We start from the raw sequence: 72,089 nt of genomic DNA, 5'->3' as shown, positions 1-72,089 counted from the left end.
AGAATGCTAGCCTTGAGCACAAAAGCTCAGGCCCTGAGTTCCAGCTCCATGACTGATAAAAAGAAAAAAAGAAAAAGAAAAAAACAAAATAGCAACAGAAAAGCCACAAAACAAATCCAGCATAAACTGGGTACCAGACACAAGTCTGAGATCTAAGGATTTTGACTCAAAGCCAGCCTAAGCAGACAAATCCATGAGAGACTCTTATTTCCAAATAACCAGCAAAAGACTGGAACTTGAGTCATATCTTATGTGGTAGGGTACCAGCCATAAGTTAAAAAAAATTCTGAGAACAATAATCAACTTTAAACATTCAATTTTGGAAGTAACATATAATATCTGTATAATTACTCTGGTTACTACTTACATATAATGTACAAATATAATATAAATACATAGTACCTAACAATGAGATTTTAAATTTGCATTTCAGAATACTTTTTCACATCTTGGAATATTTTAAAATAATTTATTCAGAAAGATTTTTTTTGTCTCCTAATTTGAAGTTGTTTAATCTTATTTTTTCCCTCAGAGTAAATACCCTGTTCTTTTTCCTTCATACATTTACAACAGTGTATAAGAAAAGATTTCAACTTATTATCTAGGATCAGGCTTCCTTAGTAGATTGACGCTCAGGTAGAGTAGATCTTGTTTATTTTGTTTGTTATTCATAGTGTTGAACATATGGTATAGATTTGGTAATATTTGTTGCATGAATGAATACTTGAACAATATGGTTTTGTCCTTAAAAAAAGAAAAACTGCAGTCATAGGGGTGTGGGCAAGCTTCGATTTTCTGAAAGACAATCCTGTTTTCTCCCTGTTCTTTCCTCCTGGCTACTCCTCATCTCCATCTCCTCTTTAAGTCTCTTCATAATCAGAACCATCTGTCTTCTACTCAGAGCCCAGCCACAACCTGTGTCGCTCAGTAACTCTCTGAGCCTTGTCTGGAGGATCCTATTACTTCTCTCTCCCTAGCTTTGTTTTAGGGACCCAGTAGAGAGCTGGGCTTCAGTTCCCTCCAGTGTTGGAGGGAGTTTCTTATTAGTTATGTGAAGCTAGAGGGTTACAGATGATCTCACAGGCCAGAAACTCCTCTATGATCAGATTCATTCAGTTTCACCAGAATGAAAACTGTACTATTGTAGTTTCATTGTCAGCCACAATACATGAAAGTTGAGACATGCTGTTCTAGATCTGCTCAATCACAACATGGCTTTCAGAACCTCATAGAGCAATACGTCTGCGCTACTCTACATAGCCTTGGATACTGAAGTTGGAGCCTACCCTAAGCTCAGGCTGGAAGCCCTGGGCACTGCTCTTTGCTGATAAGCTTACCTAATATTACCTGGATATTACCTAAGCTTACCTGGATATTTAGGCTCCCTGTCAGCCTATCAACCTGAAATCTGACCATTACCATCATGGAATTTCTCAGGAAAAATGATCAGTTAGTCCTAATGAAATATAGATACTTGGCTGAAGGAATGCTAAGTGCTGCCTGGTGGGCAGGTTAGAAATCAGATTTGTGTCTGTGACTTATTTACAAACTTGGTTGTCATATACCCTCGGTTGTTTCTCACTCACTATGTTTGCACTCACAACTTGAAGTTCTGTCACCAGATGAGGATGAGTGCTTCCCAGTTTCCACACAAAATCACACATGAAAGGAATTCCAAGGCGTCTCAGAAGAAACAGAGTCTCAAAAAGTAGAAATTTTATCAGGACTTAAAAAAAAAAATCAGTACAGGATAAAGTAGGGAGAGGGGAAGAGAGAAGAGATTTTCCTGCACCTCATCGGGAATGAGAGTAAAGACTCAAAATAGTGGCTCTCTTCTGTGGTTTTTATGCTTGAGAGAATGCTCCCCAATCCTCACACGGTGGTTTTGGGTAGAAAAGATGGGCACCATTTATTAAGATGGGCACCATTTACTATTCGAAACCATGGAAATCTGATCTGGACCTACTCAAAACACAGAGATGACAGATGATATTAGGACTCCCCCTTGCCTGACAAGTCTTCTAATTCTGTTTTTTTTAAACACTAAAGAACAAGGCCAACCTTTATGTCTCCTACTCTTATAATTTACTACTTAAAAGTAAGTGTGGTAAGAAGGGAGTAGTTGCTTTAGTTTCCGATTATACATTCTGGTTTTAATGTCTGAGACTTGCTTTTAGTACTTATAAATTTAATTCCCAGTCTCCTTATCTATCTATATTGCTTCAGTTCTAGTTGCAACTTATGATTGCTTTTTTTTAACCAGCAGGGTAGTCATGGGTGATGTTTAAGAATATGATATCTTGCTAATTATTTATTGTACTTTTCTCCTGTGCTCTCCATGCATTATCATAATTGGAAAGTACCCCACTACTCTAATTTGTGCTGCAATAGTGTTGATTAGTGTTGATTGAAAAGATGATTATTTTCTGAGGTAGTTGCCTTTGGACATAAGTTAAGCCCTTATGCCATGATAGGAGAACACTAGTAGTAGAGTTCTTCAGGAAAGAGAGGTTAAGTCTGGGCCTAAATGGCTTTTATCATTGAAACGTATTCTGAGGGGCAGGTTTCCACAACCCAGGCTAAAGTACTCTGGAGTTAAAGCGTTTTCATCTATTTTTAAAATATTCATTGAAAAGAGCCCCTCTTTCATCCCAGGTCCTTTCCAGAGAGGAATCGTAAGTTTAAGATTGCCTATTCAGGTTTGGAAGCAAATTCACCAGAGATGGCAATAAATACCAAGCAAGCTCACGTGAGCTGGCAGAGGAAGAGGAAGGCAGACAGCCAAGTTTTACAGACTCAGGCAGGACGCTGTGCTGTAATCAACTAATTACAGAGTAGTGATTTAAGGAAGCACTGTATGTAAATTACTTTTTTTGGAAATGAAATTATTACACATTTAAAATTTTAAGAAACCGCTATTGGGATAACTGTAAATGTTGACTTTTAAAAAAATCTGTTCTAGGAGTCTCTGAGATAGTCTCTTGTATTTTTCCGGAGGGCAAAGTTGTAGGTCATTCGTTATTAGAGTTTTCTCTCTCCAAATGGTTCCCTGGCAGGGATAGGTATAACTTTCAAAACAAAAATATAAGGTTTCTCAATCTGCCAAACAATGTACAGTAAAGAGGAGCAAGGACCCAAATTAGGAACTTGTCTTTTTAACTAGTAATCAGACATAAATGGTTGGTATTAGTATAAGACTGTGGTTTAAGTTTAATGACTGGTATTTAATTAAGATTATAGGTTTTTGTGAGGACAAAATCAGAGTAGCTTGAGTTTGGTTAGCTGAGAATTTGTCTTGTTTCATTGACATTGTTTAAGCCAATCTAGTTAGTAGAGAAATTACCTTTTTAGCACTGAAGCTTTTAAAAAACATCTATTACTTTAATTGTAAATATTTACAGGGTATAGTGTGCTGATTTCATATATACAGCATGTAATGCTCCAATCAAAACAGAATTCCTACCTCCTTAAATATATTTTAGAAAGAGTTTAACATGCAATGATCGAATGTATTCATAGGTTGCAGTGTGATACTCAAGAACTTTATAGTACTTAATATCCTAATCAGGGTACCTGACATTTCTATCCCATTATCTTCACTTTGGATTTGGAGTTCTCAACTCATTTTTTCCCAGTCATTTACAAAATATATAATAGATTATCCTGAACTGTGGTCCTAACACGGGAACATAGTTTGTCTACCTGTGTTTTGGTAACCATTATCTCTCTATTCCAACCTCTCTGCTCCCACATTCTCAGCCTCTACTAAGCAACTGTCATCTTATTATTTATTTCCTATTTACTTACTTATTTATTCATTCATTGATTCTGGTACCAGAGCTTGTATTTAAAGCCTCACTTGACTTTTTGCTCAGGGCTAGCATTCTAGCACTTGAGCCATACTTCCACTTCCAACTTTTTGCTGGTTAATATAGAGATAAAGATCTCTGGGATTTGTCTGTCTAGGCTGGTTTGGGACCATGATGATTAGATTTCAGCCTTCTGAGTAGCTAGGATTGTAAGTATGAGCTTCTGGTACCTAGTGAAACATTGTGTGTGTGTGTGTGTGTGTGTGTGTGTGTGTGTGTGTGTGTGTGTGTGTGTGTGTGTGTGTGTGTGTGTGTGTGTGTGTGTGTGTGTGTGTGTCCTGGGGCTTGAACTCAGGGCCTGGGCATTGTCCATGCACTTTTTTTTTTTGTCAGTCATGGGGTTTGAACTCTGGGCCTGGGAGCTGTCCCTTAGCTCTTCAACTCAAGGTGAGTGCTCTACCACAGCGCCACAGAGCCACTTCCCATACACTTTTTTTTTTAACAGTGAAAGCAGGGGTTATACTGTGGGGGAGGGACATACAAAGCAACAAAGAAATAATCTTATAAATGCCATGCACTTTTTTATTGTGAAAATACTGTACAGAGGGGTTACAATTACATGAGCAAGGTAATGAGTACATTTCTTATCAAGAATTGTTGCCTCCTTCTTTGTTTTACCCCTACCATCCCTTCCCTCCCATCTCCACAACTACACTCACCCCTGTTCCTCCCCCCCCTCCCCCCTGTCGCTTAAATTTTAAAGTTTGTTTTTTGACATAGCATCTTTTACATCTCATTGTTGCAATGGGTCAACCTGTAACCCTATTTAAACAATGTTTTTTCCCTTCTGCTCCTCAAATTATACCAACATTAAATACAGTGAAAACAGGGATTATACCGTGGGGGAGGGACATACAAAGTAACAAAGAAATATCTTATAAATACATTAGAAACAATAGCAAGAAAGAAAAACCATTTGAATCCTTGTCTTGGGGTTCATTTAGCCTAACATCAACTTATCTGACCATTTCTGCTTGTCTCAGACATATACTAGTTATTGCAAATAAGGGAAACCATAGGAACTATGTTTCTTTGGGTCTGGCTTAGTTCACTTAATATAATTTTTTTCTAAGTCTTTCCATTTCCTAACAAATGGGACAATGTCATTCTTTCTATGGAGGCATAAAATTCCATTGTGTATATATACCATATTTTCTTGATCCATTCATCTGTCCATACACTTCTTAACTTGAGGCTAGTGCTCTACTACTTGAGTCCTAGCTCCACTTCTGGCTTTTTGGTGGTTAATTGGAGATTGCTTGTACAATTTGATGCTCTACTACTTGAGTCCTAGCTCCACTTCTGGCTTTTTGGTGGTTAATTGGAGATTGCTTGTACAATTTGAATGGAGATCCTTAGATCACAGCCATCTGAGTAGCTAAAATTACAAGCATGAATCACTGGTGTCCAGATACAGTAAACTTTTAAACAACCCAGAAAATCAAGGGCATCTTTCAGTCTTTGTGGAGTCTGTTAAGACTCTGTGTAGTGGATTAAAACTAGAACTTCATCTATATCTAGTAGTTGATCTAGTATCATGATGCCCCAAAGAGCTTTTTTAAAAAATTTTATTTTATTGTAAAGATGCTGTACAGAGGGGTTACAGTTACATGAGTAAGGTAATGAGTGATTGCTATTATTTCCTCTGGCTATTACTTTCAAAAACTTGACTTGAGAATGAAAGGATCACGAGTTGAAATGCATTGAATAATATATACTTTATATAACTCCCTGCCTGACACAGCAATCAATGCATTTCAAATTATATATACTATAATATATATGTCTATATGTCTATATTTGTCTAAGGAAATTTTACTGCAACTACTACTGCACACTAAAATTGGATGTATACTTTAAAACTTTTCTACCAATTTAAAATTCAAAAGGTAATTCAAAGTATTTTTAAATTTATTTTTATTGCAAAGGTGATTTACAGAAGGGCAATTATTGAGTACTTTTCTCTTTGAACAGTGTCACCTCTTCCTCATTTCTTCCCAGGTTTTTCCTTCCCAATCCCTCTCCCACACACGTTGTATTGTTCATCTTTAACAGTGTCTAGTGAGTGTCATTGCTGTATTACTTTACCCTTTGCCCACCATATCTGTGCTTCTCCTTCCCTTCCCCAAATCAGATAAACTTACATATAAGTCAAAATATACAGAACTCAAAAACAGCAACAAAGAGCAGAAAAAAACCCCACCAAAAGTAAAATAGCAAAAAAGCCCCACAAAAACAACCAAAAAACCCCTCTTGTTTCATTTCTGGAGTTCATTTTGATAAACTTTTTTTTTTTTTTTTTTTTTTTTTTTGGCCAGTCCTGGGGTTTGAACTTGGGGCCTGGTCACTGTCCTTGAGCTTCTTTTGCTCTACCCCTTGAACCACAGCACCACTTCTGGAATCGAACTCAGGATTTCATGCATACTAGGCAAGCACTCTGCCACTAAGCTACACTCCTAGCCTGATAAACATTATTTTATATGCTCATATGCACATGGCAACTAAGTCTTTGTAATCCTCTTCTAAAAATATCCTCCAGTTAATCTCTGCAAAAGGCAGAAGTACAGTTGTGACTAAGTGATAAAGCACCAGATTTTCTTTTTGCAAAAAAGCTTCACTATTAATGTCAATTGGTTATTGTACTGAAACTATCTATGTAGGAGAATATGCTTTAATCAAGAGGCACTTATTGAAATGCTACAGAAGTAAAGAGGTACAGTGTCTATCATTTATTTTCAAATGATTCAAAAATTTTTTTACATCTACATACATTGATGTATAAATATAGAAAGAGAGAGAGAAAGAGAAATTGGAGTAGATATAGATAAACTGACAAGTTTGGGTGAAGGGTAAAAGAACATTTTGTATAAATTTGCAACATTTCTCTTGTTTGAAGTTATCTCAGAATTAGCTAATGTGTTTTCAACCAAGACTTAAACAAAAGCAATTTGGTGCTTTGTCGACCACAGAAACATGATGCCTTCACTTTAATTCGTGTATTTATTTCTGAAATTTAATATAATAGGGAAGCATGTCTATTATGATGTAGGATATTTAATTACAAGAAGGGGCAAGATGCGTCCATCACGGCAGCACAGACTGCCCGTGGCAGCTACAGCAAGTGCATTCCTGAAACATTTACTTCTCGTCAGGACTGAAAACAAGCAGACCTAACAAACAGCATCTTTATTTCTTTGGGAGGGAAGTGGAGGTTTTATTTATTTCTAGATTCTTCCTTCTGGTAAGAAATCAACTATATGACTGTGCTAATCAAATTTCTTTATACGTATATAAATTTATAATCATAAGGAATAAGTAAGTGAAATATCTTAAACATATTACATTCTTCCAAGTATTATAAAGTCCTTACTTTCCTTCAATGTAATATAACATATATAATATAAATATAATTACATATTTATTATATATTATATGTAATATAAATATATATTTATAATTATATTTTATAAATTATATTTATATTTTATATTATATAAATATAAGTATGTATTATATTGCATATAATATCAAAGGCTGCATTTAACTCAGGGTCTAGCACATAATGATATCCAAAACCTTTAGTTATGCATCATTTGAGTTAAAAGGCAAAATGAGCTGTGATTAACTACTGCAGATTTTATGAACACTTAATGTAATTTTTATCTCTAATTTCTGCTATGCTTTGATTAAAAAAATCTTCAATAGGTGTACAAAGGGGTTTCAATTCAACTTGTCAGTTTATGAGTACAAAGCATTTTGATGAATGTCACTCTTTCCATTATTGGGAGATGGAGTTTTGATGACTTTTTTACGCAGGCTGGCTTGGAGACTCCAGATCCTCCACATCTCTGTTTCCTGAATTGAACTAATTATACATATTAAATTAATATTAGATATTCAAAACCAGTTCCTTTCAAACATTGATGTAAAAATTCTAAGGGTCTTAAGTACAGAATAAAGCAATTATTTTAAAAAATATTGTAAAGGTGATGTATAGAGGGGTTACTGTTTACGATTCAGGTATTGAGTACATTTCCTTTTGAGCAGTGTCATCCTAGTTTTCCCCCTCCTGACTTCCTTCCCACCTAAGTTGTGTAGTTCATTTCCAACATCCTGTCTAGTGAGTTTCACTGCTGAATTGGTTCACCCTCTGTCCCACCGTTTCTGTGTTTCCCTTTCCTTCCTCAATCAGACAAAGACAGAGGGGACGGAACTTAAAAATAGCAACAGAAGAGAATAAACCAAAGGAAAAAAAGAAAGAAAAAAATAAAAGAAAACGAACCACAAGCAGTACAATTAAAAAAAAATAAAACCAAAAAACCCCAACCCCCAAAAAAACCTCTTGCCTCCATTTCTTGGAGTTCATTTCCATAGTATCATTTTATATAATTTTATTTTTCTTTTTTGTTGGTCATGGACTTGAACTCTGGGACTGGATGCTGTCCCTGAGCTCTTCAGCTCAAGGCTAGTGCTCTACCATTTGAACCACAGTGCCACTTCTGGTTTTCTGGTGGTTAAGTGGAGATAAGAGTCTCAAGGACTTTCCTGCCCAGGCTGGCTTTGAACTGTGATCCTCAGATCTCAGCCTCCTGAGTAGCTAAGATTACACGCATGCATTTTATATGATCTTATGCCTGTAATATCAAATCCTCTCCTAAGAATATCCTCCTTTGTTCTTATTGTGTGAATATTTATTTATTTATTTATTTTATTTTTTATTGTGAAAATACTGTACAGAGGGGTTATAATTACATGGGCAAGATAATGAGTACATTTCTTATCAAGCATTGTAGCCTCCTCCTGAATACTTAAATTGCTGTTTTCATATCCAGGTATAATTGTTTGTCTTTTATTGTTTATTGGGTTTACTTGTAGATTATGCACATTCTAGGTATTACAAATGAGAGAAACCATTCATCTCGTGTTTCTTTGGGTCTGCCTTACTTCACTTAATATAATTTTTCCAAGTCTTTCCATTTCCTTAGGAATGGTACAGTAGCATTCTTTCTTTTTTTATGATTTTTATTGTGAAAATACCATACAGAGCAAGGTAATGAGTACATTTCATATCAAGCATTGTTGCTTCCTCCTTTGTTTTTCCCCTACCATCCCTAGCTGTTCACCTTTTCTCCTTGTCCCAGACATATACTAGCTATTGCAAAGAAGGGAAACCATGGGACCTATGTTTCTTTGGGCCTGGCTTACCTCACTTAATATAAATTTTTCCAAGCCTTTCCATTTCCTAACAAATGAGGAGATGTCATTCTTTCTGATGGAGGCATAGAATTCATATATATATATATATATATATGTATATATATATATATATATATATATATATATAATCACATCTTCTTGATTCAGTCATCCATGGAGGGGCATCTGGGTTGATTAAGTATCTTAGCTATGGTAAACAATGCTGAAATGAACACGGTTGTGCTGGTGGCTTTAGTGTAGCCAGGTTTGTGGTCAGTTGGATAGATGCCCAGGAATGGGATTCCTGGGTCATAGGGAAGCTCTATCTTCAGTCTTTTGAGGAACCTTCATACTGCTTTCCAGAGTGGTTGAACAAGTTTACATTCCCACCAACAGTGTAGTATCATTCCCTTTTATCCAAATCCCTGACAGCATCTGTTATTATTAGTTTTCTTGTTAATGGCCATTCTAACTGGGGTGAGGTGGATTCTCAATGTGGTTTTGATTCACATTTCTTTTATGGCTAGAGCTTTCAATTGGATCTTCATATGTCTATTAGCCATTCTCATTTCTCCTTCAAAGAAGTCTCTCTTTAAGTCTTTATCCCATTTATTAATTGAGTTATTGTTTCTTTGACTATTTGTTTTGGGGAGGTTTTTTGAGCTCTGTCTGATGCACAACTAATAAAAATCTCCCATTCTGTGGGCTTTCTATTCATCTTGCTACCTATGTCCTTAAGCAAAGATTTTTGATTCCAGAAGTCTACAATGAAGATTCTGTATTTCTTTCTTTAGAAAATTTTAAGTTAGCTCCTGCTGAACTTGTACTTGTATTCTTTCTAGGTGTGCAGGATTGATATTTCTGAATCCTATATTTTTTTTACACACACTGATAATATGTCTTTGCACTTATTTACATATGTTGATATATATATATATATATATATATATATATATATAAAATCATTCACACGTCTTTGATTCCTTTAAAGTTCAGCTTCTCCTAAAAGATTTTCATGTACTCTCAATCCATCTGCAGAATGATATGATGCATTTAGTAAATTTCCCCATTTACTAACAAGGAATCTAAGGCTTGGGGATGCTAGACATTCTTTCTGGATCAGATAATATATGGCCAAATTGGCACTTAAACCTGTGACTTTAGGGTGTCAGTGGCTCCTGCTCATGCCTATCATCCTAGCTACTCCGGAGGCTGAGACCTGTAAGAACTCAGATTTACAGTTTACTCAGGAGGGTGAGGTCTGAGAATCATGTTTCAAAACCGGTCTGGACAGGAAAATCCATGAGACTCTTATCTCCAGTTAACCAAACCATAAGTGAATCTGTGGCTCAAAGTGGTAGAACAGCTTAGGCAGAAAAATCTGTCAGCCTTCATCTCAAATGAGCTAGCAAAGTACAAGACTGGAGGCACTGCTCAAGTGGTAGTACACCATGTGGAACAAGAAAGCTGAATAAGGGTGTGAGACCCTGAGTTCAAGGTACACACAGAAGAAAAATAGGACTTTGGCTGAAAAAAAAATCTGTTTCTTTACATGAGTCAAGTAATATTTTTTCATAGAAAGCACATAGAGAGGTGAGGTTATTTTGAAACCTAGAGGATAATTTCTAACAGCTTCAAAAAAACCTGCAGAAAGAGAACCAACAGTCATCTTCTGGGAAATTGAAACTCAATCATATTCAGAGTCCCAATGAGTGGCTAAATGGGATATGTTAGCTCTGATTAAATAATAAGTTTTGACATGCAGCAAACGAATGATAGACAATTAAAAGCTCTGAAGTGTGCCAACAGGAAATGAGTAACTATGCCAACGGAGCACTAGTAATCCAGGATTTCCTGTCAGGCCCACCTTCTCCTAAAAGTGAACACCAATGGCCCAAAGAGGCAAATTTTGTCAAAATGGACTGGGAAGGCTTAGCATGGTAGCCGTTTGTACTTGTGATGGATTTTTATATCTTTCTTAAAATTTACACTTATTGAGTATGTGGCTTCACAGCTAAGGATATATTGATGATGAAACTTAGAAATGCCATTTACTTCTTTCTTGTCAGGTTCTCCTACTCTTTTTGCTTGCTGAATGATTTAAGGAGATTTAGTTCATCATTGTTCATCTGCACTTCCTTGTAAACACCCCTGCCACCTAGTAGCCTACTTGAAGTCACTCAGTTGGCTTATGGGAGTATGGCTGCACACAGGCACATATTCAAATGTCATAGGAAGTTGGATTGGAGATGGCTGTGAAACATGGATTTAGGGATTGATAAGCCCAGGAGCCAGACTGCTTAGTTCAAATGTGTTTTACTCCTGAGTTCTCTATGCAGGCTGCTTTACTCTTAATAGCTGTTTTGGTTGGATTCACTGAAATACATCACAAAGGATGTCTTAATAATAGGAAATTCCTTACACCACAGTGGCACTAAGTATATCCATTGCTAGAAATTTTAGAATTATATTTAACCGCAAAACAAACAAGGAAGTATAAATCTATATCACATGAAGAAAACTACTGGTGAACAGAAATAAAAACATTTTTGATGATAAAGGCTTTATGGAGTGTGTGTGTGTGTGTGTGTGTGTGTGTGTGTGTGTGTGTGTGTGTGTGTGCACGTGTGCCTGTCCTGGGATTTGAACATTGGGTCTTGTGCTTGCTAGGCAGGTACTCTACCATTTGAGTCATGCTCCCAACCCTACAAGCATAATTTTTAAACAAAAATGAGACCATTTACATATTTTTTACTTAAAATAAATGGCCACTGCTCCATGTTATTACATTTTTCAACATCATTTTTCATCACTTGCAGAATAAGCCATCGTCAATGTATTTCACCAGTTATCTCTTAACTGAGTAAGTTTAGGTTTTAAAGATTTTTTTTTCATTTTAGTAGTGGTATATAAGTGCCTGCATATTTAGATGCAAGGAAACTATGGTATTTCCTTTAGATTTATTTACTAAAGTTTAATCATGCCTTCTTGAGGTTTGCATTCACATGTAGATCTATATTTTATAATGTTTTCAAAGTATAACAATTTTATCATTAAGAATAAATTTGAAATTTTAAATCTTTTGCAAAATAGATCATTCTGTTGGAGAAAAAGTTGACTAAAAGTGGAATGAGTAGAAAATTTAGAGTATTTTTCCCCCTTAGATTAGCATCCAAGCCATGGTTCTGATATTTTTTTTACCCTTTCATGCTTTCTTGATTTTGTCTTAGTTTATTTTTGCATTTTGTTTGTTTGTGGTCCAAAATGAAATTTCTTGAGGCAGGATCTTTTCCTTTGCCAAAATTGGTGCAAAATTGATGATAATATGTAAAAAGCAAAACATGTAAAATATCATGGCACTCTGCTATGGAAAATGTTAGTTTGCTTCATTTCATTATTTTTCTGTGAAAACTTTATTAACTTCTCAAACACATCTGAAATTGAAATCAACAGCCTCAGCCCATAGAGTGAACATATAGACATGTTCAATCTTCCCTAAATGCACCAGATAAAATCCAGTTGTAAAATAAGGTAACAGTTAAAATTGTTCCGTAGCAATTGCACTGGGCCAGAATTTGGTGCCAATTTGTAAGTATTTCCATCTACATACAATTTCCAAAGGATAGGCTTCCAGTTGCAATTAAACCCTAAACTTTTTCATATTTTACAGCTTCAATAAATTGCCTTTACACAATTGAAAATAGCCTGTTTATTATAATTGCAATGATTTTTTTTGTAGACATGAATGTTCAGCTGGCATTACAGTGTAATAGGCTGTGTTTCAAATAAACAGAACCCCTCAGGAGCTAAGTGATGAGGCCTCTGCATCCTCCTATACATGTACCCCAAGGGGAAGGCTCCTGAAACAATTGGACCATTAAGAAAAACCAAACCAATACACCAGAACCAAACCTCAAAAGAGTGAAATCTCAAAAAAAGTATTTAAAAAATCATCTGAGCTTTAATAGCTTATGCCTGTAATCTTAGTTAATCACGAGGTAACATCTGAAGATCACAGTTTGAAGGCAAAAAAAAAATCTGATGCTTAAATAAGGATACAGGTTGACCCATTGTAACAATGAGATTTACAAAACACTGTGTTGAAAACAAACTTTAGAACTTCAGTGGAGGGTGTGGGGGGGTAGTTGTGGAGGTGGGAGGGAAGGGATGGTAGGAGGAAAACAAAGGAGGAGGCAACAATGCTCAGTAGTGAATGTACTCATTACCTTGCTCATGTAACTGTAACCCCTCTGCACAGCATGTTTGCAATAAAAAATGTACAAAAAATATCTGTGAAACTCCTGTCTCCAATTAACCAGCAAAAAGCTAGAAGTGGAAGTATAGCTCAAGTGGTAGAGTGCTAGCCCTGCTCCAAGTGATTAGGAAAGGCTCTGAGTTCAAATCCCAGTATCAGTGCAAAAAAAAAAAAAGACTGTAAAGAAATGAGAACATGTTAATTTCCTATCTCATGTAGCAATTCACTCTTTATGATTTTTTTATACCCATTTTGTGATGAGGCCCTGCCTGTCTTCCTTTATAATTGAACGTGATTTTTTTTACTGTTACTTGCTTTCAAAACTATTTGTAGTCTAACAAACTTTTTCTTGATTGAAGCTAACTTGATTTAATCCTTACAGTAGCTCTGAGAGGTATTGATTATTATTCCTGTGTTACTTTTAGGAAATGGAGGTCAGAGATGTTAAGCAATATGTTTTATGACCCACAGCTTTGATGCAGACTAGCCCAAATTTGGACTTTGGTTTGGAGGAAAGAAGTATGAATTAGACTTCTGAAAGTAAGCTTGTTGCCTGAAAAGAAATAACCCACCTAGTGAAATGCTAGTAAGTATCATTTATTTATACTTTGTTTTATTTTTTGTCTATATGAGAACTATAAGTGAAACATGGAATAACATACCATAGTCTTACATTTTCTATTAGTTCTGATGAATCTAAATTTGGAAAAAGCATCAGAACTAAAACATTATGGAAAGGATAAAGATCCTTTCTGGCAAAGCCACTAGTCATTTCAAATAATTATTTCACATTACTTCAGTAATGTTTTAATGGTTATACCATTCTATTCCTTTGTAAAGATTACTAACATTTGTTTCCCATTAGGAAACTACTTTAAGTTAAAGGCCCCTGTAATATGAAAAGTCCGTAGGCTGGAAGACCTTAATAAATCAGAGAATATTCTTTTGCATTTCACCAAGGATCTATATTCATAAAATTTAAGGCATAAATAACTCAACTTCCTAATTTCTTTCTGTCCTCTTCCAGAGCACAGCTATTACCCAGTGTACAGAACATGATCTTCCAGCCACTTCCACGGCACTTAGGCCTCTTGAAGCATGTCCAGCACTAGAAGGTATTTTACTTGTCTTTGGTACCAAAGCCACAGCTGCTCAGGCTGGGATGAATCAAGCTGCCTTCTGCCTTCTGCTTTGCCTTCGAAAAAGCAAAGGAGACAAGGAGTTTCTATGACAAAGTTTGTGTGACTTCCTGTTGCTCATCACTTGGTACCTGCATAGACTGTTTCATGAAGTGTGAAATTTCTATCTTCATTTGATTTCTCTAAGCAAATTGCCTGATGGCATCAAAGAGGGTCAAGATGCCTAAACAAATCTGTGCCAATGGAAAACTATCAACTTGTGATGAGTCTAAGATTTGTCATCAAGGAAATGAATAGCCTCATTTGATGGGTAGGAATTTAAGAAGATGGGCAGAACTTTGAGCTGTGGCTTGTTGAACAGGATGCATATTAAGCAGAATTTCCTTTTCCTTTCCTTTCTTTTTCCTTTCCCTTCCTTTTTCCTTTCCTTTCCTTTCCTGTATGATGCTGGTCCTGGGGCTTGAACTCAGGGACTGGTCGCTATTCCTGAGGTTATGTGCTCCAGGTTAGTGCTCTACCACTTGAATCACAGCTCTACTTCTGACTTTTTGGAAGTTCATTAGAGATAAGAGTCTCATGAACTTTCCTACCTAGGCTGGCTTAGAACTATGATTCTATGATCTCAACCTCCCGAGTAGTTAGGATTACAAATGTGAGCCACCAGCACCCGGCTTGAACAGGATTTTCTTAGCAGTACAGTGTAAGATAGAAAGGGAGTGTGAAGATAGGATACAGGTGGACCCATGGCAACAATGAGATGTGTACAAGACATTATGTCAAAAAACAAATTTTACAATTTTGGCCGGGAGTGGGGAGGGTGGGAGATTGAGAAGGTGGGGGGGGAGGATGGGAAGGGATGGGAAGGGGAAACAAAGGAGGAGGGAACAATGCTTGATAAGAAATGTACTCATTACCTTGTCCATGTAATTGTAACCCCTCTGTACAGTATTTTCACAATAAAAAAGATTAATTAAAAAAAAAGGGGAATGCAAAAGTGGTGGGATGTTTCTTGGAGGCTTTGTTAAGTGAAAGATACTAAGTTAAGGGCTAGGCTTTTCTCTCCCTCTCTCTCTCTCTCTCTCTCTCTCTCTCTCTCTCTCTCTCTCTCTCTCTCTCTCCCTTCCTTCCCCCCCTCTCTCTCTTTTGATCCATTATTGGGGGCTTTCACTCTGAATTGGCTTTTTTTTACTCAAGGCTGGCGCTCTATCACTTGAGTCATACCTACTCATCTGACTTTTTCTCTGGTTAATTGGGAATAAGAATCTCATAGTCTTTGCTGCCCCAGTTGGCTTCAAGCCATGATCCTCAGATCTCAGCCTCCTGAGTGGTTAGGCCTGAGCTACTGGCACCTGGCGTGTATTTCACCTCATTAAATCCTCAAGTACTGAGGCTCAGAGAGGTGATGATATTTGTGCCGAGTTAAGCTAAAAAGGGAAGTACCACACAGCTTATCTTCAGCTGGAAACAGTGATTTTCTTCTTGATATTCTGGCCACTTAAACTTAGTTATAATTATATTGAACTTATAATGAAGAAGATGAAAATTCAGCCATTTTTCATAAGGTAGGTGTGTCTTTTGAATATCACTTACATCAGAATGATATTGGAGCTCTAAAAGAGAGTATGGAAACCACCAGAAAGAATGTCTGTACTATTTCACTTTTTAAAGTTATTCACACTGAAACATGTCCTGAGAATAGAAAGTTCGGAAAATAAACCAACTTTCCTTCATGGAGACCTCAGGTCCTTTGTCTTCCTTTCCAGACTTGGGGTGTACAAGGAAGTGTGAGGAAATACATGGATCTTCAATGGCAAACACTGAGGCCAAAAGAAGTATGAAGAAAATCTTGTTCGAGGTTGTGTTTCCGGAGACAAAAAAACTGTCAAGGCATTTGACATTTTTCATACGTTTGTGTATGTACATATCTAGGTATATTTGGTGGCATCTAGTTAATCAATAAGGAGAAGAAAATGAAATCCTAGAATGAATTTTTGAGAACTATGAACCTGGGATTGAATGTTTACAGGAAATATTATATTGGGTGCATTATATTGGGTGGTTGGGCTTTATATTTTGAACATCGAATGATAATTATGATGATAGTGATAATAACATATTGTTTTTATTTTATTTTAGCTTATTTTATTTCAGGGGTATTATAAGACCTTTTGAAAGAAGCTGCATATTATAACAAACCGCACAGATTCCAGAACTAGATTTCCTAGACTCCTATCTGAAGAGTAACATTTATTCTTTGAGCAATCTAAGTTATTGGTTACCCAGATAATAATAATAATAATAATAGCAACTACATTGTTGTGTTGCTATGGGGATTATTGGTAGAATATGTGAAGAATATACGAGGTTATAACAAGGGGGATAGCTAATCAGTAGTAACCTATATCATCTTTCATTACAGAGAGGATATAAAAAAGGTTATGTGCTTATTAGATGTATAATATTTAAGAGAATCAGCTTTGGCACATAAACTCCTAAATAAAGAGATAAATTTACCTCTTCCAGAATTTTAAAATAGTGACTTAATTTGTTGAATTTTAAATTTTTATAGAACAGAGTCTAGCACGCTTTATTACTTCTCCAACTTTCCCTCTTCCTCTTCTTTTTTCTCTTCCTTCCTTATCTCTGTCTGTCTGTCTCTCTCTCTCTTTCACACACACACTCCTACTGTATTTTTTTTGACAGGGTCTCACTATTTAGCTCTAGCTGACTTCTAACTTGAGGTCCCCTGATTTAGCCTCCCAAATGGTAAGATTATAGGCGTATCATGAAATCTTTGCATCATACTTTTGTGTTTTGTTCTCAATGGCAAAGTTAGAACTGCAGGAATTTTGTTAGCTAAAGCATTTGTATTTATCAGTTGTATCTATGATTAATATAGTTTAAAGAATTAGTGTTATTTAAAAATATTACTTGAAAGCCATGTCTATCAAACCTAAATAAAATAGTATTTTAATCTTGTAGTACTCTTAACTGTCTACACAACTTTATGCATTTTTATGTATGTAATATGTTATGATTTTTTTCCAGGGAAAAGCTATTTTTAAGCAGGATCAGTAAAATACCCATAGTATTTATGCAATTTTCCTATTGATAAAAGTCCTAAGAAAGAAAAATATGTACATGTTTTGCTTGTGGAGATTACAATGTTTTACTGGGGTTCCTACTAAAATAGATGTACTTACCTTTTGGCTAATTTTGGCAGGGAAAAAAATCTCATAAATCTTTTTTTTTCAGGCTTTTCATTTCTGAATATACTCTTATTTGGAATGATTGTTTCTGTGAGTCCAGTCCAAAACTCATCTATTTCTCATGCAAATGGTTATTGGGAATTATGCTTTTACAGAAGAATTATGAAAGTCCATCTTTCTTAATTTGTTACCCATACAGCCATTCATAGAAGAATCTCCCAACCATATCCAAGCATTTATGTACAGCTGAGTAATTTCTTTTGCTCAGTCAGCCTGAAATTTCTTCCCATCGAGTGTTTTTGTATAATCCAAGAATCTTTCAAAAGATGCAAAACCTCAGTGTACTTATGTACAGAAATTTCATTATATTGCAGATAGCATTTATGCATTTATCACATTTCATATTTCTTAAAATGTATAAAATATATGAGACTATTTTAACAATTTTATTTTGATTTCCCTTTTTTTTTGGCTTAATGACAAAAAAAGTATCACAGACTTTCCTTCCCAGGCTGGCTTTGAACAGTGATTCTTTGATTTCAGCCTCTTAAAAATAGCTTTATTCAGATCTAATTCACACTGTACAATTTATTGATCTGAAGGGTGTAATTCATTGCAGATATTTGCCACCAGTCCCAGTCAATTAAAAAGCACTTAATTTTTCTTTCTTTCTTTCTTTCTTTCTTTCTTTCTTTCTTTCTTTCTTTCTTTCTTTCTTTCTTTCTTTCTTTCTTTCTTTCTTTCTTCCTTTCTTCCTTTCTTCCTTTCTTTCCTTTCTTTCGGGGGGGGGGGGTCCGGTCGTGGGGCCTGAACTCTGGGCGCTGTCCCTCAGCTCTTCAGCTCAAGGCTAGCGCTCTACCACTTGAGCCACAGCACCACTTCTGGCTTTTTTTTCTGCTTATGTGGTGCTGAGGAATAGAACCCAGGGCCTCATGCCTGCAAGGCAAGCGCTCTACCACTGCGCCACCTTCCCAGCCCCTTACATTTTCTTAAGAAGAATTTCCATACCCTATACATATCACTGCCTACATTTACTCCCTTCCAGCCTGCAGCAACCTCTAACCTACTTTGTGCTTGTACAGGTTTTTCTATTCTGGATTTAGACGTATATGGAATAGTACAATATGTGGAATTTTGTGACTGGTGTTTTTCAGTTAACACATATATTTAAGGTTTAGACATGTTCTAGCATGTATCAATCTTTCCCTTTTTATGGGTAAATGATAGTACATTGTGTAGGATATACTATATTTTGTTTGTCCATTTGTCTATTGCTGGACATTTGGGTTGTCAACACCAATTAACTATTAAGAATAATTCAGCTATAAGGAATCATATGAAATTTTTGGTGTGGGTATAGTTTCTCATGTTTTGTGTAAACAGGAATACAATTACCACATCACACAATAACTTTCAATAGTTTGAACTGTCAGATTATTTTTCAAAATATTTCCACCATTTTCCATTCCCACTAGCAGTGTAAGTGGCTTGTAATTTCCCCATGTATTTGCTGACACTTATTATCATATAACATTTAAATTCTAGCTGCCTAGTGAGTGTAAGTAGGCTTTTTATTTTGGTTTTAGTTTTCACTTCTTTGTATATTTTTTTTATTAGCTTTAAGCAGTTGTACAAAGAGGTTATCATTTAACAAAGCAGGTTCTAAATACAATGCATCTTGATCAATTTCATCCCTTTCAACATTCTGACCTATTTCCTTACCCATCCCTTCCCTCACTCTTCTTAATTTGGTAGAATGTACACTAGTACCCACCCCTTTACACATTTTTTTTTTTTGTGTGTGTGTGTCAGTAGTGGGGCTTGAACTCTGGTTCTGGACACTGTCCCTGCACTCTTCAGCTCAAGGCAAGAGCTCTACTGCTTGAGTCACAGCACCACTTCTGGTTTTCTAGTGGTTTATTGGAGATAAGAGTCTCACTGACATTCCTGCCCGGGCTGGCTTTGAACTGTGATCCTTAGATCTCAGCCTTCTGAGTAGCTAGGATTATAGGCGTGAGCCACCAGCTCCTGGCCTTTTACACGTTAAAAAAATTTTTTTTAGGCTGGAGATGCAGTTCAAGTTGTAGAGCACCTGTCCAACAAACACAAGACACTGAGTTCAACTCCAAATCTCACCAAAAGTAGTGTGATATGAGAGCAGAAAAGCTCAAAAGCTATGTATGTATAACCATATAAGATATGGACACAAGATGTTTTTCTTTGTTGTTGTTGTTTTTAATGTACTATGTGATTTTTTTGTTTCTTTTGTATGTTCTTTCCCCTATGGTATATCCCCTGTTGATTTTGGTACCCTGCATCTTGCATATACATTTATCTAATTTGGGGAGGGGAAGGGAAATAACAAAATAACAAAACAAGGACACAGAATGACCCATTGTAACAATGATACCTACAAGACACTATGTTGGGTTGGAAATGAACTTTACAACTTCGAAGGAGGGAGAACTGGGGGAACATGGGGGAGGGAAGAGATAGTGGGAGAAAAACAAAGGAGGGGGTAACAGTGTTCGACAAGAAATGCACTCATTGCCTTACTCATGTAACTGTAACCCCTCTGTACAGCATCTTTACAATAAAATAACATTTAAAAAGTGTGATATGAGTATATGTTAGTATTGTTAATTATACTCCATTGTTAGGTATGTCTGTACTTATAAGAGGATTACACTGTCTTGAATTGCAATTAAACTTTGAAATCAGGAAGTGTTAGCATGCTAAGTGTTTTGCTCTTAAGTTTGTTTTGGATACTCAGAATCCTTTGAAGTCTTTCATGAACTTTACTATCAATTATCCAGTTTGTACAAAGAAGACTTCTGGGTTTCTGAGATAAATTGTGTTGAATCTGTAATTTAGTTTGGGGACCATCACCATCTCAGCAATGTTAAACTCTCAATAAATGAACAGGGGATATTTTTTCATTTATTTTTATTTTCAGTTTCTTTCAAAAATATTTACAGCCTTCAAAGTACTTTTCTTATGTCAATTGGTAGTTTGTGTCCTTCTAGGAATTTGTTCATTTCATCTAAGTTATCTGATTTCTTAGCAAATAATTGTTCAGTAATATTTCTTTGCAATTCTATTTGTGTAAGGTTTATTGTAATGTCTCTTCTTTAGTTACTAATTCTGTTACTTTGACTATTGTCTTTTGTCTGTCTATCCAGATATTTGTCAAGGTTTTTGATCTTTTGAAATAATCTCCTGTTGGATTTACTGATTTCTGTATTTTTAAATATTCTCTCATTAGGCTCTATTACCTTCGACAACACTTTTTTCATAAAAATATAAATAAATTTCTGAAGTTCAGGTTCTTTAACATGTGTAGATTAAATATCCTAAATGAAGGAAAATCAATTTAATATTAATTTCACATCTGAAGCATGTCTGTTCTGTTCTGTTTCAGAGTCCAGGCTGTGAGAAAAAGACTTCATAGAAACTGTAGAGCCAGCGAGCTGTCAATCTATTTGAAAAGTTTCACTCCTCACTGGACTTTGTACCAGTTTGTATAATGTTCTTCCTGTCTGAAATGTGTATGCTTTAAACCACTTTGGCATAAACAATCACAAACTGAATATGTTTGCCAATGAGTATGGGCCAGATCTCTCTGAGCCAGTCATCTTTGTGACAGGAATTGAACAGAACTGCTGTGTGTACTCAGGAATAACTGGAGTCAAATCATGCTTACAGAGGGTTCTTGCTTTGATCTTTATGCTGTCTTTTAACCCAGAACTCTATTATAAATGCCAAAAATTCCTTGGAAATAAACAATGCAGGCTAAATTGTGAGTGTGTACACGTGCCTTAGCATTTAGTATGTCACATGCAGTTAAGAAATACATGATCATGTAAGTGTTTCAAGATGGGAGAGTTGGCATATTTGAGTAACTGAAATATATTGCTTTGCTTAAAATGATGATGATTATTATTAGTCAGAGAATGGAGCATCAATTTCCCTTTGCATTCTAAATCTATTATATAATCTGTTATCTGTCGCATCACTAGAAAGGATTTTTTTAATACCCTGTTCAAAATTATAGTCCCAAACTCTGTATCACAGGGTGCTTGCTAATTAGTTTAATAAGAGCCTCATTAAGAAATTTTAGTTTGTCTAGGTGCCAGTGGCTCATGCCTATAATCCTAGCTACTCAGGAGGCTGAGATCTGAGGATCACAGTTCAAAGCCAGCCTGGGCAGGAAAGTCTGTAAGACTCTTATCTCCAATAAACCACTAAAAAACAAGAAGTGGTGCTGTGGCTCAAGTGGTAGAGCGCTCGCCTTGAGCTGAAGAGAGCAGGGACAGTGCATCCAAGTCCAGAGTTCAAGCCCCATAACTGACAAAATATATATGTGTGTGTGTGTGTGTGTGTGTGTGTGTGTGTGTGTGTGTGTGTGTGTGTATGTGTAGTTTTATCAATTAAAAAGACATTTTGATAGCAAGAATTCTCAATTTTTCCACATATTTGTAAATGTAAGTCCCTAAGGATGTGATGGAGAGCATGTTATTTCTCAAATCCACTTCATCATGGGACCCACTAAAGAAGAGTATCCTCTGATGCCAGTGTCTCAGTGAACTATTTTGGGAAAGTCTGCTGTGGTCTATAGATACATATCTGCAAATCTAGTATTTTTTATGTTTATTTTTTTGTGCCTGTCGTGGGGCTTGAACTCAGGGCCTGGTCTAGTGCTCCAGTAAAGCCATACCTCCACTTCCAGCTTTTTTGCTGGTTCATTCTTCAATGAATCAGAGTCTCACAAGCTTTCCTGACCAGGTAGGCATAAAACCATGACTTTGAAACATGATCCTCAGATCTCAGCCTCCTGAGTAGCTAGAATTACAGGCCTGAGTCACTGATGCTGGGCTCAGTGTAGCCCTTTTTTTTTTTTTTTTTTCTACGATTTATACTTTCTTTATGTTCATTGTATATCAATAATTATATTTCCTTAAGGGGCACAGATTCAAACTGAGAGCTTTCCTCTTCTCCTGTTTCTAGTGAGTAGTTTACTAACATGTGCTTTGAAGACCCTCCTCCTGAAGATCAGGTCTCTTGGACAATCTGTAAACTTAGAGAGCTCTGAAAATGAGTCCCTAGTATGATACCACACAGGCAGAAGGATTGCTCTGGAATTAGTCCTTCCTCCTTTTTTATTTTGTTCTCGTTTGCTTGTTTAGTTTGTGTCTGAAGAGGCTTCTGGCACAGGGGATTTTATGTTATATTTTAGATCCAGCCTTGGAGGCTGATTCTGCATTATGTCTGGACATGTGCCAGCTTGAGTGAGACGCAGTGTGCCCACTTACCTATTTTATGTTCTTGGGCACCTCAAAACTATTAAGAAAGTAAAAGGAAGACCCATGGATAGGATGACTGTCTTTGATTCATAGTACATTTCCCTAACCATTCTAGAGAAAACCAAAGCTATCTGAGAAGTTGGAAGAGCATATGTTTGAAAGCGCTGAGGTGTAGGATTTTAGTAAACACAGATGTATTAGTTTGCTGAGGTTTGCCTCACACACAGAGTGTCACACTCTGGGTAGCTTAAACAAAAGTCATCTGCTAACAGGTGTGGATGCTGTAAGTCTGAAACTCTAAGCATCAAAAGGGCTCATGTTTTTGGAGGTGTTCCTTATTAATTTATAGAGGCTGACTTCTTTACATCTTTATGTATTTATTTTTCTGTTTGTGTCTCTTTTATGGTGGTACTGGGGTTTGAACTTAGGACTACCTACTTGCTATGCAAGTCCACTTGAGCCATACTGCTGTCACATCTGTTTAGGACCCATGCCAATGACCTCATTTAATTTTAAATCCCTCTCTTTAATGATCTTGTTTCCAAATACAGTCACATACTGTTATTGAGGTACTGAAGGTTAGGACTTGAACAAATAAATTTGGGAAAGATATAAATCAGCTCCTCACAATGGGTAACCCTTGTTTAGAAGTCTTCTGCCTGTATTCCATGGGGCAAAGCATCAGGGAAACATTTCAGAGATAAACAGATATTGTAGAATTTCATGGTTCCATGAGTTTATATAATGGTATTTAAATCTCACTTTGCTTTTTCATAAACTTCTGTAGATTTTTGCAAATCTGACGATCTCTAAGATGGAAACTGAGGGCAGAACTATAACTTACTTAAAACAAAAAAAATAAAGCCAGACGGTGGTTCACACCTCCAATCTCAGCTGTGTGGGAGACATAGATAAGGAGGGTCATGGTTTAAGGATAGCACTAGGAAAAAGGGGCCAGACCCTGTTCAAGAAGTAACTATAGCCTAAAAAGCTGGGTAGCTGACTGATTAGGAAGGATGAGCTCTGAGCTAGATAACAACAACAAAACCCAGGACTACAAATAAAAGCAGTAAGAATTAAGAGTTGCACATCTATCATGTCTCTCTTTTTCTTCACCCCCGCGCCCCTCTCTCTTAGCTATTCCAAATCAGAAAATTTATAGGAAACAGCTATGTTTGCTCTTCACACCAGGGCAAAAGTACATGGTGTTTGTTGTTCTCCTTGGTTACACTGAGACAAAGGGAATCATTTCTACACATCCACGTTTTCCCTTAGCAGACTGGGTGGAGCACATGGGTTTAGTGTAATGGCTTACCATAAACTGAGAAAGTTGAAGGAAATTATCCAAGCCATAGAATTTTTTTTTTTAAATTTTATTTTATTTTATTTGAGAACATACTGTACAGAGGGGTTACAATTACATGGGCAGGAAAATGCATACATTCTTACCAAGCATTGCAGCCTCCTCCTTTGTTTACCCTTCACCTCCCTTCCCAGCCTCCCCCCTCCCCCCCCACCCAATCATACCCCCCCCTCCCCCCCCACCGACATTGTAAAGCTGGTTTTGACATGACATTTTGTACTTCTCATTGTTGCAACAGGTCCACCTGAATCCTTAAACGACTTGTTTGTCCCCGTCTCCTCCACATGTTATACTGACATCAAATATAGTGAAAGCGGGGGTTACACTGTGGGGGAGGGACATACAAAGCAACAAAGAAATAATATTATAAATGCGTTAGAAACACATGCATGAAAGAAACAAAAACATTAAAATACATATTTGAGGGTTCGTTTTCCTAACATCACATTCTCTGACTTTTTCCGCTTGACTCATACCTATACTAGATATTGCAAATAAGGGAAACCATGGGACCTATGTTTCTTTGGGCCTGGCTTACTTCACTTAATATAATTTTTTCCAAGCCTTTCCATTTCCTAACAAATGGGGCAATGTCATTCTTTCTGATGGAGGCATAGAATTCCATTGTGTATATATACCACATCTTCTTGATCCATTCATCTACTGAGGGGCATCTGGGTTGGTTCCATATCTTAGCTATGGTCAATAATGCTGCAATAAACATAGTTGTGCTGGTAGCTTTAGCGTGCCAAGCCATAGAATTTTGAGCTATGTTAGACTCCAGTCATTCACAACCTTGCTGCAGGTTTTATTTTTAAACCTTATCACTGAAATTCAGTATTGGTGCTGTTAATTGATGGTGATAATCTTTCTCTTAACACACTCTATGAAAGCTTCTACATGATACCATATTTAATAAACAAATTAATCGGAGTTAGAATTCCAAGTATGTTGGAAACCTCTCAGGACTCCTAAGATGTGTGAACGTTGTTCCTTCGTTGCTTTCCCCTCATTCCGCATGGGTGAAGAAGAGCCAGGGAAAGACTTTGACAGATGGTGGAGCTTCTAACTGGAAGGATCCTGGTTCTCTGAGTGACTGCAAACGGAGGAAGGAAGAACTGCTTTAGGTTTGTGAAGTATTGCTAGAACCTCACAAGAGCTAACCTACTGTGGCTGATATAGATGGCTTTGTAAGACTTCAGACATTTGTGTATCTGATGAGCTTTTGTGAATTTAAATTTAGTTTTCCCCAATAGATTGTCCTTATATAAGTGCTTTTTATAAGTGTTTTTTAAATCAAATGTAATAGTTATAGTTAAGGTAGTATTGAAATAAGCATATTACACAATCTCGGTATTCCTTTGCATATTATTTTAAATATATTGTCTAAATATTTTACTTCTTTTAAATATATTGTCTAAACATTTTACTTCTTTTTTTAAACAGAATTTTTATCATCTAGGGACTAAAAGGCATATATATATATCTATATAGATATAAATATATATATAGATGGGAGGTGCAAATTACAATTACCTTTGTCCTTGTTCTGGTCATCAATTCTAGGATCCTACTTTTGGATGAAATCTTCTTGCCTCTTTGTAGTCAGAATCAGTTCTTAGTATGCAGAATTTTGGAGTCAGGAAGAATTGTTCATCACCAAACATTTATGAAATCACTACCAGATTGGAAAAGTAAAATGTAAATGTATATATTTATGCATACCTAAGACATATAAATGATTAACTTAAAAAGTACCTTCTATTTTCTATTAGCAACATTTAAAAATAGTTTAAAAATTTACTTGCTTTATTTCGCTTGGCTTTTGGCATGGTTATTTTGGGAAGCAGAGGGATGGTTGTATTTGTTTCCAGACACTATTTGTGGTGAATGCTAGATCTGGTAATTCTAAGGATGGAATGACAATAATGAACATGAGCCAATGGAAACAGTTATAAAACAAATATAGTGATGGAATACTAGAGTTGAAATGGAATCAATCCATTCAATAATATTATTGAATGTCAGTGAGATAGTGTCTGCTGCAGTGTTACTGTGATTGTGGATTGCAAAGCATTGTAGCCCTTCCTTTCTAGGGCTCATAGAATGTGTGGAAAGGCAAATAATGCAGAGACAATGCATAGATCACCCAACACTGGATTCTATTCCCTCATTCTATGTCCCACAGTTCAATGGGATTGCTGAAGTGGGAAGCAATGCTCTTTAACACTGACAGAAAAGTGTCTCTCCTATTGTGCCTCTGCTTTTCCTGATCCTTTAACTGCTTCACGATGACCTTGCCCTGTGGACTTGCCCTTTGTATAGAGCTATATACCTTTCTTTCATTGGATTCAGGGTCCCAGTGATTTGCTTAAGAGCTGAGAATATTTATCAGCCTGTTTTTTTTTTATAGTTGGCTAATCCTGAAAACTATTAGATTTGTCTTAAATAAACCAGAAATGTCAGCTATAAGTGCAATACATTCTGAATTGTGTTTTGGTGAAGGGGATCTATGTAATACTTTAAGAAGTCTAAAAAAATGTTAAATCAAATAATTAAAAATCATAAGCTGGGCATTGATGGCTCACACCTGTAATCCTAGCTATTAAGAAGGCCAAGATCTGAGGATTGCTGTTCAAAGCCGGCCCAGGGAAGGAAGCCTGTAAGACTCTTATCTCCAATATACAACAAAAAACCAGCAGTAGAACTGTGGCACAAGTTGTAGAGCACTAGCCTTGAGCAAAAAAAAAAAATCTCTGAGCAGTACCCAGACCCCAAGTTCATGCCCCAGGACAGGCACACGCAAAAAATTCAAAAATAATATTTATATACAAAAGAAAACTCAACATTAAAACACTGCAACTATATCTTCATAAAACTCACAAAACAATGTCAATGTGCAAATCAGGATGTGAAGAACTTATAGTGGCAGATGCAAGCATTTTAATAATCATAAAAGATACATTAGAATAATTGCTTAATAATAATCAACTGGGCTCTTTTGAAAAATAAATCTAAAAATCTCAAAACTGTTTCCAATAGATATAACCACTGAATTTTAACTCACCCTAATTTTATGAGAGCCTAGAAAATTTACCTCATCTATCCTCTATTTTATTCTGTTAGAAAATTGTAAACTTGGCCTCAAATATTATATGCTGGAGTTAATATTCTAGCACTTAGTGCTTTCAGTCTTAAGTGGAAATATTTATTATTTACATTCTAAGGTATTATTTCTAGATTTTTCTGAAAAAAGAACCTAATTCTAATATCATCAAATTATTAAAGATTCAATTCGCAGAAGCTCAGTATTGGGAAGGGCTTACCACTGACCACGACATACATATCAACATAAAAATTTTAACTGTTTTGATTTGAAATGAATCAAATAATTTTTAAATGCCATTAATTTCTCTCTATACATTTAGACTACTGTGCTTTAAACCCTATCAACAAATTTCAAAGTCTTGCTAAGTTCTCTAAAACAGCCATCACATTCTGATTCCATTTAGTTGGATTTTTTTTTTTTTTTTTGGAGAGTACTGGGGTTTGAACTTTGAGCCTATCATTTACTGGACTAGCACTTTACAGTTTGAGTCATGCCTGCAGCCTTGAATTTTTTTGGTTATTTTGTGTGTGTGTGTGGTGTGTGTGTGTGTGTGTGTAGATACTGGGGCTTCTACACTCAGGGCAGCACACTACCTCAGCTTGCTTACTCTTGGCTACTTAAGTCACACCTCTAATCTGGATTTTTTTTTCTGGCTAACTGGAGATGGAGTTTCAAGGACTTTTCTGCCTGTGCTAGCTTCAAACCTCAATCTGTTCTCAGCCATGTGAGAGGCTAGGATTACAAGTGTGAGCCACTGGCTTTTATTCAAAGTTGGATTGTTTTCAAATGATAAAAAATGATAGGAAATGTACTCATACCTAGCTCATGTAACTGTAACCCCTCTGTACAGTATTTTTACAATAAAAAAGTATAAAAAAAGAAGAAAAAATTATCAGTTTTAATTAACAAGGATGTTAATTAACAATGGATGTGCTTAATTAACAATGGATATGCCTTACACAATCAAAAGGACTTGATGATATTTGGCAACAAAAAGTTTCATAAAGGGACCTGTTGGCTCCTTTTCGTCTGTAATTAAGAATTGATTCATTCATTTGTGGTAACTAGAATGTGCCAAACACACTGAATGATATGTACACACACACACACACACACACACACACACACACACACACACCCCACACTGGGATATGATAAATCATGTCCCATTGAGGCCAAAAGAGGATATGCATAGGAGTGGTTGACAAAAGCTCAATAGCTGTGTGCATGTGAGCATATAAAACAATGTTTTATGAAATGAATTCCAAGAGAAAAAACAAGAGACATTTTTTAGTTGCCATTGTTGCTGTTTTTGTTTTCTTTTGTCTTGTTTGCTAGTTTGTTTGTCATTGAAAAAGCAAGAGAGCACAGAAAAGGTAGAACAAGGGTGAACAAATACATCAGTGGTACCCACTAGACACTGTGGAAAATGAACTGTGCATCTTTCTGGGTGGAGGTGAGGGGAGGGGAACTGGGAGAGACCGAGGGAAGGGGTGACATGGTTCAAAAAGAATTGTACTCATTACCTGAGTCATGTAACTATAACCACTCTGTATATCAGCTCTACAATAACAATAAATAAAAAATAGAAAAAGTCATTTAAAAACGACTGAACTGTATCAAGTATTCAATATCACTCAATCCTTGAAATATTGAATACATTGAATATTAATACTTTGAAATCAAACCCAATTAGCAGTTAATATTATATAACTATGAATCTTCATGTATAAAGGGTTTCATTTTTCATATTTCAAAATAAAGAATTCAATGTCAAGGCATGCAATTTTTGGTGACTTTTCATAAGTAGTATAGATTTTATTCTCAAGAAAATTGGACAAATTAAATTCCCATGTGAACATAAGGAAAAAAACCTGTTTTATTCCATCATTAGTATTGAAAATATTTTAATGCTAGTTTGAGAGGGTAAAAATATCTCACTTCAATTTTCCTATATGTGATAATTGGTGGTATTTTTAAGTTGCTTTAAATAATTTTGGATGATTCATATATTTCTACTGCTAAAATATAAGAAATTAACATTCTTTGATTTCTACTCTGAAAGTCTAATTTATGTTGCTCACCATTGGGCTCACTCAGTGGCTTTTTCCAGTCAAAAGAATGAGTATAATTAGAAACTTGGAAATAGATCAATTTGAAAACACAGTTGAATTCATGAGAGTGCACCTTTCCTTGAAAAAGAGAAAGCATTGAGCAGAAAACTTTTTTCATTTCTTTATTGTCATCATTTTTAATGTTCTTGTTCATTTTCTAAGAAGGCAACAATTTGCAAAAGCTATTCATAATTAGATATACAGTATTTGGAATTTTTGATTAATCATAATCCAAAGACATAATATAAAGTATACTTCCTGGAATAAATGTTTAATTTTCTTTCTTGATAGAGATTCTGCTTTCTGACAGGGCTTAACATGGCCTTTTGACCAGGAGAGAAATGGGTGTTGAAAATTAAAATCAGGTTTCTCTTATGATTACAAGCAGATATGGATTAACAAGAGCCCATTAGAAATTTAAATGGAGCTCAGGATTGTACATAAGAACTTCTACAGGATACAACAAAAGTCAGTGAGATATTTTAGCGCAGCCAAACCATTAAATTTTCCTAATTATTGAACTATTCAACTAAGTGGCAGTGGGATTTGTAACAATGTTCAATATTGAAAGCTTTACTTATGTGTGTTCCTTTAGTTCCTGTAGAGACAGGTAATCATTTTTAACAAGGGCACTAGAAACCTTTATATAACTGATGGGCTCATTCTAAATAAACCCTGAGGATTTTAGTGTTGGGAGTTTTTATTTCTCCCAATAAGGTTAAGTTGATGCATAGTACTACAGTTAGTTGATATAAATATTCTTTGCTCTTCTATGTTGTTAAAACTGGTCAAAACTGTAGGGAGAATGGAAGAGGCCATGCAGGGCCATGCCCTGTCCTTAGATGTCTTCAGCCTTCTTTTCGCAAGACTGGTGTGCATAAGAACACATTGGTCAGCTCCTTGGTAAGCTAAATCTTCTATTACCTGGGCATGCAGAAAAGTGAGGACAAAAATCTCTCTCTTTTTTTTCCCCCAAAATCATGCATAATAAAACTTTTATTTTTGGGGCTGGGAAGGTGGCCCAGTGATAGATCGCTTGCCTTGCATACATGAGGCCCTGGGTTCGATTCCTTAGCACCACATAAGCAGAAAAAAAAAGCCAGAAGTGGCGCTGTGGCTCAAGTGGTAGATTGCTAGCCTTGAGCTGAAGAGCTGAGAGACAGGGCCCAGGCCCAGAGTTCAGGCCCCACTACTGGACCCCCCCCAAAAAAAACTTTTGTTTTAAAAAAATGAATTATAAAGTATTTGGAATATGTTATAAAGCATATTTCATTATACTATATGATTTCTAAAATATGAAAATATTTACCTTTGTGTCTATTTGCTTGCTTCCTTTAATTGGGAGTCATGGATAGATAGCTTTTTATTGTAGTCTCTAGACTTTTATTGAAGTCTCTAAACTTCAGAATTTGTCTTTGCATTTACCAGCTATTGTACCCTTGGAAAAAGGAATTATTAAGCCAGGTCAGGTGGTTCATGCCTGTCATCCTAGCTACTCAGGAGACTAAGATCTCAGGATTGTGGTTTGGAGCCAGTCTGGGCAGGAACATCTGTGAGACTCTTATCTTCAATAAGCCACCAAAAAGCTAGAAGTAGAGCTGTGGATCAAGTGGTAGAGCTCCAGCCTTGAAACAAAAAGCACAAGAACAGTGCCCAGGACCGGGACCAACACACACACACACACACACACACACACACACACACACACACACACACAAACACACTCAAGAAATTACTCTCTCAGAGGTTATTATAATCTCCTTCATAAAATGGAAAAACTGATAAGTCCGCCTACTTAATTAAATCTTTGTAGTAATTAAATAATCATTTATAAAAGTACTTCATAGCCATTAATATTTTTATATGCAGATTTATTTTAAACTTGTTTTGTTACACTTCAAATTAAAAACATTATTTCAAATTAGTTTTTGTTCTGAAGGCAATTGCAAAATAACTTACTTGGTGTATTTAAAAATATGTGTTAATTTTGGAAAATAGAGCTAAGTAAACACTTTAATAAATGTTACTTATAGGCCTATCATTTGGCAATAATTACTTGGTTTTGAGGATATTCATTTTATTTTCTTCCTATGTATACAAATGTACATACTACAGAACATGTTTATAATATGTACATAATACATATAGTATTATACATATAATACATGGGCTTTTACATAATATTTTAAGTAGTTATACAAAGAGGTTTCAATTCAACCAGACAATTTATGAGTGCAACACATTTTGGTCAATGTCACCTCTTCCATTATTTAATAACAGTAACATTCAACCTCATATACATGAGAAAATTTTGAAGGGGTATGTGTAAAACTACTACTTTCCAGTGTGCTTTCATGGAAACATTTTAGATGTTTTGTTTTCATTTCACTATGTAATTTTTAGGATCTCTTTGAAAGGCAATAAAAACAAGCATGTGATATTTTATTGGAGCCATTCCCAATCCTTGTATTTAGCATCTCTATTCTGTCCTTGGGAGAAAGAGCCTTAGCTGCTTATGTGCTATCAAAAAAATCCAATTAATCATTATCACTGCATCCCAAGCTCTAGCTCATTTGTTGCCAGCGTTCTACACTTATCAGAGGCTGAACTACAGGCTCTGTGTGTGGAAACAATGGGACTTTGAGCTGGGTAGAATGTGCAAGTATTCCAGCTGCAGGCCACCCTCCACGGTATCATGTGACTTGCCATGGAACAGACATGCTCCCTTTATGGTCAGCTTATCTTTTGATAAAATGTCAGCTTCTCAGCTTGCTGGATTTGCATGTGCAAGCTAATGAAATTATTCCACTTCAAGAGATCATTTTTCAGGCTCTGTTAGACTGTAAGGAGCTTAAGGAAAGATTTTGGTTTGAGTTTTAGAGAAATAATTTAATTTTTTTTTTGCTGTCTAGAATTAAAATTTTCCTAATGTATTCTACTTCAGAATTTTTGTTTTAAATACTCTGGAACTGTTTTTGTTTTCTTTCTGTACAGGTATCAGGATTTTAACTCACTAAGATTCTTGCTCACATATCTCCAATCTGGTTTTTTGTTGTTAAGTGGAGATGCCTTGAGGATTTTTCTGCCTGGGCTGGCCTCAAATTGTGATACTCTAGATCTCAGTCTCTTGAATAGTCAGGATTATGTGAATGAGCCACTGGTGCCCAGTTGAGAGTACTTTCATGATTTCTAGTAGATATTCTTCTTTCACTTGTTCATATCTTTATGCTATGTAAGTATATCACGAAAAGAAATGACAATTAGTTCAAATGAAGAATTATGGGAACTAAGATACACATTATTAGTAATAGCTTTTTAGATTTTTATTTTAAAATACACAAAATTTAAAAGGATATAGCAAATCAATCTATTGTTTTCAGTCCTGGGGCTTGAACTCTGGGCCTAGGCACTGCCCCTGATCATCTTTTTGCTCAAGGCTAGTGTTCTACCACCTGAACTCCACTTCCAGATTTTTCTGTGATTAATTAGAGATAAGAGTCTCCTGAGCTTTCTTGTTTAAGTTGGCTTTGAATTGACTTTGTACTAGCTTTAAAGGAACTGTGTTTATGTAAAGATTTCCAAGGATCACATTAATAACTTTTGACAAATGATTTAACTTAAAAAAAAACAAAAAAGTATTTATTTTGGTCCTGGTGGTTTGGGATGTATTTTTGTTTTCTTTTTTTCTTTTCTTTTCCTTCTTCTTCTTTTTTTTGGGGGGGGGGTGGTCAGCGATGATGCTTGACCTCTGGGCCTGTATGCTGTTGACGAAGAGCTCAGGGAGAGTGCTCTATCACCTGAACCACACAGCACCACTTCTGGTTTTCTGGTGGTTAATTGGAGATCAGTGTCTTACAGACTTTCCTGCCTGGGCTGGCTTTGAACCACCACCCTCAGATTTCAGCCTCCTGAGTAGTTAAGATTACAGGCATGAGCCACCAGCGCCCTGCTAGGATGTACTTTCTATGTATGATTTCCCTGAAGCCTGTGATCAATGAATCTGACCTTCATTACAATCAGTACTCACTGACTAGAGGATAAAGTATAACTTCTTCAATCTGTGGCTTGACTTCTGTGTTGCAGTGCCTGGAGGTTAAATGAGTAAATTCAAACATTTCCTAGATGTCCTATGGGTAAGGTTGCAGGTGTGATTTGGGCTCTTCCAATCTGCTACACTTCTGGAAGACTTAAATTCCAAATTATGTTAATGAGGGTAGAACCCACAGTTCTGCTGTCTGTCCTGGCAGTGGCCCAGGCAGCCATGGATGAGAGTCACTGGCACCATACACAGTATCTTTCTTCTGTGGCAGGTGCAGCACACACATACTAGTATTCCTTGAGCAATTCCTGGGCGGGAAGGGAGGGGATGGGAGACACTTGGAAAATTTTGAATATTTTGTTTGGAGCTTAATCTATTTTTATCTCCAGATCATCCAACAACTTTAAACTTCCCAGTACCTACTAATGTCCTGTATTATTTTGTAAATAGGTGACTGCAATGTGTCATGCAATTAGATTTAATAAAGGATCTATTTCTGTTTTAAACTATTCAAGAGCATTTTGATTGTACAACTCTGCCCAGAGATTTTTATCTTTGCTTCTCCAAAACCTGAATGCATGACTTCACAACAGAGCTATTACTAAGTCAGAATCTGTGAAGGTGGCAGATTAGAATCTGGATTTCAACCAGCCCCATAAGAAACTCCAGTGCAGGCTCAAGTTTGAGAGGTTTGGTATATTCACTGGCTGAAGTGGAAGATTAAACTGAGATGTAAAGCAAAGCAATGCTGCTCCTGACCAGTCAGTCAACATGCTGGATTGTCACCTGATTATATGAGACAAATTTGATCTCAGCTCAAGGACTTAGAATTCTTCTATCGTGGGTGGATTTGTTATGCTTAAATGCAGGAGTCCAGTGCTAAAACAACAAAAAAAGGACACACCTTCAGTAAGGAAACAGAATTGAACATTAAGATTACAACACCGATGAGTTTACACCTTATGTATTTTGAAGCCAACAGAAGCATAAGCTAAAGAAATCAAACACCATTTGTTAGGAAATGGAAAAACTTGGAAAAAATTATATTAAGTGAAGTAAGCCAGGCCCAAAGAAATATATGTCCTAAGGTTTCCCTTATTTGTAAAACTAGTATATGTCTGCCACAAGCAGAAAAGGTCAAAAGCTATGTACATATGGCCATATAAAGTGATGCTAAGCTAAATGAACCCCAAGATAGGGACACAAGTGTTTTTTTTCTTTCTTGCTATTGTTCCTAACATATTTATAAGGTACCATGTGATTTTTTTGTTTCTTTGTAGGTTCCTCCCCCATGGTATAACCCATGTTTTCACTGTACTTGATGTCAGTGCCCTGCATCTTGTATATAAACTTCTCTAACTTGGGGAGGAGAAGGGAAAAAAAAAACAAAATGCTTAAAGGGGGATACAGGTTGACCCATTGTAACAATGAGATGTACAAGACACTAAAGTTTGTTGAAAATGAACTTTACAATTTAGGTGGGGAGGAGGGGGAGTGTAGTTGTGGAGGTGGGAGGGAAGGGATGGTAAGGAAAAGCAAAGGAGGAGGCAACAATGCTTGACAGGAAATGTACTCATTACCTTGCTCATGTAACTGTAACCCCTCTGTACAATATTTTTACAATAAAACATATTAAAAACAAAAAGAAATCAAATACCAGAGCAGGGCCTAGGTGGCCCAGGTCTGTGATCAGGGCTACTCTGGAGGGATTTTGGTTCCAAGGCAGCCTGGGCAAGAATGCCTATGAGACTCTTATCTCCAGTTAACTACAAAACAAATAAGACCCAAACAAACAACAACAAACAAACAAACAAAAAATAACCTGCAGTGGCATCCTGGTTCAAGTGGTAGAGCCCTAGCTCTGGCCCTGTGTTCAAACCCCAGGACCAGCATACATTCATACCCACACCTAACCTTCCTCCCCATCCCCCTACCCCCTACCAAACAACAGAAAACACTTATATTTATTTTTTATTTTTATTTATTATTATTATTATTTTATTTTTTATTGTGAAAATACTGTACAGAGGGGTTACAATTACATGGGCAAGATAGTGAGTACATTTCTTATCAAGCATTGTAGCCTCCTCCTTTGTTTTCCCTTCCCATCCCTTCCCAGCCTCCCCCCTGCTCCCCCACCCAATCCTCCCCCCCCCCCCACCAAAGTTGTAAAGTTCGTTTTCGACATGACAACTTGTACTTCTCATTGTTGCAACAGGTCCACCTGTATCCTTATTTAAACGACTTGTTTTTCCCCTTCCCCTCCATAAATTATACCCACCTCAAATACAGTGAAAGCAAGGGTTATACTGTGGGGGATGAACATACAAAGCAACAAAGAAATAATCTTATAAATGCGTTAGAAACAAATGCATGAAAGAAAAAAGACATTTAAATACATATCTTAGGGTTCATTTTCCTAACATCACCTTATCTGACCTTTTCTGCTTGATTCATACATATACTAGATATTGCAAATAAGGGAAACCATGGGACCTATGTTTCTTTGGGCTTGGCTTACTTCACCTAATATAATTTTTTCCATTTCCTAACAAATGGGGCAATGTCATTCTTTCTGATGGAGGCATAGAATTCCATTGTGTATATATACCACATTTTCTTGATCCATTCATCTACTGAGGGGCACCTGGGTTGGTTCCATATCTTAGCTATAGTAAATAATGTTGCAATAAACATAGTTGTGCTGGTAGCTTTAGTGTGGTCTTGTTTGTAAACATTTGGGTAAATGCCCAAAAGTGGGATTGCTGGGTCATAGGGGAGCTCTATGTGAAGTCTTTTGAGGAACCTCCATATTACTTTCCAAAGTGGTTGAACAAGTTTACACTCCCACCAAAAATGAATTAAGGTTCCCTTCTGTCCACATCCCCTCCAGCATCTGTAAACACTTATATTTATTTTGAAAAAAGTCTTGATTTGAAGAAAATATTAACCTCTGAGATTTTAAGTCTTGTTTAAAAATGAAGAAAGATTCAGAAAGAAGAATTGGGGATAAGAAAAAGGTATATGGTCATTTCAGTACTATGAGAAGGGGAGACGGGAGAAAACATCACAGGGATAGAGGGATGAACAAGTGGAAGTGGAGGCACAAAAGCTGCACCATCCTCATTTGGCTCAGGACCAACCAGCATATTTGTTGCCATGACAACAGGTTACAAAATTGCTCTTAAACAAGAGATGAGAGAAGAAATTCAGGGCTGGGAAAATAGTAGGAACAAGGAGCTGCTTGCAGTAGCTGAGATGTGAATACAGAAGCAAGTTATCCTTCACGAAACGAGACCTGCTATCGCTAGCACTCTCTATCAACAACCTAGAAATATTATGGAGACAATGAATGAAGTACAGCTGAAAGATTCCCATATGCCTTCATGTGAGACAGCTACTTATCTCATTTCCCAGCTTGCAAGGGAGGTGAGAAATAGTCATTTTGTAGTTGTATACCAAAACAAACACACATACACACACAAACCAGAGAGACACAGCTGTCTCTACAACATAGGTGCAAATAATATATGATTAAAATGGATTTTTCCCAAGTCTGTCTTCTGATAGCAAACATTATAAGCTTAATAGAAGATCAGCTATAACTGTACTTTATAAAAGACTTGAATTTACTTATGGCAATAGTGGTAAAAAATAAATACCATTGTCATTGTTAATAAGCTTGATTACTTTCAGCTTTAGTAGCATTAATTTATTTCCAGGTAGAATATATTATTTTCTCTTGCAAGAGAAAATAATGTAAGCCATGGCATGTTATTTAGCTTAGTGGTTTTATATTAAATGTTCAAATACCAGAGCCACATCACTGACCTTTTTAAAAGGAATGTTGAACTGGGTGCCAATGGCCCATGTCTATAATCCTAGCTACTCAGGAGGCTGAGATTTGAGAAGGATGGTTCAAAGCCAGACAGAAGGAAAATCCATGAGACTCTTATCTCCAATACACTACTCAGAAAAAGATAGAAGTGCTGTGGCCCAAGCGGTAGAGCACTAGCTTTGAGCAAAAGAAGTTCAGATCAGGCCCTGAGTTCAAGCTCCAGGATGGGTACCAAAGAAGAAAAAAAATATTTATGGAAAAAGCTGGGCATGGTGGTGCTAACATATAATCTTAGCAACTGGGAATACTATGATAGGAAGTTCATGAACTTGAGGCTATCTTGAGCTACACAGCAAGAACCTATTTCAAAAAGAAAAAGAAAACAAAACCAAAAAAGTTGAGGGAATAAAAATCATGAAATAAAACAAAATTTGATTTAAACTTGAATATAATTAAACATTCAAAACATGACCATAGCTGATGAGGGAAAGATTAACACCAAACAGATGTTGATAAAAGATATTGATAAGGTGAGATGCTCAGGTTGACCCTACTTGGACAGTTGCCAGTTAACTTTGAGACTTAGTTTCTATATCTGTGAAATATGCAAAATTGAGAATTAGCATTCACCTATCCTGAAGGCCCATTCTACCCCTCCCTAAAGGCTTAAATGTGCTCATGAAGAGTCTTCAGTGCCTGTAGCTATCTTTCCTAGACAGTCTCTTTCCTTAACTGAGAGCATTTCAGGAATATTGGTATGTGTAGAGTTTCTTTTTCACAAAAGGAATAGAGTTGTTATCTGCATAATGAAATAATAAATATTTATATATGTAAAACTTTTAGTCCAATGCTTCATAGAACTCAATAAGATAGCTAATTTTAGCCACTAGAGAATCATTTCAGAACACTTTCCAGCCCTAGATCTTCAAAATATCGTTTCTTCTTATTATGCTATTACCTAAAACTCCCTCTAGGTCTGCTTCTGTTTGTATATGCTTGCATTTTTTTTTGCTTTAGAAGCTTAATACTCAATGCCATGGTGATGAGAGGTGGCACACCCCTTTACAGGTGATGCTTTTCTAATGAGATTGGTTTAATTCTCTGATAGTGAGTGAGCGCTTGCTCTCTCCTGGGACTAGATTAGTGGCTAGAATGTTGGGTTGCTAATACTGCATTGGAACAGGGAGGAAATGGCTGGGGGAGCTTTTGGATCATCATCTTTTCTCTAGACTTAGATTCTGTCACAGCTTCCTAGAAGCCAAAAGCGATTTAGAAAGTGGAAGGCAAGAAACCTGGGTGATTCAGTCTGCAAGGTCAGCCTGAAGGAGCTTAGAACTGGGCAGATAATATGCAGAATCACTATGGTAAACGATGCTGCAATGGCCATGGTTGTGTTGGTAGCTTTCTTGGAGCCTGGTTTGTGGTCAATTGGATAAATGCCTAGGAGTGGAATTTCTGGGTCATAGGGAAGCACTGTGTATAGTCTTTTGAGGAACCTCCATAAAGCTTTCCAGAGTGGTTGAATAAGTTTACATTCCCACCAAAAATGTAGTAATGTTCCTTTTTGGCCACATTTCTGCCAGCATCTATTATTGTTAATTTTCTTAATAATGGCCATTCTAACTGGGTGAGGTGTTTTGATTTGAATTTCTTTTATGGCCAGAGATGTTGAGTATTTCTTCATGTGTCTATTGGCCATTCTTCTTCTAAGAAGTCTCTCTTGAAGTCATTAGTCCATTTATTAGGTTGTTTCTTTGAGGATTTATTTTTTGGGGGGGTTAATTTTTTGAGCTCTAAGTATATTTTAGATATGATACATAGCTAGTAACTATCTTCTCCCATTCTGTGTGCTTTCTATTTATCTTGTTAGCTATGCCCTTTGCCATGCAGAAACTCTTACCATTTGATACAATCTCATTTATCCAGTCTTTCTTTGATTTGTTATGATTCTGGATCTTAGGATATTTCACATGTGCCACATAGCCCTAGAGTTTCCCCTATCCCTTCCTGTAATATTTAGGGTATCTTATAGTGAGGTCCTTGATCCATTTGGAATTGATTCTGGTACAGGATGATTTATAAGGATCTAGCTTCAGTTTTCTGCACTTGTGTAGCCAATGTGGCCAGCACCATTGTTAAGAGACTGTCTTTTTTCCATCCTATGTTTTTGGCTCCTTTATCAAATATTAGGTGACTATAGGTCAATGCATTAATTTCTAGGTCCTCTATCTATTCCATTGCCCTCCAGGCTATTCTTGTGCTGATACCAAACTGTTTATTATTATTATTATTATTGTAATAGAGTTTTATGTTTGGCATTGATATTTCTCCAGCACTGTTCTTTCTGCTAAGGGTTGTTCTTACTATTTAGGGACTTCTATTATTCCACATGAATTTTTGGATTTCTTCTTCCCTATCATCGGAGAATATTATTGGGATTTTGATGGACATAGCACTGAATTTGTAGATAGCTTTGGGCAGTATTGCCATTTTCACAATGTTAATCATTCCAATCCAGAGCATGGAAGTTTACTCCATTTCCTTAAATCTGCTTTAATTTATTTTTTCTTCAATTTTTAAACTTTTCATAATAATGGATGAATGGATCAAGAAAATGTGTTATATATACACAATGGAGTTCTATGCTTCTAACAGAAAGAATGATATTGCTCTACTTTTAGGGAAATGTAAAGACTTGGAAAAATTATATTAAGCAAAGCAAGCCAGACCCAAAGAAATGTAGGTTGCATTTTCCTCATTTGTAGTAATTAGAATGTGCCTATAAATTCAGAAGTAAACAGAATGGGTAGTAAAAGACAAAAAATTACACTTGGATATGATAAATTAATAAGGACTCTAAACATACACAAAGTGAGACCAAAGGAGAATATTCTCAGGAGAGGATCATAAAGGCTTAACAGCTATGTGTATATGATCATATAAAATCATGCTTATCAAAATGAACTCCAAGAAATGGAAACAGAAGTTTTTCTATTTCATTTTTTGTGTTTTCCCCCTTTTGTCACTGTTTTTGATTTCTATATCTTTTGTCATGTTATGTAAGTTTATCTGATTTGGGAAGAGTAAGAGGAAGCACTGAAATGTTGGGACAAAGGGTGAACAAATGCAGCAGTGATGTTAGACACTATGTTGAAAATGAACGGTGGGGGAGGGGGACCAAGAGGGAAAAACTGGGAGAAATGAGGGAAGAGGAAACACTGTTTAAGAAGAAATGTACTCATTATCTGACTTACGTAACTGTAACCCCTGTGTATAACACCTTTAGAACAAAAATAAAAATTAACAATAACAAGAAAAGAAGCACTACACTTTGTATTACAGATTTCATCTGACTTGGGACCCTACAGGCTGGGACACTTTCCTACTTCTTTGTCACTCTCCTATTCCATTGAGCTTGCGGTTTTCATTTTTCTGGAGGTATTTTGCTTGCTCTTTGTAACAGTCCCAGTCTTTATGGGTGCTAAATCTTAACAATTCCTTAAAAATCAGCTTAAAAGACGTCCTCAAGGAAATCTTCTCTGACTTCACATCACTTTGGATTTTTCTTCATTATAAGATCTATTACTGTAATTAATTAGTTAATTGCTACATTTTAATAAATTAACATAATCTTTGTATCCTTGGCTATGCACACATATTATCTATCTTATTCACTGATTTCCTAGCTGTTGTTCAAGTAAACATTGGTCCAATAAACACTGCTGGATTAAGTGAACGATCAAAAGGATGAATAATTTTGGCCTGGCTTATTAAAAATATAAGGCTATTATATTTAACTTAAACCATTTAACTTATCACATTCAGAATACCTCAGGGAAAGAGTTTTCTAGGTTTTCTTCTGTTGATTTTCTTCTGTAGTACTCTATGTAAGAGAAAACAAAACAGACTTGTATTTATTATCTTATTTCTTTTCTGCCTATTATAAGGATAAATTAAGTGATTACTTCTTATAAAGCCAAAGTTTAGTAGAGGGCCTGTGAAGTTCACATTCACTAGAATGGAGTTGTGATCGAATGCGCTTTAACCCTACTTAGTGTACGCGAGACCTCCTTGCCTTTCCCACTTTGTCATTTTTGTGCTGTGTGCCTCCCAATTTTGGTGTGTGGCAGAGGACTGCGGAAGGAACAAAAGCCATTGTAATTCATCCTTTCCCTCTAAATATCTGTTTCTTTCTGTCCCAGAAGAGAACTTGTACCTGGAAATTAGATGAAGAACAAGAGGACTCCACACAACAAATGTGCAGAAATTTATCTATAAAATATCTAGTAGAATTAAGAATAATAGTATGTCTACTACTTGCACATCACCTAAGTTATCAAAATCCTTACATATGTCTTCTAAAATCAGGGGTCAGACAAGGATGTCCACTGTCTCTACCCATACTTATTACAGTGCTTGAAGTCTTGGAGCAGTAATGAAAGAGAAAAAAATAAAAGGGATACACATAAGAAAAGAACTCAAAAGTTCCCTGTTTGTAGGTAATAGGATTACAATGTAACAGAACCAAAGATTCCACCCAAAGCCTTTTAAATATGATAAATGCTTTCAGCAAAGTAGCTGGATCAAAAAAATCAGCATATAAAAATCAAGAGTTTTTCTCTACATGAAGAATAAATTCACTGTAAAGGAATTCTGGAAAACAATCTCCTTCATAGTAGTCTCAACAAAACAAGATCTTTGTATAAACTACAATAAAGATGTTAAAGATCTGCGCAATAAAAAAAATGCATAGTAGAAATAAATTATAGGAGACAATAGACAGTGGAAAGATCTATATGTTAATTGATCAACAGAATTAAAATGTCCATATTGGGGGAACTGGGAGAGGAGGGAAAAAGGGAGAAAAATGAGGGAAAGTTCAACAAAAAATGTACTCATTATCTTACTTATGTAACTGTAACCCCTCTGACAATAAAATTAAACTAAAAAATGGCCATATTGTCAAAAGCAATCTGCAGATTCAATGTAATCACCATCAAAAGCCCAATGAAAGTCTTCAAAGAACTAGAAAAAAATTAATATACAAGAACAAAAGATATTGAACAGCCAAATTAGCTTTGTGCAAGAAGAATAATGCTGGAGGTATCACAAAACCTGATTTCAAATTGTACTGTAAAATGATAATAGCAAAACCAGACACTGGAACAAAAGAACAAAAAGTAATCCTATTCAGTTATAGCCATCACATTCTTAATAGTGCCAAAAACACACTAGAAAAAGACATCTTCTTTAATAAGTGGAATGAGGAAATATTTGATATCAGAAGACTGAATCAACTGGGAGAAAATAAATCCTATAAAATATTCATTGCTTCACACTTAGAATTTCTGAATAGGCTTGAGATCGTCCATATATGAACACAATATATGGAATTTGTTTTTTCTTATTATACTTGTATTTCCTATTTGTATTATATTTATATTCATTTCTTAATATAAATTAGCTGTAAAAAGTAGTGGTAAATTTATTTATTTATTTGATTATACTGATGTTTTGAATTCAGGGCTTTGAATTTACTCATAAGCACTCAACCATTTGAGCCTACACTTTTAGTACTTTTTGCTTTAGTTATTTTTCAGATAGGGTCTCATTGTCATTTCCTGGACTGTCCTCAAAACTAGTTATGATCCTTCTATCCATGCTTCCTTCATAGCTGAGAATGTAGATGACTATCACCATGCTCAGCATATTGTCTGAGAGAGGGTCTAAGTTTATTTTTGTTGTTGGGCTAGCAAAGGACATGACTCTCCTATCTGCCAAATAGCTGTGATTACATGAATGAGCCACTGACTGCATCAAGCTTTTATGTGTGGAATTTGGGGATGTGGAGAAGACAAGAAAGGAAAAGGGGGACTGTGGGATATATAAAGGAGGGAAACAGGAGTGATGAGGAATAAGAAAGGTCCACAGAGGATATGAATATAATGAAGTATATGACATGCATGAATACATCTTAGACAGGGTATTTATGAATCCTTTAAAGTATTGACTAAAACAGACAAGAAACATTTTTTCCTTGAGTTACAAATGGAGAATTCTCTTCTTTATAACAGAATAGACATAAATAGGATGTATAATTAACTATACATGCAAGTGTCTATGTACAAGATGTCCTGGTATGTTTATAGAAGTAACTAGTCAATTTGCATTGTTTAAAGACTAATTTGTCCCTCTCACAGTCTGAGTCTAAAAATACTGACAAATATTTTTCACCATCATTTTGCTTTTCACACCCTTGACTAATTTTTACAGTATTATGACTTGGATAGGCAGCTTGGGGCTAAATGTACCCTTGCATATTTTTTTCCTACTTAGTATTTTAAAAAGTATCTTTGGACATATTTGTGCTAGCTAGAGCCATGATTTCAATAAAGTCCAACAAAATATATAAATGCACTGTAGTTCAAAGTTGGTTATAAATTTTCACCATTTAGTTTGTGGTTGCAGATGACTGTCTAAGGATAAGTTATAAATCAAAGAGATGGTAGGGAAGTGTATGAAATAACATATTATCTTGGAAATGCCTGTGAGTCTAACTTAGTCTACATTGATACTCTCATTTAGAACCCTCTGGACTTGTTACCTTACTTATGTAACTGTAGCCCCTTGCCTGAAATGTGATTTATCATCCTTATTGTAGATAAGCTCTCCTTTCTTAGGATCTTCTATTTACTTAGCCTTTCGTGTTGCAAATTAAGCTCATTCATTGGTCACAACTTTTGAAGCCATTCAAATATTTCTGTCATCTTTAACATGTAAGAATAGTATGAGAGAGAGAATCAAAGATTTCTTTAGACTTTTCTTGTCAAGTCTATTTTCCTAAAGAGAATTGTAAGAGGTGGCTTAAACTAAGAGCAAAGCGAGAAAATGTCTTTCTTTAAATACACTCAGCAAAATTCTGTTAAGAATGTATTCCATGCTAAGGTTGTAAGTATTTCAGATCAGAGAAGCACCTTGGTCTGGGAGAGAGCCTATGTTCTGTGCAAATTAAGAATTGCCATATTTTTCTTTCAAATCAATCCATGTCTAAAAGTAACCATTGTAACTTTAATATATTTTGTTTTTGTTTTCTCTGGCTTTAATATAGTTATCCCCCCTCCTTTTTTTTTTTTTTTTTGCTTAGAACATGCCTGTTACATCTTTTTCATTCCCTTGACGTGTTGCTACATGATGTACAAATCTGAGTAAAATCTTACAATACGTTTAAAATTAATGTTGCCTAATGATCTTTGCTATTGTTGGAGCTTGTTGATGTGCAGAATGATCCCTAGCAATTTTGATTGGTCCTATCAGCTTATTATGTGTTTTCTACTTGCCTTACGTGTTTCTCCTTAACTCCTTTGTGTTCTGTTTACACAATGTTTTGTTTCTTGTCCAACAGAAGTTTTTTAAGCCTTATTAGCTATATTTGTTATGTTTTGAATTACAACTGGATTTGAAATTCAAAATTGTCCTTCTTTAGTCTCGTGATTAGTGTTTTTAAAGTTTTAGCTTTTATTTCACTTATTTTTGCTATTATTATATTATTATCATTATTTTGCAATACTCTAGTTTGAACACAGGGCCTTGCTCTTGCTCTCTGGCTTGCTTGCTCTCAGCTGGAGCTTTTCCTCCAGCCTGGCTTATTTTTGTTGTTGTTGTTGATCGTGGGGCTTCAACTCAGAGCTTCTTTGTGCTCAAGGCTAGCGCTCTACCAATTGAGTCACAGTGCTACTTCCAGTTTTTGAGGGAGGGGGAGAGAGAAGTTGGGGGTGGGGGTTAATAGGAGATAATAGTCTCATGGGGACTTTGCTTCCCTGGGTCAGCTTGTAACAGGGATCTCCCCAGATTTCAGCCTCCTGAGTGGCTAGGGTTAACAGGCATGAGCCACCGATGCCTGGGCTTTCAAACTGTCTTTTTGCTGGTTATTTTTTTTTCTTTTTTTATTGTGAAAATACTGTACAGAGGGGTTACAATTACATGGGCAAGATAATGAGTACATTTCTTATCAAGCATTGTAGCCTCCTCCTTTGTTTCCCCTTCCCATCCCTTCCCATCTTCGCCCCACCCCCCGACCCAATCCTCCCCACTTACCCCCACTTACCCCCCCCCCCACACCAAAGTTGTAAAGTTCATTTTTCGACATAACGACTTGTACATCTCATTGTTGCAATGGGTCCACCTGTATCCCTATTTAAGACTGCTCTTCTTAATTTGGAAAAGATCTGTTCTTAGTTCAATTCTATAGAAATAAATACTTCAAAGAAATATGGTAGCTGTCCTAATTTGAGAGATTTAGTAAATATGCCTAATTTTCTTCTCTCTTATAAATAAAATTATTTCCAGATAATATAGAAAAGCCAATTATCCACTTTCTTCCTTATGGTTTTACTCTGTGTTGTGACAGCATCATTATATTCATTATAGTTTAGCTGGTTATTTTGGAGACGGAGTTTAGCAGCTTTCTATTCCATGCTGGTCTCCTGAGTAGCTAGTATCAGACTCTATTACTTCTTTAGAAGTTCAATTAGATATGTTCTTTCTTAACCTCACATTTTTAATTTTTTATACTCTTCTCTGTGTGTGTGTGTGTGTGTGTATACTTAGTTTGTTAATTATATCTGTAGATTTTCATTTCATTTTCTTCTACCAATCAGGCTGGCATTTTATCAATACCAGCCATTTTTCAGACAAGAGCAGCAGATGCAAAAATCCACATGAGATTGTAAAAGTCCGTATCAATAAACTATCAATCAGCAAGAGGTTGACCCATGGTTGTGATTCTCAGAAGTGACTCTTCCTTCCCTATGACTCTATCCTACCTCCTATGGCCAGGTTTGAAACAGGCTGAGTTATTTGCCTTCTCTCCCTGATTTCAGCCTCTGAATCTCCTCTTCCTATTGTACTGCTAATAGAAAATGCTACTGGACTTCTCATTTTGAGCAAGTGCTGAGCCCTCTTGCTTCCTGTTCCTGTATGCCAGGTAGTCATTTGAAGCTCAGGTGCAGTGGATTAGACAGAAAACAAAACAAAACAAAACAAAACCTCACAGGGAAAAATGCCTTAGAAAGTTTTCTCCTTTATTTTCTTTGCTGCTATGTGGAAGCTAGGCAAATACTGATTTCTCTTTTGTTTTGAATTCAGCAATACATTTACAATTAAAACAACATACATATATTTATTTAGCAACTTTAGTTGATTTTGTCCACACAGCCATTCAGGTTGTCTAGGGTTGTCCAAAGAAAAAAGTTTGGACCTAATATCTTCTGTCTAGAAACTGTACTTCCTGTGTGAAGTCATCCTTCCTTCCTAATTTGTGGGCTCTTGGTGGGTGGCTCTGCTGTGCACTGGTATTATGGCACCTTTCTAGCCATGAGTCACCTGGTTGGAGGTGAAAAGGATAATTACTCTCTCACCCACTTGCCACCCTCGTTTTCAAAGTAGAGAATAATTTCCTCTCCAGACTTAAGACAGCAATTTCTATAGTTTGCAAGCAGCATGTTAGCCGTGGTGGGATTCCATTTCATTTTTCCTGCTCCATTTTTCACTAATCTTGATAAGTGCATTATGTTGATAATTGTATTTTATCATTTTTATCTCAACATATATATCTATTTCTACTTTCAGTTCATATTTTGCCAACACTGTCAGCATTTTGGCTAACTTCCTTGCATCAAAAGTCCTTGGCATGTTAGATCTGGAAGGTTGATTCCCACTGTTCTAACATATTACTGGAGCCACTGAAACAACATAGGCATTTATCAATTATGTGCTGATTTTGTAATATTGCACCCGTTTGAGTTTTCTTTCAGTAGATTTCTGGTTTCTTATTTAGGTTAATTCAGTTTTGTTGTTGTTGTTTTTGGGGGTGTTGGATGTTATTAATTTTAGAAGTAATTCCAGTTCGCTGAGGCAAATACGAACAACTTCTTTTTCTCAGCATGTTGGTCACATTTAAAGTTTTGATTGGGCAATAACAAAAAGAAATCACTACTGTGTGAGTGTTTCTAATGCCTCAAAGGAGATGGAGGTTGAACAAACATGGTGGACACCACAGTCCTACAGTCATGGGGTCCACATGTTATTGGTTTTCCGGAACATGCCCAGTGACTGGGTGGGGAGAGGGCTGAGCTGGAATCCTGTGGTGGTTTACTGTGTGAGGGACCTTGGGACTTTAGTATATATTTCCACTTACAAATTTCTTTTCCCCATTAATTTATTTAGCATAAGTGAGTGTGATTTTTGTTTTTTGCATGATTTTTTTTGTTATTGTTGTTGGTTGTAGGGCTTGAACTCTGGGCTTAGGTGCTGTCCCTCAGCTCTTCAGCTCAAGGCTACAGTGCTACTTGTGGTATGAAAACATAGCACTCGGAAGAGCTACAGTTAAGTTGGGTTTAAAACTACAGCTCTAGTATTGTCTACATAATATTGTCTATATTATGCTTCCTGTAGTATAATTTATCCTAAAATATTACACTTTGGAGTAAGTAAATATTACCTAAGAGGAAGTTAGTTCATTGAATAATGGGTTTTGTCTTAAGGTTAGTATAATTATGATAATATAATATTGGTAAAATTGAAAGGTATACATTTAAGTTATGAGATCGGTTCACTAATAAAAAAAGTTGAGCTTGTTAGGGATACCCATAGTCTTTTCTTCTATCCCAGGTTCCATCTCCTTCAGGTGGCCCATTTCTGGTATTTAGCTATTTTTCTTGCTTGCTGTCACTATCTTCAGACTAATAGGAAATTATTCTCTGTCCATGTTCACACACTAATGGTGACATATTCATTTCCTGGTTTATGAAACCAAAATCCATAGGTGGTTCAATGTCCTTTAGGTATTAAATGTGGATGCCATGGTAGCCAGCACAGCACTGCTTCACCTATAAGTCACCACATTATTAATTATTCTGTGTAGGCATCTGCTTCAACTGTTGCATATTTTCCCCCTCAAGTCTTGCTGTGCTTAGTAGCAAATATATTTTTTTAAAAGCCTTTGTTCTGGAAAAAGCCGCCCATTGTGTAGGAGTGTGAATTCAAATGTGAAGGTCACCATGGAATCTCACAGCTATTCAGCTCCGTTAGAGCTGAGTGACATCACACTATGGTTAAATAGCTTAGGAAAAAAAGGCTAAACACTTGCTTACCACTAAGTGCTGAATGAACCATTGTTTCCTTCTGTCTAAAATTCTTTCTGTCCCTACCACCAACTAAGGAGATGAATGTTTCTGGGCATCTGAAACTTATATTAAATAAAAATGGGTCTGATGACCCCCCCCCCCTCACTTTGGAGTATAAACCACTGATTTTTTTTGCCATAGAGTGGTTTTTTTTTAAAGAGACTTTTCTATCCTTGAATGGGCCTTTTTCTGGGACATAAACCACAATGTGCTGCCCACATCCTCCAATTTTTGTCCTTCTGGGGTCAGTTCCAATAACTCATTTCGGCATGAACTCTAAAGTGTAAAGTCCCAAGCGTCAGCTTTACCATCCACATGGGATATGGAGTCTGCTTCAATAAATAATTCATCTAGAGGTGACAATTACTCCCACTTTCCAACCTGTGAAACCACTGGAGATATGCTCTTCCAAAATACAATGGTGAGTGGGTTAGAGATAGGAGAGACATTCTACTCCTATTGGGAAAATAAATAACAGAGAAGGAAGAGGCCGTGGGTCTCAAGCAAGTTCTAAGCAGACCAAGTGGATTTCTATGAAATTTTAAGGCTTTATAACAATTCTCTTGAATTAGATGCTCTGCCTTCTGGATCCACTGAGGTAGAAGACTTGCTGAGCTGGAGGTTGCACCTCTACAGCTCAGCTGGGCAGGAGCTTGGATTAAGGTATTTCTACTCACAAGACTGTTGAGTAGCTCCATCCTCAAGGATCTGGGCAGAAGCTCTCTGCCATATTGAAAGAGAAGTGGTATACCCCAAAGATCTCTGAATCATTTTCTGGGTCATTTTTCCTACTTCACAAAGAATAGAACACATTTTTGGTCAATTACATCAAAGTAGTCAGCCTGTTTTCATTTCTTTCTGATTTTCTGGTCCTTTTAGTTTAGGGTCAGAGTCTCTGCCAATGTAGTTTCTTATCTAGACTTATTCCTGGAGTCTATTAGATAGCTGTTTAAATCCAATGCTCTATTCTTGATCTTATCCTCAAATGTCCAGTCACCTCCTTGGTGTTATCCTCAGAACAAACTTTCCCAATGCATATAAGCTGAGAAATTCCCAAACTTTCTAGTACTGGCTCCCTTTGTCTTCACAATTCTTTTGTCTTTTCTCTTCTGGTATTTGATTATAAGCAGTCAAGTGGAACCAAGGTGGGTTTTTAGTAGATTGATTAGACATTGTCTCAGTTAATAATAATATTTTTTTTGTCTATCATGGGGCTTAAACTCTGGGCCTGAGCACTGTTCCTGAGGTCTTTTGCTCAAGGCTAGAGCTCTATTAGTTTAAGCCACAGTGCCACTTACTGTTTTCTGGTGGTTAATTGGAGATAAGAGTCTCAGAGATTTTCCTGTCAGGGCTAGCTTTGCACTGTCATCCGTAGACATCACTCTCTTAAGTAGCTAGGATTATAGGCATAAGCCAATGGCACCTGGCTCATTTAATAATTCTTTATGGAAGTTGTACCTTCCAGATAGCCCTAGAACCTCAATAGCCACATCTTGACCATCTGATGTAAGGGCTTGCCTCTGATTTCCATTGACATGATCTCATTTGTTTCTGTGATTTTACCATATATCCATGGTTTAGCACATACTGCAAAACTCTCTTACTAGCTATCCATGACTCAGTTTGAAGCCACTCCCTCATATTTTAGTATTTACCACAGCATCACACTACTCCTGATACTAACATGTGAGAAAGTTATTTGTCCACGTACTTCATAGAGATGGAATCAATAGTATCTCTCTCATCTCTATCTCAACCTCCATCCCTCTTTTTATCTATCTCTATCTTCATCATCTCTATTGCTTTCTACCATCTCTATCTCCATCCTCTCTAATTTTAACTGCATCATATCTATTTCTACCTATATCCCTCTATTTCTATGATTTCTCCTTCCCTCTTTCCCTCCCTTTCCCCCATCTCTCTGTACATGTGTATGTCTATCTCTCTCTCTATGTATTTCTATCTCTCTCTATCAAGAAATTATCTCAGATATTTGAGATGTTGGCCTATGTGATTATGAAAGATCCACAGTCAACAAACAGGAAACACAGGAATGCTACTTTGGAGTTTTGATGAAAGTCTAAAGACCTGATAACCAAGAGAACTGATAACACATACATTTCAGTCCAAAAACTAGTAGTCAGGTATCAAGTTTGAGTTTTGATCTCAGACCTAAAAAGAAAGATGGCTATTACATTGATTGTGTAGATAGCTTTGGGCAGTATTGCCATTTTCACCACGTTAATCTTTCTAATCCAGTTCCTTAAATCTGCTTTAATTCCTTTTTTCAGATTTTTGAAGTTTTTGTAGTAGAAGTCCTTCACATCTTTGGTTAATAATTCCTAGGTTCTTTATTTTAGGCTATTACAAATGGAGTTGCTTTCTTGATTTCAGTCTCATCATTATTTGCATATAGAAAGCTATTGATTTTTGTGAGTTAATTTGATACCTTGTTATTTTGCCAAAGTTTCAGATCAGCTCAAATAACTTGGGAGAGGAATCTATGGGATTCTTTAACTACAGGATCATGTCTTCTGCAAAGAGGAAGTTTTGCTTCTTTCCCTACTTGGTCCTCTTTTATGTTTTTCTTTTGCTTTATTGCTCTTGATAGGAATTCGCTACTATAGTGAAGAGGAGTAGAGTAAGTGGACATCCTTGTCTCATTACTGATTTTAGAAGAAATGTTTTTAACTTTTCAGCATTAAGTATAATGCTGGCTGTATTTTTTTTTAAAGTTACATGAGCAAGGTAATGAGTACATTTCTTATCCAGCATTGTTCCCTCCTCCTTTGTTTTTCCCCTACCATCCCTCCCCCCCACCTAAATTGTAAAGTTCATTTATTGACATAGCATCTTATACACATCTTATTGTTGCAATGGGTCAATCTGTATCCCTATTTAAACATTTTGTTTTTTCCCTTCCCCTTTCCAAATTATACCAACATCAAATGCAGTGAAAACGGGGGGGGGGGTTATACCATGGGGGAGGGATATACAAAGCAACAAAATAATCACATGATACCTTATAAATACATTAGAAACAATAGCAAGGAAGAAAAACCCACTTGTATCCCTATATAAATTTTATTATATTGAGCAATGTTCCCTGGATTCCGAGCTTCTCCAGCGTTTGTTTTTTTTTTTTAAATCACAAATGGGTGTTGTATCATGTCAAATGCATTTTCTGCATTTATTGATGTGATCATGTGGTTCTTATTCTTGCTCATGTTGATATGATGAATTACATTAATTGGCTTGTGTATATTGAATCAGCTTTGCAACCCTGGAATGACACCCAATGGATGATAAAAGACAAAAAATTATACTTGGACATGATGAATTAAAGAGGACTCTAAATATTCACACTAGGAGACCAAAAGAGGATATTCTTAGGAGAGGATCACAAAGGCTCAATACTATGTACATTTGATCATATAAAATGATGTTTATTGAAATGATCACCAAGAAATGGAAACAAGAGGTTTTCTATTTTATTTTTGTGTTTTTTTTTGTTTTTGTTTTTCTCTTTTTGTCACTTTTTGATTTCTGTAGTTTTTTGTCTTATATGTAAATTTATCTGTTTTGGGGAGGGTAAGAGGAAGCACAGATATGGAGGGACATAGGGTGAACAAATGCAGCAGTGGTACTCACTAGACACCATGTTGAAAGAAAGCTATACAACTTGTGGGGGAGGATAGAGGGAGGGAAAGAACTGGGAAAAAATGAGGGAAGAGGTGACACTGTTCAAAAAGAAACGTACTCCTTATCTGACTTAAGTAACTGTAACCCCTCTGTAAATCACCTTTACAATAAAAAAATAAAATTAAAACAAAGAAGAAAGAAAGAAAAACCTAATAGTGTTGAGACCCAAGGAAAACTGGTATTTCATCAGCAGTCAAAATCAGGAAAGCATAAATGTTTGATATCTTGTATTTTTGTCATCATTAGTAAAATTTCAGTGCCTCCCTATTCATTGTCTGAGAAAAAAGTGGTGAATGTTTATTTGGAAATTTTAAAATATCAGGTGATTAAATATTATGAAATTTTCTGGCAGCTTGTTTAATGCAAAAGTGAATTTCTTGGTAACATGGCAATGATATTTTGGAGTTCTCAAAAATGCCAATAGGTGTACCGTAAATTCTGTTTTATTTTTTCAACTACATTTTAGCTTCATTTACTCAACCATAACTGTATACTTGTGCTCAAGCAACACTCTTTATGACTTAGTAATCTTGTTTCTAAATGTTAGGGAGAGTTTGTTACGGGTTTTAAAAATTAGATCTATCAAAGTTTTAAGAATGTATTTATGCTAGGCATAAAATAATGACAGGCTCATGCCTTCACCTTAGCCATTCAGGAGGTGAGATCTGGAAGATCACAGTTCGAAGTCAGGCCTGAACTCAAGACTCTATTTCTAACTAACCAGCCAAGATTCAGGACTAGAGTGTGGCTCAAATGGCAGAACATCTTCCTGTAATGAGAAAAAGCTGAATGTGAGTACAAGGCCCTGAATTCAAGCCCTAACAAAAGCACACATACATGTGCACACACACACACAAATACACACACACACACACACAAGAAAGAAAGAAAAGAAAAAGGAGAATTTATTTTCATACTTTCAATGATTAAGTTTACCACAGCTTGCAAACCATAATTGTTCTCCCCAGCCATGTAGAGCAAAATTGTGCCTCTTCAAAATAGATACAACGCTGTGGCTAGGGTGAAATGGCAGCAGGCCTTTGTCTCCTAGATACCTGGGAGCTGTTAACATATAATCATAGAAATATGAAGGCAGAAACAGCAGAACAATTGTGGGAGTGAAGGAAAGAAGATAAAAAGGACTGCTCTCAAATAAAATAAAAACCCTTGTGATTCTAAACAAGAAATGGTATAGATTGATGGTGTAGAAATCCAAGTTTCTTTCAAAAAACCTTAGAAAGAGAAAAATCCTTTTCATATCATAAATTGATATTACTAAGTGGAACCAATGAAATGCTGGCTTCAATATAGAAATAAAATATCTTTTCTAACATGTTACTCCAATTATGCTTTAGCCATAACTGGTGTTATTAAATGAATTCAAAATAAAACCATATGTTGCAGCAGTTCTTAATCACAACTGATTGATTTTTTTAATTTTTTTATCATGCCTTGGTGTCTCTGCTCATGTTCTCTCTTGAGAAATTTTAGAACAATTTTTTTTCAGTCCTAGACTTTGAACTTATGTCTTTCCATCTGATTGCCTTGCTTGCTCAGCTGGCCTTCTACCACTTGAGTCATGCCTCCGGCCCTGCATTTACTGGTTAATTTGGAGATAATGTCTGAAGGATTTTTCTGTTCAGCTAGCCTTAAATTGTGATCCTACACATTTCAGCTTCCTGTATAACTAGGATGAAAGGTATGAACTATCTTGAACTTGACTTCTCTGAAGGGATTTGAAAACAAAATTACCATTGTTGGCTGAGCACCACACACCGCTGAAGACACAGGTTTGGGATGGCATGCAGATCAAGGTTCAAATCCTTTCCTGATGTTTACCTGGTGTGATTCCTTAGGCAAGTAGTCTAATCTCTTTGAGCCTCTTTCTCCTTTCTCATGTATAACATGAACAATGAAATGATTTTTTTGCTCTTACCAAATGATAACAGTAAAGAGTGAATATTATAGTTTATTAAAATAATCTCAATTGTACTGTTTTAAAACAATACGTTGGGTAGCGGTAGCTTACATTTGTAAGCCTAGCAATCCTGGAGGCTGAGATCTGAGAACTGAGGTTGAAAGCCAACCCAGGTGGACAAATTAATGAGACTCATCTCCAATTAATGAGTAAAAAGCTGGAAATGGAAATATGACTTAAGTGGTCGACTGCCAGCCTTGAGTGAAAATGCCAAGCAAAGGTTTGAGGCCAAGAGTTCAAGCCCCAGTACTTGTATGTGTGTGTGTGTGTGCGCGCACGCGCACACACACACACACACACACACACACACACATCACTGGGTGGTATTTGGGGAGAATCACGTGTCTGGAAGTTTTTTACAGTGGTCAGGCTCCTTTGAAAATGACTGTTCTTGATATTTATGCCTATAGTAAATTAGATTTCTTCAAAAGCTGCTTTAATTATGTAGAGGTAAACACAATTTTCTTCGAGTTCTAATTTGTTGCTAAGCATCTCTCCTTTAATATAAGTGGGACTTGGCTTAATTATTTCCTAGTCTCCGAAGTACTTTTCCAGATGGTAAAATTTGAGGATCATTAACGTCTGGATGTTTTACAAAACTACATAATTTTGAAGCCAACCAACCATGTCGATGGCTGTTCACTGTGATAGTGAGAGCTGGTGGCTGCTGATGGCCCAAACATATTTGGAGCTCAAGGGACCTTAGGACATTTGCTCAGAAAATGTCAACTACATTAGTCAAGTTTGAGTTACTACAATGAAATGCCCTATGCACCTAACTGAAGTAAAGAGAGCTTTGTTCAGCTCAAGGGTTTAGAGGTCCAAGGACATAATGTTTGCGTTGGTTTAGTTCCCAGCTGCACAGCTGCTGGGTAGCTAATGATAGAAATATGGGTTATAGCTAGCAAGTAATTGCGTCTTGAATCAGGAGTGGAGAGAGGAGGATTGGTGAGGTCCCACAATTCCTTTCTAGGCAGCTCCTGTAATGACCTGAGGACCTCCACCAAGTCTCACCTCTCCTAAGTTCCCACCACCTCCCAATAGTGTTACACAGGACCAAGCCCTCAAGGTGAAATTTAGGGGACCCTATATTGAAACAATGAAAGTGACTTTGGGGGAGATAGAAATAATATCTGTAAGGAGGGCATAGAGATGGAGGGACAAAGGGTGAACAAATGCAGCAGTGATACTTACTAGACATTATGCTGAAAAATCAACTATACAACTTGTGGGTGAGATTGGGAGGGAAAAACTAGGAGAGAAGGAAGGAAGGGGTGACATGGTCAAACAACAAATGTGCTCATTGCCTGATTTATATAACTCTAATCCCTCTGTACACCATCCTTATAATAACAGTAAAAAAGAAGAAATAATAATATCATTGAAAGTTCTGTATTGTGATCCAAATCATTGACCATTTTCAGTGGTGAAAGCATAAAATATAATATACAATAATATTGTAGCTTATATAGATTTCAGTATTTCCTGATAATGGCAAATAGAAAAATATGATGTCACGTTTTACAAGTGATGCTTCTATTTTTATTCAGAATGGTTTTAATGAATAAGCATAAAGGGATCACAAGGGCTAAATTTCAATATTCAGTTGATTTTTCTATGAAGAAAAGAATCATTCTTTTAAATTTTTCTTTTCTTTGTCAACTAAAGTTCATTGTAAATACTGATTCCAAATTATAGTACTTTAAGAAACTTGAGGATAGGCTATTAAATACACCTGTGTCTCCTATGTCTATTGCATAGCAATTTATTTTCAAAATGGAACTGAATTTTTGACACTTTGATCGAGAGAAAATAAATCCCACATATCCATACCTAAAATATTTTCAAGCCTTTAGTCCTTCATTGTGTCTTCGGAGTACAATCTTTCAGTAACTTCCAAGAAAATTACAAGAATGAGAAATAAAGAAAAAGGCTGATCATTTTTTCTTTCTGTAGAATATCAGTAATTTAATTTGACTCTAGCATAAGTGAGCCTATGTATTTTAAAAGGGAAAAATCATGATCAAATCTCATTTTCTAGTTATTGCTCCTTTGAGGGACAATGGTCATTTCTTCTACAGTTTTATATTGCAGCTTAAAAAAATGGATAAGAAATTTTCTCCATAGAGAAGAGCATGTGTTCTGGGTTGCTTTTCCGGTCATGCCCATAGATTTCTGTTGTTCCATGCACACCCTCCCACTCTCTTCCTATTAAGAAACAATGGCCTCTGTTTGTGATGTGACCCACCAGGGATGGGATACACTCTGTAGCTACAGAACAACATGAGGCCATTGGCCTAAACATAGGCTAACCCTCTGTCCCAACCCCATTAGCATTTTCAATAATGTGGGAAACTACCCGAAGCTTGCATTTCGAATTTGCTTAAATCACATGATGTTCTCAACAGCACCATTGAATCGTCATTACGACTGAAAGGTCTTTGTTTGTGAAATAAAATGCAAGAAAACAGCCTAACAGTTAATTTATAAGTTATTTAATACTTATAATAATGATCTTCTAATAAAATGACATTTATTGTTTTCTGTGGATGCATTTCATGGGATAAATTATGCTTTTTCTCCTCCGTTCACATGTTCAGTCCCTAACTCCAAGTACTTTTGAATGTGACTATATTTGGAGTAGGGATTTTAAAAAGGTAAAAGTTAATGTAGTCATTAGGGTGGGCTCTGATTCAATGACAGGTGTCCTTCTAAGAAGAAGATAGAAGCATAGAGACTGGCATTCTCGGGAGGAAGAGCACCCAAAGGCCCAGGGAGCAGGTGGCCATCTGTCAAGCCAGGGAGAGAGATTTCAGAAGGAGCCAACCTGTTGACTTTCAATGTTAGATTTCCAGCCTTCTGAGAGAGTGAATTTCTGTTGTGTAAGATATCCAGTCTCTGATAGTTTATTATGGAACCCTAGAAAACTAATATATCCAAGTGCTATGATAAGATTTTTATGTTCATTTCCTCTACACAGTTACACTATAGAATGCTTATTATATTATTCTCCTTCTTTATCAATCAGAGATCATAGGTCTAGACATTTTCTTTGAGGCTAACACATATGAGGGCACGATGAGAATCAGTGGTCAGATTCTAGCATCTATAGACTCACCTCACTAACAGCTTGCCCCTTCTTACCTTCTCTCCTGTGACTCAGAAAGGTATTGTTTCTGTGCTACATACCTTCTTCTTGTTTTACAGCCCTTTGTCTGTTGTCAAGTGGTTGAGCAGGTCTCTAGGGAGGTATGGCCGGGCCTGCAGCTATGACTCAGAACCTATTCACATTTGTGCTTCCTTCATCTCTGTTCTTCTGGAAAGGAACCATCTCCTAATTTACTTTTGATCTTTAGATCTTAGAATAGTGATTGGATAAAATTATGACTTCTTTCTGGTTATTACGCAGTTAAAATTTTCACATTTATTCATCATGGCTTAGAATTAAGAGGAAGAAGAAGACCTAAGAGGAAGTCACTAAAAACACAGTCACTTCCTCCTGATAAAAGTGACAGTTTATGACATGGACTAGTCATACAAAACGATCAGACTGCAGTAGGGTAGAACATCAGAAATAGCTTTAGTTGACCTATTTGATTAATTTATTACTGCCTGGTTCGACTTTCACTTTTTTATGTCTACAGAAACAGTAACATTTTCACTTATCTTACTCAATAGAGACTTCCTGGAAATTACTGAATAGAAAAGCAATTTAGAAAACAATTTCAATTTAACTAAGGAAGCACTAAACGGGGAAAAATTTAAATGACTTGAGAGCAATTCTGTTAGATCATTAGGTAACTCATTTAATCCCAGCATATTTACACAGTATATTCCAGAAAGTATCATCTTTGAAACCAGTCATGTTTTAACCTCATTATCATAAACCATAACAAAAATTCACAAAAATGCCAAGGAGATGTAGAAATGTATGTATAGGGAAACATTTTACCTATTTGAAATTTGCTTTTTTTTTTTTCCCGGTCATGGGACTTGAATTCTGGGCTTGGGCGCTGTCTCTCAGCTCTTCAGCTCAAGATAAGTGCTCTAACACTTGAGCCATAGCGCCACTTCTGGTTTTCTAGTGGTTTATTGGAAATAAGAGTCTCAGAGAAATCAAAGCAGAACTTAGAAAGTGGAAAAACCTCCCATGCTCCTGGATTGGAAAGATCAACATCATGAAAATGGCAATACTCCCCAAAGCTATCTACACATTCAAGACGATACCTATCAATATTCCAACCTCATTCTTCAAGGAAATAGAAGAAGCAATCAGAAAATTCATATGAAACAATAAAAGACCGAGAATAACAAAAACAATCCTTAACAGAAAGAACAGTGCTGGAGGAATATCAATACCAAATTTCAAACTCTACTACAAAACCATAGAAATCAAAACAGCTTAGTACTGGCACAAGAACAGACCCCAGGACCAATGGAATAAAATTGAAAACCCAGAAATGAACCCACAGACCTATCGCCACCTAATCTTCGATAAAGGAGCTAAAAAATAGAATGGAAGAAAGACAGCCTCTTCAGTAAATGGTGCTGGCAAAATTGGTTAATCACCTGTAGAAAACTAAAGCTAGACCCTTATATATCACCCTGTACCAGAATCAAAACCAAATGGATCAAAGACCTTGGAGTCAAAGCAGACACCCTGAAAACATTACAGGATGGAATAGGAGAAACCTTAGGTCTCCTTGGCGCAGGCCAAAATTTTCTTATTAGAGACCCAGAAACACAACAAATCAAAGAAAGGTTGGACAAGTGGGATTGCATGAAGTTGCAGAGCTTCTGCATGACAAAGAAAATAGCTAGCAAGATCAATAGAAAGCCCACGGATTGGGAGAAGATCTTCACTAGCCATAGAATGGACAAGGGTCTCATATATAAAATATACTTGGAACTCAAAAAATTAAATCCCCCAAAAACAAATCCTCAAAGAAACAACTGCCAAATAAATAAGTGGGCTAAAGACTAAAAGAGAAACTTCTCTGAAGAGGAAATAAGAATGGCCAATAAGGATGGGAAGGGATGGAAAGGGGAAACAGAGGAGGCTACAATGCTTGATAAGAAATGTACTCATTATCTTGCCCATGAATTGTAACCCCTCTGTATAGTATTTTCACAATAAAAAAAAAGCAAAATTTACAATTTGGAGGGGGGAGTGTAGTTGAGGAGGTGGGAGGGGAGGGATGATAGGGGAAAAACAAAGGATGAGGTAACAATGCTTGATAAGAAATGTACTCATTACCTTGCTCATGTAACTGTAACCCCTCTGTACAGTATTTTCATAATAAAAAAACTTATTAAAAAAAGGTCTCATGGATTTTCCTGCCACGATCCTCAGATCTCAGCCTCCTGAGTGGCTAGGATTATAGGCATGAGCCACTGGTGCCTGGCGAAATTTGCTTTTTTGATAGAATGTTCTCTGCAGAAACTGCCTGACAAAGTCACCACCATTAGTTAATGTGAAATCAGAAAACTTGTGGATAATTTAGTGCTCTAGCTGAAAGTTTAAACATTGCTTCTACACATGATTACATCCCTGTCATTGGCTTCAACCAACCCCAACAGCCAAGATGGCCAATCCTACTGCAAACCTAGTAGATGGATGACTGAACCTATTTGAAGAATAGCCCTAAAGAGAAAATTAAAAAGAGATTGATGGATAAGCCTACTTGTAGATGTATTCATTTATATATTTCTCCTTACCATTCTGATGCTTAAAACAGAGCATATCTCATCTCATTAAGTGATGATGTCCCTGTTTTACTGTAAAGATTGCTGGGGCTGGCTTTCCAGAGAACATTAATTGATACCATAGCTGAGAAGCTAAAACTGGAAATTTGCATGGTGGGTGCAGAATCAGATCAAGTCAGACAAGATCGTTCAATTCAAGGGAATGGTGTTTCCACATTCTGGTGAAGCTGAGTGAATTATCCTTACCTCTGAACACTGAACAAAGAACACTGACAACCATCTTAGATTCAAAGTCTCATTTTTGTAGATCACACTGAATAATCACTGGCAAATTCTTTCCTTCCCACTCTCACCCTCTCTCTCTTTCTTCCTTTCTTTCTTCTTTCCTTCTTTCTCTTTCTCTCTTTTTCTCACTCTTATCTCCCCTCCCCTATCCTCTTTCTTTCTTTTGTGCCACTCCTAGAGTTTGAACGCAGGGTCTGGGTACTATCTCTGAGCTTTTTTGCTTAAGGTTAGTGCTCTACCACTTGAGCCACAGTTCCACTTCTGGCTTTTTGGTCATTCGTTGGAGATGAGGCTAATAGACTTTCCTACCTGGGATGATTTGGAACCACAACCCTCATATTTCAGGCTTCAGAGTAGGCATGAGCCTTTGGTGCCTTGCCAAATTGTATATTTCTAACTTTCAACTTATATTCTTCCTTCTGCTTCATCATTTTTTAGACAGGCTTCCCCTTAAGTCAGACATAAACTTTAGTAAGGTTTAAACTTGTTCCCTGAGACTATTGATTCTGAGTTTTTGTTTATTGATGGTTTCTTTGTTGACTTAGACATATTTAAGAGGTGGTTCCTACACATCTATGACATCATGGGTGAAGCAGTTGTATTTTAGAGTGGGTAAGTAACTCTGATTGGGAGAATAGAAATATAGCATTTTTTATATAGTATGCTTATTTGTTCACAAGGTCATGGGTATCAAAAGCTATTGGTTAAGGGGATTATTGATTTCATTTAGGTTCTGGTCTGGGTTCAGTATGGAAAGGAGGATAAAGGTCAGTGATAAGTCAGGTGCTGGAGGACTCTCATACTTATAATTCTAACTACTCAGGAGGTTGTGATCTGAGGATCACAGATTGAAGACAGCCTGCACAAGGAAGTCTGTGAGACTCTTATTTCCAATTAATTACCATCAGTAGCTGGAAGTAGAGCTATGGCTCAAGTGGAGAGTACCAGCTTTGAGTGAAAAAGCTAAGGGAGAGTGCCCAGGCCCTAAGTTTAAGATCCAGTACTGGTGCACACACACACACACACACACACACAAACAAACACACACACACACACACCACACACACAACCCCCCCTCCCCCCAGACACACACACACAAGGTTAATAATGTGGTCATAAGTTCAGCAGTGTTCAGGCCATATATTAGCCCCTTTTTGCAATGCCAGGGCTAAAGGAATCATGAACCACATTAGCTATGTGTACAGGCCTATATACTGGTAGTGACATTTAAGTGAAAATGTTCCTGCTTTACTGGAAGAATTAGTACTAATCATCAAAACTGCCATTCCAGGACCATGGAAGGTAATATAATTTTAGAACAGAAAGGGATTTATTCTCATCAATCAGTAATTATTCTGGACATTTTTATGTTCATCACTATGATCAACGAAGGCCCAAAGATGCTAATTAAAACCATTTTCCTTAGAAAAATAAATCATTTTAACTTACCACATTAATCACTTGCTTGTTTGAAAAATATAAAGAATGTTCTTTTAAAAAAGAATATATAATTACAGAGGAAAACTCAGAGCCAAGAAGGAACTTAGCACTTACAAGGTCAATACTAGTTGATATAATGCCAAAATATTCTACAAGAAAATAACTGTAACATTTCATTGAGCAAAAAACAAATAGGCAAACTACTCTCTTGGGATCTGATTGTCCTTGACTAGAGAGAGTAATTTCATAGTGGAAGGGTCTGTACTCAGTTTTCTGCCAACACAGGTTCTTGAGATTTGGGATATGAATGATCATGTGCATGGCACACACAAGGATCGCCAGATAGGACACATAGTGGAATGCTGGAAAAAGCGTGGAGGAAGTGTTCTGGCTATTTGATTCACTCTCTACTGAAAACGGTATGGTGGGATATATGAGAAAAGTTATAGAGAAGTGAGAACTGAAATAGTGTCAATACTAGCTCATATGTTATCCAAAGAGTTGTCAGTCATCAATGTGTAAGAAAAAAGCATCAATATTTTTATTGAGCGAACCAAACATACATGATTATTTGGAGATTCATCAACTCTGACTAGGATAACAAGTTTTGGAGAAAAGTTGTTGGCTTCTTCTACAAGTCTCCGGTTTCCACCCACGTGAATGCAGATTTCAGATGAAGTTTGACAGATAGAGAATCAAGTTAATTGTTAGCCAAAAAACCCCACCTTTGGGAATTTCAAGTTCACTACCCAGCTGAGTCAATTGGTTTTATGAAATGAGTAGCACAAATAACCGTTAGGATTATTTTTTTTTTGCAAATAGTCCATAAAATAGATGTTTAACTGAGAATCATCTTTTCAGTAGTTAGTATTTGTGAACAGAGACTTGCTTCTCTTTCTGATGAGGCTGTCTGAGAAACTTGAAGTTTTAACATAAATGACCGAAGTCTCTGGAGATGGTATATTTCCAGTAGCCTTGGTTTACAATGCTTATGTCCAATATGCCTTTGAATTTGAAATGATCTTTGTGTCAAGAGCTTCTTTCAGTTCCTTCTCCTGTTCTAACATTGTTATCTCCCTTATCTTTTTCTCTATGGGGTCCCATTGGAGTGTCATTTAGAATTGGAAAGAAAAAATGTAAAACGAACACACAAGAGGTTAATAGTTTGCTGGAGATGGGAAGAGGAAAATAGAAACATTCAATAAAATAGTTATAAGACTATTTAGCTAGGATGGGATTTCCAGAAAATGAGAGAAGTTGGTCAAGTTTTTATTAATGAAGTGATGATCTTGCTGGATCTTGAAGCTAGCAGAGACTTTAATAGCTGGAAAGGTCTGTTCCAAGGTGCAAATTATGTCAAAGAACCTGAGCCCTAGATGAAGAAAGAGTAGGTTTAAGAGGCCATTGTACATTCGCAAGGAATCCCTGTTGAGAGGAAGTGAGGGTAGTTGAGGGAGATGTGGGCCATATCATGAGGCTCTGGTTTCTGTAGTGAGAAGATCTCATTCTATTGTTTGGGAAGAAATCATTGATGTTCTGAAGCAGAGAAATGCAGCCATAAGCTCAGTCTCTCAGAAACAATCCTTAGACTTCCCTAAGGGTGGAGTAGAATGGGGGCATTATAGGATTTCCAGAGCACATCTGGAAACTGAATGCTTAAAACATTGAATCAACATGTTGTGGTGACTGAGGAAGAAGAGCCATTTTTACTTTCATTCAGTAATGTTAGATGCTGAGGATATGAAAGCTAAAAGACAGTCTTTTCTCCCACAAAGCTTGCATTCTAGAAAGAATAAAGAGTCAGAAGTCCACTAGTGCACATGGTCATGTCATATTAAGTGACATTAAGTGCTATGAATAAAAACAAAGCATGTGACTTCTGACCTTACAGCTATGGCTTTGGCCTGTGGAATGCTGCCCAAGATGGCCCTGGAAGGAAGCCAGTCTAGCAAGTTGGGAGGATCAGAGGAGGAAGAGGAGACAGGGCCTGAACTAATAGCCAGCTTTATTTGCCAGAATGGAGAACATCTTAGCTAAATCTCCTGCTGAAAGCAGCCAGTGGGGAGAGAGACCAGCACTACCCCAACCAACTCACAGAGTCCAGAGAAATCATAAATCTTTGTTGCATTTGGCTATCCCGTTGGAATTGTCTTATTAGGAGAAAAAATAGTTAAAGCACTGAAGAATAAGGTGAAGTTCATATTGAAGAATGATGTCTGGATCACTGGCATAAGTGACAGGCTGGCAAAATGGTGCCATGAGCTGAGAGGCAGAATGTGAGGACGAAATCCAGAATTTTCACAGGTTGGAGAGACTTGAGCTACTCCAGGTGAGGCAAAAGCTTAGTTAGTATTCATTGAAAAACAAAACCAGGGCTGAATCTGGTGATACATTCCTATAATCCCAGCTGCTTGGGAGTCAGAGGCAGAAGGATCCTGGTCCAAGGCCTATAGGAGAAAACTCAAGACAGTACCTGGAAAATAAATGAAAGGAAAAAGAGGTGGGGGTCATGGCTCCAGGGTCAGGGTGCTAACTTACCTAGTATAGGACCCAGAGTCCAAACTCCATGCATGCACACACACAGGTGCACATGGGCATGCATACACACACACACACACACACACACACACACACACACACTTCCAAAAAACTATAAGCTTCAATAAACTAGTTCATTGATTTGGATGAATTTTGATTAAATAGTTAATACCAATCTGTCAGTATGTACGCATATATGCTAGTGTTTTGCTTTGTGTTCTTTTAAATTTTGTTTGTGTAGAGAAGGAGCAAGGGGAGAGCAAGAAAGCCCAGCCATGGGTGGAAATAAGTTAAGACTGATGTCAATAGTGAAGAGACTGAAACAGTGCTGGCAGAGATGCCTGAAGAAATAACAAACTTGGCTTAGCTTGCTCCAGTGTATTTATATCAAAGGCAATTGATTGATGAAAGTTCCTCCCCCCCCAAAGAAAAGGATTAAGTCTAATAAGTAAGTATAATCCTTCATTTACTCTCATTCATTTTCATTTCACTTTCACTTGAGTTCATTTCTTCTTGACTGCATTCCTGGGCTGTAGTATTTTGCTTCCTCATTTTTTTTCAGGACTATCTTTTTCTTCCGTGTTACCTCCTTTCCTGGCTAAGGGACAGCTTATTTCTTTTCAATGAGGACCATTCCCATCTGGCAGAGAGAGCACAAGGCCAAGGAAAATCTGACCTTGAGCTCTGTGAGTACAATGGGGAATCACGGGTGATACACTCAATAACTGGAAGAGTTACATTGAAACCCTTCAGTTCAGCAGTACTCTTCATACTTCTAGGCCTGTGCAGCAAAAATTCAGCTTTTTCGAGGGTTGGGGTGGGGACCCCTGATCCAGTGTCCAGTCCTGCTGTTTAGCCAGCTCCTCTACCAACTCTAATACTCTGAAGACAGACTAGTACACATTGCTTCTTTAGTGCAACAGTTTCCTGGTACTTGGCTGTTTCTGTTTTTTTTTTAAAGATACATTTACCCCATGGCATAGAAAGTTTCATGAATGTTCTCAAAATGTAAGCTGATTTGAATTTCTTGATCTAAAAGTTTTTGGAGTTTGATTCTGGGGAAAATGAGCAGCATATCAACTTCACAGTTCACATCAGGGTACAAATAGGAAAAAGAAAGTGCCTGCTGTTAATTGTGTCTGTGGTGTGTGTGTGTGTGTGTGTGTGTGTGTGTGTGTGTGTGTGTGTGTGTGTGTGTGTGTGTGTGTGTGTGTGAGACAGAGAGAGAGGAGGAGAGGGGGAGAAGAAGAAGGAGAGAAAAAGAATAAGAAGAGGAGGAGGAGGAGGAGGAGGAGGAGGAGGAGGAGGAGGAGGAGGAGGAGGAGGAGGAGGAGGAGGAGGGGGGGGGGGGAGGAGGAGGAGGAGGAGGAGGAGGAGGAGGAGGAGGAGGAGGAGGAGGAGGAGGAGGAGGAGGAGGAGGAGGAGGAGGAGGAGGAGGAGGAGAAGAAGAAGGAGGAGAAGAAGAAGAAGAAGAAGAAGAAGAAGAAGAAGAAGAAGAAGAAGAAGAAGAAGAAGAAGAAATGGTACCAAGACTTGACTCAAAGACTGGGCATTGTCACTTATTTAGGATTTTTTTGCTCAAGGCTAGTGCTGGTGCTCTACTACTTGAGACATTTATCCACATATGGTTTTTCGTTGGTTAATCATAGGTAAATCTCACAGATTTGTCTATCTAGGCTGGCTTTGATCCATGATCTTTGGACCTCAGCCTCCTGAGTAGCTAGGATTCACAGGTATGAGTCATTGGCACCCAGCCCATTCATTTTTTTAAAGTGAGAAAAATCTATCTAGTTTTCTAAGTTGCAATATAACATTAAGTAATAAATCAGTAAAAAAGCCTTGTGTTTTTTCAGAAAATTCAATCTAGTATATTACTATTAGTTCTGATACTGTTATAGTCATTCATTTTTATATAAAACGAAGATGTTTTTCTTCTATAACAACCAAAGTCACTGAACTGGACCAACTTCATTAGCTCCCATGATTCTGGTTATGACTGCCAGTTTTCTTGTTGTTCATGCCCTGTCAATCCGTGAGATCCAGTGCAAAAAAAGTGAATCGTTCATGGATGACACACTTCTACTATAAATAACAGATTTCAGTTTCTTTAATTGATTTTTTTTCTCTTTTTCCTTAGTGTGTATCACCAGAAAGGATTTCATACATGCCTACAATGATCTTTGATCAAATTCACCTTTCTATTTTTTTTCTCATCTCATCTCCTCTCCTTTTCTTTTCTTTCTTTCTTTCTTTCCTTCTTTCTTTCTTTCCTTCTTTCCTTCTTTCTTTCTTTCCTCTTTCTTTCTTTCTTTCTTTCTTTCTTTCTTTCTTTCTTTCTTTCTTTCTTTCTTTCTTTCTTTCTTTCTTTCTTTCTTTCTCTCTCTCTCTCTGTCTCTTTCTCTCTCTCTTTCTCTCTTTCTTTCTTTTTTTTTCCTTTCTTTTTGTCGGTCGTGGGGCCTGAACTCTGGGCCTGAGCACTATCCCTCAGCTCTTCAACTCAAGGCTGGTACTCTACCACTTGAGCCACAGCACCACTTCTGGCTTTTTCTGCTTATGCATTGCTGAGGAATCGAACCCAGGACCTCAAGCATGCAAGGCAAGCACTCTACCACTGAGCCACCTTCCCAGCTCCTCTCCTCTCCCTTTCAAAACAATTTTAACAAATTTGCTTATTCTGTTTCCATATATACAGATAAAATATCTTTAGTTTTATTACAAGAAAAAAATAAACTTTTTCATTCACTTACCTTACACAAAACATATGCCCAATGTGAGGAGGATATTGACTTTGATGTTCAAAATGTATTTAGTTCATGATAAATCTAGAATTTTTATACATCTTCCCTCCTTTGTGCTAAAAGAAAAGCCTCCAGAGACAAGACAATGATAAAACAAGGATGATGATGAAATAATTAAATGAAGTATATTTATTAGAATTTTACATAGGGGGGGAAATGTCATGGTTTTAGCATTTTCTTACTTGTCTTTGACGTATATATCTAAACTATGAAATACTTAGTTGTAAAATGATCAAGCATGTACAAAAAAAATCTATCATGTACTAAATGTTTACTAAAAGAAACATGCGCTTCCATGTTTCTCCTCGAAAGCAAATAAAATACCAGATATGAAGAAGAAGATCTACTGCTTGCTAAGAGCAGACATGGGTGTAGTGATATAAGAACATTATCAGAATTGGAGTTAGTTCCTATTAGCTTCTGTCCCTGTGTATTTCCTTTATTAAATCATAAGCCCTTCCTTACCACTTTATGGCTCATACAGAGGGGCAATATTTTGTTCCTCAGGTCTTGAGGAGTTTGAGAGTTTGAGTTGTACCAAATGCAATCTTTGCTATTTAGTGACAACCTCCTCCCCCCCCTCCCCCCCCAGTAGATTCAGAGGTTTCCTAAGGCACTGACCATTTGCCTAGGTTGCCCCAGAGTGCTAGAATGTGGTGATTACCTATTACAGCGGGCAAGACTGAACGTATGAATGAATGAAGAAACTCTGTGAGTGCACCATCTCCCATAAAGAAGGAATTTCTTTGAGGATGGCAAATCTTATCCTACAACCTTTCTTCCACAGTAGAAATATCAGCAATGATATTGTTCTGTTTGTGATTCAATACATAGTCCTAGCAAAGTCTGAGAGTTTTAATGTCTCTGGACCTTTCAAGAGTGTCAAGTGGCTGGGAAGGTGGCACTTGCCTTGCATGCATGAGGCTCTGGGTTCGATTCCTCAGCACCACATAAGCCAGAAAAAAAAAAAAGCCGGAAGTGGCACTGTGGCTCAAATGGTAGAGTGCTTGCCTTGAGCTGAAGAGCTGAGGGACAGTGCCCAGGCCCAGAGTTCAGGCCCCACAACTGGATCCCCCCCCCAAAAAAAAGTGTCAAGTGTGGTTGGCCAATAAATACAAGATACTCAGTTGAAATTTGAATTTCATATGAGTAATGAACAACTGTACTAAAAAATATAGGGAACAATTATTTATCAGAAATGCAAATTTCAATGGGTTGGCCTGAAATTTGATTTGCTAATGTTGGCAACTGTAAAGTCAGACTAGAAAGAATCTTCTCCAGAAAGTCTCTTCCAAGTTCGGGGTCCTTTCCCAGCTTTGGGGAATTCCAGTGAGCTCTGCTTGCTGCTAGGCATAATGGCAATGTGGAATTGTGGAGCAGAAGTAGACTGTCAGAGCCCTCAATTCCCCTTTGTAGGAGCCATGCTGAGACCTCATTTGCATATCTTTTCCTTCCTGGTTATACGCAGTTTCACAAAATGTTACATCATACTGTTATTCTTATTGAGATATACACGGCTGGATAGGTCATAGTGATTGTAGAATATGAGAATTTCAATGGATTGTACCTTAAAGTAGTTCTTTTTGTGTTCTTAGAATTAAGCACGCATCACTGGACTACTGTAATCTCTCACTTATATACTGTACACACAGATTTGAGGGTCAGATCCTAGAATTTTATGGGATTGTTGGGAAAAAGGATTAATTTAAATTGTTCATGGTTTGTTACTATATAACCAAAGAAGAAAAACAGAACTAGATAATAATTTATAAAGAAAATGTATTTAAGAAATACCTTCCCTCTGTTAGTGTTCCTTTTGCTAAGAATTCTTCCCATGTCATTTGGGGAAATGCAATGCAATGAGTCCTATTATGTCCAGATTTTAGGTGGTGTAATTGAGACACAGAGATGTCCAGTGACTTACCCCAAGCCAGGTTGAGTATAAATGGCAGAGCAATGATTCAAACTCAGGGTTTTTTTTTGAACTTTAAGGCCCGTGTTTCTTGTCAGACCATGGTGGCTGGCCACTCCACAGTCTTCTGAGAAAACCCCAAGTTCCCCTAGAAGCTATTGGTTGTGGGCCTAGGACATCCTAGGTAGTAAATACTATGTGGTTAAATACTATGTTAAATACTATGTGGTTAAATACTATGTGGTTAAATACTATGTTGGGTAGTAAATACTATGTGGTTAAATGATTTTTTGATAGCAAAGTTTTGGGGAAAAAAGCAATAATACCAGATTACTTCAGTGACAGAGATTCACACAGAATCACACAGTGATTCACAGTCATATGCCACTGGGCAACTGAATTTATGAGATTTTCTTTTTAAGAGCTTGATTGCTCTTTATCTATGAGCCAAAGATATAGTGGATAAAAGAGATCATGAACATCACCAATGTGAGGCATTCCCAAGGCTCCTTGAAGTGAAGAGAATTTTCTGTGATGTGAACTTCCTGTTAATTGCCCTTTTCTTTGACCCTTAAATGTTGCTAATCAAAGGAAAGGAGGACTACAAATCCCTGGACTAAGTAATTGGTGCCCATGATAAAAGTTGATCCAGTGGAGGGGCAGAGATAAACAGGCACATCCTTAACTTTTGCAAGATCTAGAATAAGAGCATGACCTGAGATCCATGTATTGCCTAACTGTTGAAAAATATAAATCAATACAGCAAATAGCTGACATTTTGTGGCTACAGGCAATAAAATTGAGAGAAATATCAAAAGCAGATGAAACATTAGCCCAGAAGAAGTCCAGTCCCTGCACCAATAACCACAGCCCAGCCTCCCCACCAAACTTGGTGAGAGACCAGAATCCAGCCTCCCTTCATGACCCTGGAAAACATGGCAGACTGTGGCACTCTCTTAAAGCTGTGATATGGGTCCATGTGGCTCCTTTCCTTAGACTGCAAGCACTGAGAGAAAATTTTAAAGCCAGGTAGTGCAAAGTTGCTTACTTTTGTGGAGAACTTATAGTTGTTTCACTCTTAGAAAGCTCTCAGTCAGTTTTGGATAATCCTGATCTCACTCTAACAGGTTCTCTATTATATGCAATTGACTGTAACTGGAAAGGAAGGAGTGACATTGTCCACCAAGAAATGTACTCATGACCTGACTTATGTCACAGTAACTCCTTTGTACAACACTTTAAAAACAACAATAAAAATTATTAAGAGGGCTGTGAAGGTGGTTCAGTGGTAGAGCGCTTTCCTTGCATGCTTGAGGCCCTGGGTTCGATCCCTCAGCACCACATAAGCAAAAAGAAAAAAGCCGGAAGTGGTGCTGTGGCTTAAGTGGTAGAGAGCTAGCCTTGAGCTGAAGAGCTGAGGGATAGCGCCCAGGCCCAGAGTTCAGGCCCCACGACCGGACCCCCTCAAAAAAAATTATTAAGAAAATCTGACAGAATATGACATGACAATATGCAGCAAGTACTAATGGTTCAATAAAGCTAAAACAATGTTACACAGCATGACTAATCTGTGCACACATGTTTATGTGAATGAATATATGTAGGCCTGTATATATTTATACATATATATTTAGATTGTTTAGAATATATGTATAAATATACCCGGAGTACTATCTGATAGACAGTTTACTGTTTTACAGTATTACTAAATAAAAATAGCAAAATCTCTAGGTTGTATGATTTTTTTCAAGTGACTTTATTTTCCTGTTCATTTCTAAAAGAGATTCATCTTTTAACTGGTTATATATTACTTTTATAGTCATGGGAAAAACTAGACAATTTGGGAAAGAACACAGTGGTATAGAAATGTTTATTATTAATACACAAAGTCATCATATATGATATTTCCATGTATGAAAATCAAAGCAGTAGACTTTTCTGTACATTTTTGTTGAAAAATAATTTGAAAGAATGTTTATAATTTTGTTTCTCTATCAAACTCAAATTATGGGCTTTAACGTAAAGCAATGCTTTTCAACTTTCTTTCTTTTTCATTGTTGCTCCGAAAGACATTTTCACTTAAATTCCAACTCTACCATCATAACTTTCATATTTGACTTATACTATATCTGCTTTTGTATTTTTACCCTTTGCAGGGCTACTTATTATAGCAATACATAGGACTCTGTCCCTGAAGTTTTTGGCCCTTTAGAGATGATATTGACCCTGTTGAAAAAGCATGACTCCAGCCATGAACAGTTCAGTGTCTAGCCTTTAAGAAATGATGAACAGGGCAACATCAATCCAAAAGCACTGTTCTTATAAACTGATTTGTTGCATGATAACTACTTTGTACAACCATTTAAAGAAATAAAATCACCATTTAAACAAAACTTTTAAAGTCACAGATAAAATTTAAAAAAGAAAAAAAATGGACTCAATCAAGTGAGTGCAGTTCCTTTCTCTCCTCTACAGCTTCCCATTATGAAGAGTACTTCACTCCCAGCAAACACTTGAATCTTTATTGAATGGTTGAACTCCAAAATATTAGTTCAGTCTTTACTTTTGTGTTTGTGTATGTGGCTTGAACTCGAGGCTTGGTTTCTGTCCCTTAGCTTTTTAGTTCAAGGCTGAGGCTCTACTGCTTGAGCCATAGATCCACTTCTGGCTTTTTGATGAGGATAAGAGTCCCACAGACTTTCCTGTCAGGGATTGGCTTCAAACTGAAGTCCTCAGATCTCTGCTTCCATAGTGGCTAGGATTACAGGTGTGTACCACCAGGCCCCACCTTAGTTTGGTATTCATCTAATAAGCAGAAGTTTCATTTGTTCTATCACCACCACCTCATTCCCAATTTCAATTTCTTCAGCCTACAAAAACACCCATCTCTTTTTTCTATTAAATATATTTTTTATTGTAAAGATACTGTACAGCTATACTGTTACAGCTATATGAGTAAGGTAATGAGCACATTTCCTATCAAACATTGTTACCGCCTTCATTTTTTCCCTACCATCCCTTCCCTTTCCACCTCTCCAACTCCGAGGCTCCCCTTCCTTCAGCCCCCACCTCCCCCAGGAAGTTGTAAAGTTCGTTTTCAACATAGTATCTTG

The sequence above is a fragment of the Dipodomys spectabilis genome, unplaced genomic scaffold (genome assembly GCF_019054845.1).
Source record: "Dipodomys spectabilis isolate Male_0828 unplaced genomic scaffold, ASM1905484v1 ptg000190l, whole genome shotgun sequence".
NCBI classification, from domain to species: domain Eukaryota; kingdom Metazoa; phylum Chordata; class Mammalia; order Rodentia; family Heteromyidae; genus Dipodomys; species Dipodomys spectabilis.
The sequence above is the reverse complement of the archived record's forward strand: the minus strand, read 5'-3'. Positions refer to the sequence as shown.